Source organism: Ostrinia furnacalis, unplaced genomic scaffold, assembly GCF_004193835.3.
Source record: "Ostrinia furnacalis isolate ACB-3 unplaced genomic scaffold, ASM419383v2 OfSCF5287, whole genome shotgun sequence".
NCBI lineage: Eukaryota > Metazoa > Arthropoda > Insecta > Lepidoptera > Crambidae > Ostrinia > Ostrinia furnacalis.
The window spans coordinates 101,901-162,994 of NW_021135526.1; the positions used below are offsets into that span (position 1 = coordinate 101,901).

The 61,094-nt window shown below is 38.0% G+C and overlaps 5 protein-coding genes across 12 annotated transcripts; 3 read left to right on the forward strand and 2 right to left on the reverse strand.

Annotated features, from left to right (window-relative positions):
* Positions 1–11,354: 11,354 nt before the first annotated feature.
* LOC114360924 (WD repeat-containing protein 3-like) lies at positions 11,355–14,586 on the reverse strand. The gene is made up of 8 exons (XM_028315798.1): positions 14,303–14,586; positions 13,988–14,197; positions 13,684–13,881; positions 13,328–13,501; positions 12,854–13,050; positions 12,274–12,494; positions 12,073–12,193; positions 11,355–11,714 (listed from the first exon to the last, which is right to left on the reverse strand). The coding sequence occupies exons 1-8, from the start codon at positions 14,471–14,473 to the stop codon at positions 11,453–11,455; spliced, it is 1,554 nt and encodes a 517-aa protein (XP_028171599.1). The 5' UTR covers positions 14,474–14,586; the 3' UTR covers positions 11,355–11,452.
* A 352-nt stretch (positions 14,587–14,938) lies between these two features.
* On the forward strand, positions 14,939–16,763 carry LOC114360925 (phosphoribosyl pyrophosphate synthase-associated protein 2). 3 transcript variants are annotated; one of them, XM_028315800.1, is made up of 5 exons: positions 14,939–15,103; positions 15,204–15,317; positions 15,580–15,699; positions 16,117–16,405; positions 16,575–16,748. In XM_028315800.1, the coding sequence occupies exons 1-5, from the start codon at positions 15,084–15,086 to the stop codon at positions 16,746–16,748; spliced, it is 717 nt and encodes a 238-aa protein (XP_028171601.1). In that variant the 5' UTR covers positions 14,939–15,083. The 3 variants fall into 3 exon arrangements, with proteins under 3 accessions (XP_028171601.1, XP_028171603.1, XP_028171602.1); XM_028315802.1 differs by having other exon boundaries at positions 14,939–15,077; XM_028315801.1 differs by lacking the exon at positions 14,939–15,103 and having other exon boundaries at positions 16,575–16,763.
* A 24,869-nt stretch (positions 16,764–41,632) lies between these two features.
* Positions 41,633–42,712, forward strand: LOC114360922 (bolA-like protein DDB_G0274169). 2 transcript variants are annotated; one of them, XM_028315796.1, is made up of 4 exons: positions 41,633–41,767; positions 41,867–42,069; positions 42,317–42,469; positions 42,585–42,712. In XM_028315796.1, the coding sequence occupies exons 1-3, from the start codon at positions 41,716–41,718 to the stop codon at positions 42,464–42,466; spliced, it is 405 nt and encodes a 134-aa protein (XP_028171597.1). In that variant the 5' UTR covers positions 41,633–41,715; the 3' UTR covers positions 42,467–42,469; positions 42,585–42,712. The 2 variants fall into 2 exon arrangements, with proteins under 2 accessions (XP_028171597.1, XP_028171595.1); XM_028315794.1 differs by lacking the exon at positions 42,585–42,712 and having other exon boundaries at positions 42,317–42,531.
* A 68-nt stretch (positions 42,713–42,780) lies between these two features.
* On the reverse strand, positions 42,781–58,480 carry ash2 (set1/Ash2 histone methyltransferase complex subunit ASH2). 5 transcript variants are annotated; one of them, XM_028315789.1, is made up of 11 exons: positions 58,379–58,480; positions 58,137–58,272; positions 57,885–58,063; positions 57,578–57,725; positions 56,960–57,156; positions 51,157–51,371; positions 49,814–49,991; positions 48,380–48,536; positions 45,366–45,489; positions 43,893–44,147; positions 42,781–43,016 (listed from the first exon to the last, which is right to left on the reverse strand). In XM_028315789.1, exons 2-11 carry the CDS (start codon positions 58,223–58,225, stop codon positions 42,912–42,914), a joined length of 1,647 nt encoding a protein of 548 aa, XP_028171590.1. In that variant the 5' UTR covers positions 58,226–58,272; positions 58,379–58,480; the 3' UTR covers positions 42,781–42,911. The 5 variants fall into 5 exon arrangements, with proteins under 5 accessions (XP_028171590.1, XP_028171591.1, XP_028171592.1 ...); XM_028315790.1 differs by having other exon boundaries at positions 58,389–58,407; XM_028315791.1 differs by lacking the exons at positions 56,960–57,156; positions 57,578–57,725; positions 57,885–58,063; positions 58,137–58,272; positions 58,379–58,480 and adding an exon at positions 54,235–54,383.
* A 477-nt stretch (positions 58,481–58,957) lies between these two features.
* Positions 58,958–60,487, forward strand: LOC114360923 (uncharacterized). The gene is made up of 3 exons (XM_028315797.1): positions 58,958–59,412; positions 59,658–59,997; positions 60,243–60,487. Exons 1-3 carry the CDS (start codon positions 59,190–59,192, stop codon positions 60,397–60,399), a joined length of 720 nt encoding a protein of 239 aa, XP_028171598.1. The 5' UTR covers positions 58,958–59,189; the 3' UTR covers positions 60,400–60,487.
* The last annotated feature ends 607 nt before the right edge of the window (positions 60,488–61,094 follow it).

A 61,094-nucleotide genomic window follows, 5' to 3' on the forward strand; every position in this document is an offset into this window, starting at 1 on the left:
TGCATGAAGTCGCGAAATCGCGAGCTGTATCGATAGAATCGCTAAAACGCGCGATTCCGATACCGCGTCCGGACACATTTAGTCGCGAAATTGCAGTGATGCATTGATAGAGTCCCTAAAACGCGCGATTCCGACACCGCGTCCAAACGCATAAAGTTGCGAAATCGCGATACGGCATCGATAGTCGCTTAAACGCACGATTCTGATACCGTTTCCGAACGTATAAAGTCGCGAAATCGCGAGCTGTATCGATAAGAGTCGCTAAAACGCGCGTTTCCGATACCGCGTCTGAACGCATGAAGTCGCCCAATCGCGAGCTGTATCGATAGAAACGCTAAAACGCGCGATTCCGATACCGCGTCTGGACACATTTAGTCGCGAAATAGCAATGATGCATTGATAGAGTCCCTAAAACGCGCGATTCCGACACCGCGTCCAAACGCATGTAGTCGCGAAATCGTGATGCTGCATCGATAGAGTCGCTAAAACGCGCGATTCCAATACCGCGTCCGGACACATTTAGTCGCGAAATAGCAATGATGCATTGATAGAGTCCCTAAAACGCGCGATTCCGACACCGCGTCCAAACGCATAAAGTTGCGAAATCGCGATACGGCATCGATAGTCGCTTAAACGCACGATTCTGATACCGTTTCCGAACGTATAAAGTCGCGAAATCGCGAGCTGTATCGATAAGAGTCGCTAAAACGCGCGATTCCGATACCGCGTCTGAACGCATGAAGTCGCGAAATTGCGATGCTGCATCGATAGAGTCGCGAAAACGAGCGATTCCGATACCGCGTCCGAACGCATGTAGTCGCGAAATCGCGATGCTACATCGATAGAGTCGCGAAAACGCGCGATTCTGATACCGCGTCCGAACGGATGAAGTCGCGAAATCGCGAGCTGTATCGATAGAAACGCTAAAACGCGCGATTCCGATACCGCGTCCGGACACATTTAGTCGCGAAATAGCAATGATGCATTGATAGAGTCCCTAAAACGCGCGATTCTGATACCGCGTCCAAACGCATGAAGTCGCCCAATCGCGAGCTGTATCGATAGAGTCGCTAAACTTCATGATTATTATTTTAATTCTAATGACATCATAACTATATATTTGACACTAATTGAAATTGAATTATATGTTTAGACGACCAATACTGCTGGAATTTATTTATTTTTTATTTTATTTTTTGTTTGTGGGTACGCGTGTAACGCTCTGAACAATATGGGATGAACTAAATTGTCTAATCGCGCGCAATCAATCATTCGATTGCACAAACCGGTTTTGCGGGCGTCGAGACACTCTTTACGAATATTACACATTAACACAATATTACTTTATCATTACTACACACACACCTATACATACAGTTTTATCTTTTTATTAGTATTCTTTTCATTAGTATTCTAAACGTAGTCTTATCATCCTTACCGATTTACCGCCTTTTGTATTTATCTGTGCACTAATATTACTATTTATGTATGTTTATCTAGACAATTTTATGCAGCTTAGTATTTTATTTATTTTTACCAATGGTCCGTGACCCTCACTCGGCATGGGGCACACTGAAAACCAGCGCCGTGGCCTTCGTCACCGTGGGCCACGGCATATGCTGAGTGGGGTCCCATTGCAGTGGGCATCTTGTTGGTGGATGGGTGGCACTGCTCAGTTTACTCTTGTTTTTATTTTTTCTTCTTCCATTATTATGTGCCACTGTCATGTCTATGTAATTGCCTGTATTTGTGTGATGTCCATTGTAATAAATGTGTCTTTCTTTCTTTCTTTCTTTCAAAAACGCGTCAATCCGATACCGCGTCCGAACGCATGATTTCGAGAAATCGCGATGCTGCATCGATACAGTCGCAAAATCGCCGATCGTCTATGCTAAGTAGCATGTCTGTCGTGGCCCTAAGCACTGGGTGCTGTATACGCGACAACAACGAATCCTCCAATGCAAATGACCAGAAACACTTAAATGGGAACATTTCAATTGCACCGTAAAAGTAAATGTGACTTTATTTCCCAACCATAAAGTTCACTTTACTGAGCTGGCGTTAATGAAAACGTACTATGATATTATTTGACGAGTGGCGAATGAGTGTCCCGAATAAATTTGCAAGTGGTTTGCGCGATATGGAAAAGGTATGCTTTTAATGGCGCTTCCTTGTTTTAAATTAGTAAGGCGGACTCGATTCTGTAATGGGAACTTGTTAAGAATATTTCGCTGTGAAGAGAATTTGCGTTTTAATTTTCGGTACATTTTTTGTTCGGAATAATATAAACTCATTTAAAAATTCTTGGTAAATGTGTTTCATTTCTTGAAGAATTGTGAAGATCTACTTCCCTACGTTATAGCTATAAAAAAGGCTACTAAATCAAATACCCCTTAGACTTCATTTAGGATTCGATATTCATTAACCGTTATAATGAACAATACTTTTGAAGAACTGGAATATAAAAGCATTTTAGTATATTCTACTTAATAATTTCCACATAACTATACGCTAACGCCAACACATATCTCCGAGCAACTTCTGAATATAAATATTTGAAATAGCCCGTCTAATGTTAAGCAAGCAAGTTTAAGAAGCGCATGAATTTTTACTGAACAACTTAGTGAAGTGAAACTAAAAGAGTTAAACGTGTTTGAGTTTCCCGATCATTTGCATGGGAACGGTAATAATGCAATTTTCCGGGAAAACTACAGAAGTATCCGAAAATTTTCTTAAAGATTTTTGAGCGTTACGGCACATTGTTGTTCTCTACTGCTCTTAAATTGTTTTAATTAAGTAGATTTATCTTTACGACAAAGTATAGCGACGATTATAGTCAACTAGCGGCCGCCCGCGACTTCGTACGCGTGGATCCCGTTTTACCCCCTTAGGGGTGGAGTTTCGTAATATCCTTTCTTAGCGGATGCCTACGTCTTAACATCTACCTGCATGCCTTTCAGCCCGATCCGTCCAGTGGTTTGGGCTGTGCGTTGATAGATCACTATGTCAGTCAGTCAGTCAGTCACCTTTGAGTTATATTATATTTAGATAACCCAAAGGTCATCGGACTGCCAATTCGAGATTCAAGGGTCTCTAGCTACCCTCATCAACCCCTGAACTATTGTGGTGAATCCTATTCCAGAATTGCCTTGGCCATTATTATTGACGTGTCATTCAGGCGTAAATAATAACAATTTAATAAAAAATTACTAGAAACTCACCCATTTTATCTGAGGTATTCTACCTGTAACAGAAAAAAAACAGTATACATTTATTAAGATTTTAAACTTTCGCGTTCCATTTCAACTAAAATAGTAAGACACGGGTCTTATGCCCATTTTCACCACCAATTCTTAATTTTTAAGTGGCCCCTATGAAAACAAAATTCCATACCTGATGTGTTACCATAGGGGTCAGTTAAAAATTAGGGATTGATGGTGAAAACGGGCATTAGTCTAGCAGAGTCTGCTTGTGAACACGGCTACAGCATCGCAGCTGAAACGCCAAGCCATGAGTACATAATGGAACTCATTAATAAACCTCGCATTAAGACCCGTGTCTTTTACTTTACTATTTTAGTAAACATTTAATCCAAAAATAGGCGCTTTCACTGATATTACATTTTCTATGAGCCATAATTTTACGTAACATTGTTAAAACCCAATTTAAATCCAGGGTATAGTTTAACTTGCCATCCCGTCAAACCCCTTCTGCCATTATCCGTGATTGGATAACAAAACATAAAACAAGTTTGGGCAGCTCCTGAAAATATTATGTATCCCCAACGGTGTTGTTTTAGAGTCAATTAAGTTTATAGTTAGTTAGTCATCATTTGTCAGCCAGGGACCCTCGTTTATGCAGTCGTGCCGTGACCCGAATCAACTTTTAACTACACACTAAACAAGGGCTTGAAGTGTGTCGTCCAAGTTTGTACGTGCCACGGGATGATTGATATTGTTACTAGGAAAGCTAATTTAGATAAAAATGATTCAACAGAGAAGAGTGCCACAGGTGCCCAGAGACACAAATTAATTATTAAGATAAATAAATTAAAAGAAGCGTTTGAAAGAGCTACAATACTTTTTAAAATAATGGGGAAAATAACGAAAAAAATGCGAACGAATGATACGATACAAAATAAGTATTTCGATAAAAAAGGCGTTTTCCAGTAGTATATTTTTTTCATAATATTGTACATATTTATTTATTTACTAGCATTCCAGTGCAACTACCTATATCGATATTCATTTATACCAGTGGTTCTTAACCGGTGGTCCGCGGACCACTGTCCCTGGAGGCATTCCAAGTGGTCCACGAAGACATCGTAATAAACAAGTGAGGTGACGTGCTGAGTCGAGTCAACACAACGCAAACGGCGCACAGTGGGCGAGAAATCGACCTCCCCTTTCATAGGATTTTGAAAAAAAAGGTGATCCCTGACAAGACTGAAATTTGGTAAAATGGTCCCTCGTGACTTAAAGGTTAAGAACCACTGATTTATACTATTTGATTGATAAAGCAGTCAAAAATAGATCATTGCTTTTCAATTATTAATCCCCTAAACTTCAATGGTGATAATGATCTCTAACTGGCATTTCCCCCTGAAATCGACGCGGCTCTGTCACGCGAACAATCCGGATCGACGAAGTTTCAAACCTCTATGGTGTTAAGGTGTTACATTGTAATCCTTAAGTTTCGTGTACACTGATGTACTACGGCTATTTGTAAAAGTGTCTTTAGGAAAATTGTACTACTAGGCAATCCCAAATCTTCGTTGATTTTGCAATTAAAAATCCCTTTTTCGGTATATTTCTGGCAACATCTTTAAGAGATGTGTTAAGCCATATAAAGTTAAGACAAACATCTATAATTAAAGCGACGATAGCCCAACGGTGAAGGTATCGGACTGGCCTACTCGTAATCTAAAAAACGCGTGTACGATCCCCGCTCGACTACGTAGTAAACCCACTCATAGCACAAGCATTTAGTTTACCACGAGGAGTTACGGGACTACACATTAGTAATTTGTGTATTTAATGTCTATATTTTAGTCATTGGTGAACAGCATCGTGATCCACAAGATCATGTATTTTTATATAACAAAAAAATTGCGACCTTTTATGAAGAAAATAATAAATTCAGACATTCTCCAATATTGTAGACGTGCCTCAAAAGAACTTTCCACCTAGAGGTACAACAGATATCATGCTCGCAAAGATTACGGTAATTACATTTTGTTGTAAATTCCCGTGGAAATGTAAACGTTGCGGCAAGATTTGTCGGCGACATTCATAAGCTCTTGAATACTCCAAAGAATATGTTCGCAAGACGTTCCGCGTGTTAAAATGGAAATTATACACTCGCTTAAATTGTAATGCGATTATATGCTCAGGAATTTCTGCATTATGTATGTTCGAACGTTTGTTCCCGCCATATTATAATTCTAGGTTATAATGGCTAGGGTTTTGTTGTTTAAATGGAAGCGATTTCATTTTGTTTTTCGAGTGATGTTAATGTAGATACACAGTCAGCGTCAAATAGATCGTGACACCCAAAGTAGCTAAAAAAATTTGCAATGCGTCATTGACACAATGGAATAAGGCTGTGTTGTCACCTTTTTGGCGACTTTGGGTGTCATTAACTATTTGACGCTGACTTAGCTAGGTAGTGTGTTTACTCTACATGATAGAGTTTGTTAGCTATCAGTTTTTATTCTTCGTAACAACTCATTTAAAAGAAAGAAGGAAATGATCAACACAAACCTCAAAGCCTGGAATAGATACAAAAATTGCCCATTGTAGCTCAAGTGCTTAGTAAAACTATTCCCAAGTCAAGTTTCAAACAACGCAGCTAAACACGACACAAAAACCCGAAATCCTCATTTCTATTCAAAGGGCTGTCAATAAAAATGGGAAAAATCCAGCTGCTTTATACACAGTTTAAAAAAAAAANAAAAAAAAGTTGCGTCTTTTGCACTTTTTACCCGTAAATTTCGACTGCAATCTCCGCCGAACACATCAAGGGCCATCTGTTAAATTAAACTGGCGTTTAACAACAAGTTCGGACTAATGTAAAGCCACATTCACACTGAAAGAATCGCCCACTGTGTATAAGCTGGCTGTCATTTTCAAGTGATCTTCATCATCATGCCATTTTGGACCTAGTTTGCAGAAGCACAACACTCTAATTTACCAAAAATGCGAACGACATTGCTCGCATAAATAACATTTATACCACATAAAATTAATATCACCAGCCCATCACTAGACTAAGGAAGGAATAAGGGAACATCAGGACTCGCTAACCCCTCTGGCCAGTATGGAGAGTGTAGGTCAAATCCTGCATTTGCCTCTGGTAAATTAAAGAGTCGTGTTCTTGCAGTGGCAACTAAATAAACTTATGATGCTCACAAGCATACAACTTGCAAAAACATTCGGTTCGATTCTGCGTGAATATGGAGTAGAATCTTTTACTGTCGACAGTTGATTCTGCGTTCTGTATGACCGCAGCCTAAGCACATAGTGTCATCCAAACGAAGATTCGAATTGGACGAATCGCGTTCCGTTCGTTAGGGCGCTGGCAAAAGCATTAATTGGCTTACATCCTACAGCTCACCGTAGGGACTTTAAATGCCAGAATAGCTAATCGATTTTGATATTTTCGGATCTTTACCAAACCCGGGGTGCTAATAATATGATAAATTGAGATGATGAACAATTGAAAAATGTGTAGTCATACTTATTAAGTGCAAGATGGTAGTCATTAAATTGGTATGAAAACATAAAAGATTCAGAATTACGAAAGTGTATTTCTTAACCAGCTTTATTTTGGAATTGTAAAAGTTGTCTCAATACTACGGACATGACAATCGTTTAAATAATGCAAAGGCAAATTACACCACAAAATGTGAAGTACAAATACCGAATAATACACCTTAAAGCGCAATGTTTCACATTACCTTTATTCGATAACATTGCCAATGCTTTCATAATTCAAAATCGCAATAATACGCTTCGCATTGTCAAAGACAAACCCGAAGCCCGAGGCAGTGGTATGAATGGGGCGCTGGCCACTTGCACGAAAGAAGTGTCACGATGTCTCGCGGCGCCGCAATTTCACGCTACGACACCGCACTCCCCACGGGTTTAGAATAACTAGAACAGCAACTTTTAATAAGAACTTCTAGAACAGATAATCATTGCATGCTTTTTACTATTCAGATAGAGCTTATTCAAAAGAGATACAACCTACAAGCTAGTGTAAATTCATTCGTACTCGAGTATAGATTTCCATCGCCCTTTGGGTGACCTTGAGCCTTCTTATGAGGCCCATAGTAAGCGACCACGTCTCTCACGTGCTATGCTCGGAGTTTCTCTGCGTGATCGAATCAGAAATGAGGAGATCCGTAGGAGAACCAGAGTGACTGACTGTTGTATTAATTCTAGTATGTGAAATTTTAGGGTTAAATTAGATTAATTTTATTTTAATTGAATTGCAGATTGTGTGAATTTTAATGTCTAACAAATTTTCTTATACAATTTATTTTGTTTTTGGAATAAATACATTGAAATTGAAATTGACATAGCCCGCAGAATCGCTAAAATCAAGTGGATAGTGGTAGCTCGTAGAGCTGATGGCCGCTGGGGCAGGAAAGTTCTTGAGTGGCCACCACGAGCCGTAAGACGTAGCGTGGGCACGCCTCCCACTAGGTGGACCGACGATCTGGTGAGGGTCGCGGAAGGTGCCTGGATGCGAGCGGCGCAGGACCGGTCTTTGTGGAAATCCTTACCTTTTTGCAAGCCTTTGTCCAACAGTGGACGTCTTTCGGTCAAAACGAACGAACGAACATTTACAATGCTGCTGGACCATCTAGAATTTTATAACAGTGGAGCCATCTTACAAAGTTTTCTATCGATTTACGTCTCGTAAAATGCATGGCAGCAAAGAACAAGCATTGTGTGGTTTAAAATGCATTTACTCATACAATGCAAGGTGCACACACTGCACACTTCAGTTTAGCTTTACTTGTAATTCCTTCAATTTATGGCACTGCAATACAAACGGCATAAAGCAATAAAGAACAATTTAATAAAACAAGCCTAAATTTATGAAAATGGACCAACTAACATTTTTGACAAATATAGGATATTGAATAATATCTAATTATGGAGAAATTCAAGCAATTTCCGAAAACATAACTACAATATAAGCATCAATAGTTTCGTAATGGTGATGATGACATAGAATCTACTAATGTAGTTATGATCATGACCACTGTCGACTTTCAACCCGCAAATTCTAATAATATTATCCCTTTGTAACCCTTACTAGTAACTATTTTCATGAGAATATTACTAAAAGACAATGCCGGAAATTGGCCTTTTTTTTTCGCGCGGCCATCGACCAAACCATGTTTTTTGGTCACAAAATAGTGTAAAAAACCAAACATACTATGACATGTAAACCTCTAAACTCAGTCTTAACTGAGTTACAAGCATGAGAAGTTTGATGATTTTACATAATATATTAGATTTGCTTTTTGCGCGCAAGTTTTGTAAGAAATTGCAACAAAATAGTGACGTCTTTTTTATTGCGCTGATTCTGCTCCACACTGATGGCTGGAGCCTATAATGGATGATAGTGTTTGTTTACACATACAATGTCAGTACTTTGTTGCAATTTCTTACAAAACTTGCGCGCAGAAAGCAAATCTATGTAGTATGTAAAATCATCAAACTTCTAATGCTCGTAACTCAGTTCAGACTGAGTTTAGAGGTATACATGTCATAGTAAGATTGGTTTATCACACTATTTTGTAATAAAAAAATAAAGTTTGGTTAAGCCGCGCGAAAAAAAAAAGACGCCACCTTCCATACAAAATCTGGCATTGCCATTTACTGAAATAGCGTGTGTCGCTAGGCACGGCAAAGGGTATCAAGTAGAGCAATTGAGTTAATAGTGATGATGACAATATAGACACGGGCCCCCTTGCTAATAAAGTTATTCACTCGTTAAACACTTGTTTAAAGTGACGTTTAGTATGGAAATGTCACTTTAGACTACTGTTCAACAAGTGTGTAATTTTTATTAGTAAGGGGGTGGTAATATAGATACGGTCGTGACCACTGTCGACTTTTAACTCGCACATTCTAATATCCCTTTGTTCATTCCTCACTAATATCTTTTATCCCTCACTAGTATTTTCTATTTTCATCAAAATGTTACTGAAATTCACACAAATAGCGAGTGTTTCTAGCGTCAAAGGGTGTCAAATAGAGCAATCGATGTTCCTTATCAAGAACATGCTTTGACGTGTGACCTTTTTGCTCAACTAAAGCGCAGGCCACATGACCGAGAGCTTTGCGAGTCACGTAGCACACAGGTGCTATTTTATTGTAGTACTTGACATTAACAGCTTGTTGGCTTGCTATTCACTAACACGCTACGATTTCACTTCGTTGTATCGAGTCTCAGTTTGAAATAAAGACTTGAAATCCTTTGACACTATTAAAGATCCCTTGGATTTGCATGAGGCCACACACGACACCTTCTGTGGTATAATTTATAAGTGGCCAAAGATAGAGTTCTTCGATGTACGTAATGTACGTACCTATTCATTTACTTATTGCTTATTCGGAATTCCAACTGTCATTTTGTGAGATTTATTTTTAAAAGCGCAAACAAGCGGTAAAATATGCGAAATAAACATTAATTATCTTTCATCTATGTATTTTCTCATATTTTCTTTTCATCTCTTTTCATTCCAATCCGTATGAGATAAAGTAAAGAAATTGAACAGACTTGAATATAATAACGTGCTATTGTCTACACCTTTGAATTTATCTCAAAAATTGAGATATTCTAACACCTCGAGTAGCTCTCCACTGTTTGGAGTGTTTCCATCCCGTATTATTGCTGCCTCTAACTGGTTTTTGTCGAATGCAATCCGTCTTCATTTTGGAAGCCTGTCTTGGTGAGGGCTCTCTTCTTTCCTCATAATTGGATTGTACCTATTGTACTTCGTTCGAACGAAAACTATCTAAGCATTTACACATAGCTACATTAGAGCTAGATTATTCTAGCTACAAAATTGGAAGCAACCGAAAGAAATTTTTATGTTTTGAAAACACAAGTTCATCAAAAACAACTATACCACCTTATCTCTTACGGTTTCTCTACTTTTAGGGTTCCGTACCTCAAAAGGAAAAAACGGAACCCTTATAGGATCACTTTGTCACGGTAATNGTAAGGGACATGCTATCTTTTAAACTACCCATTTTTCGAAAATTTGGCGTTTATATTATGAAAGAACAGAAAATTCTAAGAAACTTTGCCATAGAAACTATTTAAATCGTAACATCACATAAAAAGATATTGAGGTATAAAGAAAAAAAAAATCGTTTTTTGGCTCTCCTGAAAAGTCGTGTTTTGTCCCTTACAGTAATTGATATTTCCACCATCGATTTGTTTTTATTCGCGAACGAAATGTCTGAACAACGGCGACAATTTTATTTGGATTCTAATTTATTCCTTACGCTCTATTTATTGTGGGCAAAAGAAGGAGTGCGCTGCCCGCTCGTTGCCCGCTCTCTCGCCGCTGCCCGCTCCGGCGCCGCTGCCGCGCCGCTGTTTTCGAGAACCGGTCTATTTGATTTTACGCATAAGATCCTGCCGCTCCCGCCCCGCCGCCGCTCCCACGCCGCTGCCCGCTAAGTTCGAGGCTGAGGCCTAATGGCTAGTCTAGTATCAATATTACGTTGATGCGTCCCCACACTTACCATGTCAGGCGTGAGTCCCACATAGTGATGGTCAACTCGAGTAGGTAACTCGAGTTAACTCGAGTTGGGCGTAACTCGAACCCACTCGAGTTGAATTCTCTCTGACTCGAGTTCGTGTCGTAAACCGAATGGAACCGACATGGACCGAAGATTGCCGATCATTTGAGTGTTGAGACTATGTTCATTTGAAGTTAACTTTAAACTGCCGGTTATTGTTGTAGATTTTCGTGTTTTATATGTTCTGTTTTTGAAAAATGCCAAATGATAATAAATATAAATATTTTTTTAAATTAAAATTCAAGCCAAAAATCCATGAATAAATTATTATATTTCAAACAATATTTTTTTCTTTCTTACTTTAGTTAGTATGATTCTCCCAATACATTATAAAAGATATCTTTTTAAATGTTTATACGAATCTGAGGGAATAAACTGGTAAAACTAAGTAAAAAACTGACTTGTCCATCCAGTTAACTCGAGTTACGTAACTCGAGTTCAACCCGAGTTACGTGGATTTTAACTCGGGTTAAATCGAGTTTTGTTTTTCCCGAGTTGGCCCATCACTATCCACACAGCTACAAGAGTTCTCATGCGCTGGTATCTGTTCCAATATCCGACTGGCGCCTACATCAGCTACGAGGAGCGAGCCGTCCGCGCAGCCTACTAACGCGTGTCTATCGCCGGACTTTAATGGCTACTATCAATATGACGTTGATGAGTCCCCCCACACTTACCATGTCAGGCGTGAGTCCCACACAGCTACACGAGTTCTCGTGCGCTGGTATCTGTTCCAATATCCGACCGGCGCCTACATCAGCTACGAGGAGCGAGCCGTCCGCGCAGCCTACTAACGCGTGTCTATCGCCGGGCGCGAAACAAACGCTCATAGGGCGACCGCACGGCACTGGGATAGTGCGAAGGCAGGTTTGATTCGGCCTGTGTTGAAAATGAGAGCATGATAATGGTGTATACAGGGTGACTTTCACAAGTGTATAATATGTATGGTTGACGCAATCAGAAACTATAAGAAGTGTACATACACAATAGTACGAGTTAATGTGTAAGCATTTGATTTTGAATTTTAAGTTCTGAGATGAACGATTTCATTTGAAAAATACATTTTCGTTACAAGGAATGTATCAGTCTAATAGTGTCGCTCAGCGACAGTCGTTGTATCGATCAAACTTTACGAAGGAAATTGAACACAAAAAAAGAATAAGGTATCCTACATAAAAAATATAACATGAAATTGTCATAATATTAATTAAAATACCATGAAAAAATAATTACTTACCGGTTCCATAACTTGATAGAATCTGCAGAGGCCGAAAGTACTGCTAAATTGTCGGAGCTGATGGCTACAGTTAGTGGGTCTTTCTGGTGTCCAGGTAACGTAATTTGTTTCAAACATTTCACTGCAAACATTTAAGCAAGGTAAATAAGATACTAACATTCTTAAATTAAGTTGCTTTTAATACAGACACAGTAATCTTACCTTCCTGACCCTCGTCCATTTTCAAGCTATGTAGATCGACAGAATTGTTAGCCAATGTGACGCCGACTCTCACTTCCCCAGTAGTTCCCACCAGAACCGACGCGGACTTTATTTTCGCGCCTAATTTCACTGACGACAACCTTCGGACTTCATCTGAGAGAGTCAGAATTTCAGCTACTTCTGTTGCTTCAGGTTCTACCTCGCCTTTTTCTTTGAGCTTCCTGAATTGTGAAAATATTACACATACATGACATTGTCTGCGGTAAGTTTTTTGAAATCACTTGCAAAACCAGGTATTCTATAGCAGTCTTAAATTTTTGTTCTATATTAAACACATTTGTACCAAACTTAAGTCCCCAAAAGACAGGACTACCTAGGGGTCTACTAGTAAGTCACCTGAATTCCTATTAGTATAACTACTTTGTAAACTTATATAACTAAAGTGCATTTCTCTGGAAATAAATTTATTCTTATTCTTATTGTTAACAGTGCCATCATTAATAAAATAATGTAAGCCAGTTACAAGTTATTATAGCGAAAGCGGGGCCTTAAAAAAGCAATTTTATACAAATCAACTCACGCCAGTTTCTTCCTTTGTTTCTTTACACGTTTATCCATCCTGGCTTTAGCTTCCTCATCTGAACAGAAGGAAAATAGTTCAAGCAGGGAGTCAGTTCCAAAGCAGGCGAGTACACTTTGTCCCAGGTCTGTGTTCAGGCCGACTACGCGGCCTTTGCCCCCGCGGACGAGAGTGCCCACTTGGTGACATTGTAGTACCTGAAAAATCCCATAGAAATGTATAAGAATAAATAAATAATGTTTGACATATTACAGTGCACCATTTAGTCCCAAATTAAGCACAGGTATCTGACAAATAAACATATTTCGATATTTAAAAAAATATGTAAAAAAAATGACAGATAAAAAAAAAGAAATAAAATTATATGATTTTATTTTAAGTATGAGTAAATCAGGCACATTTTCTGGAAGAGCAATAATGATAACTTGCATTTGAGTTGATTCTACATAACAGTAACATAGATAAAATACTTACAGAAGAATCTTCAACTTCATCTGTTTCTTCTAACTTGACAATTTCCAGCTGTTGGGCAAGCTTGTTCTCATCTTTTACATCACTGGTCCAGTTCAGTTTCCACACCCTGAGTTCCTGGTGCACAGTGCCTGTCACTAGGTACCTCTCTTCTTTCAGTAATACTGCAGACCACACCTTAAAAATAATACATGCAATATAGTTTTGAATGAAGTCAAAAAATTTATGTTGATAATGAAGTATCAATATTTTTGGCTGTTTTAAAAAGTGAGGCCAATAAACTCATCGTCATTTAAAAAAAACAAATGTTGAAAAATTTAAAATTTACTCCAACACCCTGTATTTCAATGTTGACTTACCTCCATTTGATGCCCTCCTAATGTTTTGAAACAATGCTTAGTTTCAATGTCCCAAAACTTAACAAATGTGTCTTTTGAAGAGCTGACAATGCAGTTCTTTCCGTTGATGAAAAGGACACTTGTCACAATACCCTTATGCCCACTAAACCGGGCTATACCCGTCTCAGAAACAACATCCCACAGGATGACCTCAGTATCCTGTTACAAAAATAAAATAATTTAATGTATCATGGTATCATTTAAGTACATGACTTTATTACAATAAATTAGATTAAAATTGTGTTAACAAACACTAAAGTATTACCTTAGATCCAGATACCAATCTGTGTCCATGCTCGTCATACTGTAGACAGGTAACAGCTGACTTGTGTCCGGCAAACACACACACCACTTCATTGTTTGTTAGCTCAAACACGTTTATGTTGCCGTCCACGTATCCCACCGCCATATGATTCCCAGTAGGGCTCGCAGCTATCTGGGAAACTACCACATTCTCTCCTGGCAGCACTTGAGCCTAAAATACCACGAAATTATATCGTAAAAGTGACTTGGTACTTGGATTTTGGGTGAAGTATTTATGATCATTACGTTATGTATAACTCTATTCCAAGATCCTTACCTTCTCCCCCAGTCTCATATCCCAGATAACAACATGTTCACAAGCACCGACAGCCAAATATCGTCCACTTATTCCATTTAGAGACACATGTGTACAGTTACAATCGGCACTGGCTATAACATTGAAAGTACCACTTGGAGCATATCGCAAATATTGCTTTGTGAGACCCATTGTTATGTTTAATTAATATTTTGTCATTCAAGTAACCACAAAACCAAAAAAATAATCACATGAAGCACATGTTGATGTTTTGGAAAATGACAGGCGAGGCGGAAGGGGGGGTGCGCGGAGGGATCGATCGGTGACAGTTATACTTTTTAATTTTTGTCTGGCATTATGTTCATCTGCCACATTGTCCCCATCATGGAATCTTTTCAACTGCTTTTGAAATTGAGGCTGAGTCACGGCTGAGTTGAGTATTGCTCTTTCATATTATCTACACGTGTTCTGTGTAATCTACGATGTCATTTTTACGAGTGGACTTACAATTTTCTCGTGAGGAAAATGAAAAAGGTCCCACCGAGCTATGTTGTAGTGGCCAAATGATTATGTGCTGAGCCTTGAACTTAGAGTGATTTATGAAAAACGTGTCGCTTTTTTTTGTCTGTGCTGTCATGGTGGCACGGTCCAGCACGGTCTTGATTTTTGTAGTTTTAAAATTAAATAAATCTAATTAGACTGCTCGTAGACGCGTTACAGTGAAATTACAACATTCAAGAATTATTTGTAGATTAAATCTTAATCTCGTTCTCCTATAGTACAAGACTTCCATCAGGTTATTATGTTACTCAACAAAACCAGGTTTATTGTTTTTCTAGTTGATCCAACGTGATGCCCCCTGCCTGAGTGATTTTTTATTTATTTCGGACTCTGCAGTTAATAATTTACATCGTTTTTGCAGACTTGTGGGATTTAACAATCGATCCCGAAAGAGCAATATGGAAGGTAACTCCACGTCGGATATAGTAATTCTGAGCGGCAATTCGCACCCGGAGCTTGCGGAATTGATTGCTAAGTGAGTCTTGAATGCTATTACTGGTCCGCCACTTGCCACTACGCTATCTAGAGGACATTTTGTATGTAGAGGTTAAATTGTTTGACATTATTTTGTAGGCTCCAATTTTTCCATGGAAATAGCTCCTCTGTTATTATCATACACGTGTTCCCTGAGCTATCGTTTTCTATTATTTGTATAACATTATACTCGTATAAAATTTTCTTCGTCTGTAATTTACCCCCATTGACTTTGCTCATACAAAGAAAAAATATTTTTTTAGCCGGCTTGGGGTCCGCAAAGGAGGATGCTCGGTGTATCACAAAACAAACAGAGAGACAATGGTGGAGATTGCAGACTCCATACGTGGGAAGAATATTTACATAGTACAAACTGGTACAAAGTGAGTAAAATTTCCAATTTTTATTTGTTTTATGCGACTGAATTCTTCACAATCAATTACTATATTATGGTATTGCGTTGGCTATTTTTCTTTTCCTAGTACTATTAACTCAATATAGTGGAATTACTGTTTTCAAATATTTTGTAGGTATTTCAGTACTACAAAATAGTAGTACAAAATGTCACTAGTTTATTACAGCTACTGTTTCATTTCAAAGAACTGACACAAAACAACTACATTCCTAGTCAATGATGTGTTTGTTGTTACATTGTTGATTGATTGTTTCTTGGTAGTAGGTAATCAAAATACTGTATGTACTTTCATAACAAAAACAATATTATTGTTGCAACTTAATTTCCAATTGGAATTAATTTACAACAGTAAGAAAACATTTTTAATGACTTACTTTACTTTCAGAGATGTGAACAATAACATAATGGAACTACTGATCATGGCATATGCCTGCAAGACTTCCTCGGCAAGATCTATTGTTGGTGTCATTCCATATTTGCCATACAGCAAGCAGTGCAAAATGAGGAAGCGTGGATGCATTGTCACTAAACTCCTTGCGAAGATGATGTGCAAGTCAGGCCTGACCCACATAATTACTATGGACCTGCACCAGAAAGAGATTCAGGGCTTTTATGAGTGTCCAGTGGACAATTTGAGGGCTTCTCCATTCTTGCTTCAGTACATTCAAGAAAGTGTAAGTATTGTGTTTTGACTTTATTGTAAGTCATTTGCTGCTTCGAAAGAAACAAATGTTTGACTGTGTGTTCCTGTTTGAATGTGTGAATAAAAAAATGTAGTTTTATTTATTTCAATAACTAAAGAAAGCTCATTTACGATATTTTTATCACTGTTTGTTTTCACAGATTCCTGACTATCGGAATTCGGTAATCGTCGCCCGCAACCCAGGATCGGCTAAAAAGGCAACCTCATACGCCGAGCGTCTCCGTCTCGCCATAGCCGTCATTCACGGCGAACAAAAGGAGGCCGAGAGCGACGAAGTGGACGGCCGGTATTCCCCGCCGTGTATTCCGAGGTAAAAACACCTTAGTACAATCGACGTCAAAAATTTCCTTGCATTAAAAATCCATACCATTTCATACAGAACAACGTGAAATATTAAGATATTTTTTATGTGAACTGTACGTGTGAAAAGTACCTTAATAGCTAGACTCCAACCTGAAATACTTAAAGATAACCTTCCTAGAAAATAAGATAAGTTAAATTGTATGTGCTTATGTTATCTACAAAATTGTGTCAACAATCAACAAGTCTTGATTCCCTCAAAACTTAAGGTTTAAGGTTTAAGAATTTATTTCTCAAAAGAAATTGTACATTTCACTTAAAATGAGAAACAAGGTATTTCAATTATTTATAAAATAAATGTAGGGCGCACGGATTTAATAATTGTTCACCAAACACAAGACATTCGTCGGTAGACATTTTTTTTTTTTTTTTTTTTTTTTTTTTTTTTTTTTTTATTATTATCGCCAATCAGCNTAATCTTTATCACACACTAATTTGCTCGAAAAATGCCTTATTTACAATAACAGTTCCAACCATAACAAAATGTATTACGTAATGTTTGCCTAATTCAGTAGAATGAAAAAGATTTTAAAGATATTCATCGTTGACTTGAAAGGTATCCTTTAAGATCGTCGTCTTAATTTCGATAGACTTTATTTCCTTGCGAAATAATTAATTTCCTTTGTATATTTGAAGACGGGGAATCAGGTCGTTTCATCGCAAATGCTTTTTGAAATCAAATATTTTTGGTGCGCCCCTTCGCGCCGGGAACCCGTAAATACCGTTATAATAACCGTTATTATACCGTTATGTTCCGCAAATGATGGAAATAACATTTCAATAAAACGTGAAAATACTGTGAACTTAATAACTTTTCATATCAAAAAAGTGTTCCAGGAAAAGTATTCAGAAAATGAATTCAGTAAGTAATATTAAAAGGTAAAAGTATCGAAATATTAACGAGACGTGATATCTGGTGTTTATTTCAAAGATAAATAAAAAAATGTTTTAATGAAAACATAGTATGTAACATTAATACGAGCTGTATAAATAAAATAATAATTATAAAATATTTTGCGAGCATACGAGTATAAACGATAAAGCATATATCTCTAGCTCTTTCACTCATATCAGTATTTCAAGGCGTAAAAGAGATGGATAACAAACATATCGAAAGCAATTTACTAAGTAACCGGTACTTCATTAATATCAGTTGAAGAGCTCCCGCGGGATTGATCGTTAACACGAAACAATATTTGACCTTATGTAAATGTAAATATGAATTTTCTGAAACATACACCATGGAACACAAAGCTGAATTAAACATAATGAATTATGTACTTTTAAGGGTAAAATTACTCTCACAAAACCCGGCCTGCATTCCAATTTACCTACTTAAGCAACTTATCACTTTACACTTAGTTATTAACTTTGTTTATACAAAGTATTTGATATTATTTATTTTTATTTAAATTTGTTATTTACAAAAAGACTACCAACAAGCTTATACTCTATGTAAGGTAAATATGGCTTTTGTTAAATTGATATTGTTCTATTATTTTTCTAGTTTAAACAAGTAGCTCTAATAAGTGTACCTATATCTTAGTAACACTCCATAATACGCTTTTGATGATCTGCAACTCAGTCTGAACTTCCATATAGGTACTACAAATGCCAAATATTTACACTAGATGTCTAAACGCTAGTCGTTTTATAACAAACATTAACTAGATAAGAATCAACTTTAACGTTTCTGACACCGTTTTTATGATCACACATAAGTGAAACAGATAATAAAGTGGCAGTAGTTTGCTGTTGAACAACTTAAAATATCTCCTGAAAACATATTCGAGCCATAACGTGTTCCATTGAATCATTGAATAAATGTACTTTAACTTTTTTCCATAAAATCTTTTATGACAATACTAACGATTTTTTCATTGCTTCCAAAATACACAGCGGCGTGCATATTTTAAAAGGTCATTTACGCAATTGACTGACGCGGATTCAGCAAACGAACTCCTGTCGGTAATTATTTAAAACGTCCGATCGAATCAATATGGTGATGCTACGGTTAAACGTGAATTCATTTGGTTGGAAAGGCGCCAATTAATGTATTTTCTCTACAAATACTACAATAAAATTGTCACATTGGTAATGATTTGTGAGTGTTCGCTGTGAAGGATATAAAGCCGCATTGTATTTTCGGTATTTTGTGATTTTTATGATGACAAAGAGTATGTTGTAAATTTTAAGGCGGTTATCACACTGCGCCGCGCTCCGCCGCGGGACGACAGATTTAATCATTGTATGCAAGTACCTCAGTTTGTATAGAAAACACGTGCGGCACAACACACTGACAACGCGTCTGCACGCGGGATTTTTTATATGAAATCACGCGCTCCGCGGCGGAGCGCGGCGCAGTGTGATAACCGCCTAAGAGTTTATATTATTACAAGTCCTATATACCCCAATATCTAAATTAGGGCCGCCAAATCTGAGAAAATAAATAATGACTGAATTTTTATAACATTAACGATTTTCTTATAACATTTTATTGAATGAATGATCAAGGAATTCGAAAAGAAGAAAATAGGCCTCTTAATTTTTTCATTGCACATTAATGAAATCTCGCATTTCGTCGTTTGGCAATCAGTTCGTTAGTCAGTAAGTACTGACAGCAAAAAAGTTACTTATATCCGTAAAATTCAAAGAGAAACACTGTATAGTTGAAAAGTTAAAGTACCCTCCAAAATACGGTTTCAGGTTTCTATTCGAATAATTTGGTTAATTCAAGCCTTCAATGTTTCTCAATTCTGGACAAACAAATAACCAAGTTGATATATTTTTGTTGCGACAAACTTAGGCTGAGTTGCACCATCTTAGTTTAACTTTAACAAACGTCAAAAATCTGTCAAACTCCATACAGAAAACACCGGTTATCGTTAAAGTCACCGTTAAAGTTTGGTGGTGCAACTCAGCCTTAACAATATTCTGTATAAATAGTGGTAGTTAGCCAAGCGGCCTTGGTAGCAAGCCCCACCACCAACCAAACCGAGCAGAAATTATTCCCTCATTGGGAATCAAACCCGGGACCTCTGAATACGTAGGTAACAATAGGTCTTACTATTCGTAGTTAGATATGTAAGTAATAATAAGTAACATTTTAGCCCCACAAGTATGTTTTTGCTGACCCTACCCAATGGGTGCTGTAATCAGCCGGGCCGTGTTTGCCGTGTCCAGCGCAGATTGCACGCCGCGCCCTGTGTCACGACACTTCTTTTGTTGTCCACGATTGTCTATCACAAACTATGGCTTTATTTACTTACTATGACTATGTATGTATGACATGCGTATTTGTTAGGAGACTGTTAACTATAAGTGAGAAAAGATATTACATATTATCTACTATTATCCTGCTTTCGCCTCCGAGATTTATTTTACCATGTAGTACCCCTGTACGACAACCCAATCCGCACACAATATTCAGCGTAGTAGTATTAAAAAACAAAAGAGCGGGCAACCCCACCCCTACCACGCTGTNATCATCCAATATTAATCTATAAAAGCGAAAGGTGACTGACTCACTCACTCGTCACGAAATCTCAGAAATTACAAGTGCTAGGAGTCTCAAATTTTGCATGGGGGTTCCTTTTAGAACGTAAGTGCTTACTAAGACGGGATTTTGCAAAATTCAACCCCTAAAGGGGTAGAACGGGAAAAAAGGGGTAAAACGGGGAAAAAGGGGGTGATTATAAATGTTAGATGCCTTTATGAAACAAAAAGTAGAGCTTTATAGTAACTTAGGTAGAGTAGGAATAATTTTATGAAATTATGTAATGACTAATTTCCGTCTTAAGTACATTAACGGCAATTATTGTAGGTTCTACCAGGCCGAAATTAGTAATTAGAGTATTTTTTAGAAGGGAGATCTTATTTGACGCCGTAGATCATGATCATTATACAGTGTGAGTCACGTTAAAGTGTACATATGAAAATAGATGAAACTAGACCTATTTTTATCGACAAAAAAGAGGTAAAAAAATTTTTGGGATTTTTTTTTAATTTTTTATGTATTTTTTTTTCTTTCAATTACTTATTGTATAGAAAACGTAATAACTTTTAAACTAAGCGGTATATCCTGATAAAATAAAAACAGTAATAATGCTAAATAACAGGCAATACTAAAAAAATACATAAAACACACAAAAAATGCCAACAAATAATAAAAAATGATACTTTTTGAAAAGTCTGAAGAAAAAAAATTCATTAAAAAATTAAAAAAAAATCTCAAAAATTTTTTGACCTCTTTTTTGTCGATAAAAATAGGTCTAGTTTCATATATTTTCATATGTACACTTTAACGTGACTCACACTGTATTGCTTAATTGTAGACTATTAAAACAAATTGCTTTTATTCTCGAACGGTTTGCATGATGTTTCATTTAATAAATTAAATATACTTACCTAAGTACTGCGGACTGAATAGGAATAATTCAATGAGTCAGAAAATGAAATACTAAGCTCATCTTGTCTAAAAATAGTCAAGTAAGTAGGTTCCTATTGCAATGTCCTACTCCATAAAATAAGTTGTTTAAGTTCAGCAAACTGTAAAATTCTTGTACCTCCCCAATCCCCGTTCTATCGATGTTAAAAATCTAGCACAAAATACTTTTCTCTTCGAAACTACGCGCAATAAACCAGCGCCTCCAACAAAAGATTTTAGTTTAAACTGGAATCAGTGGCTGTGTTCGCCGCGAACCACAATTTCGTTCAAATTGGCTGCATTCCTAAAATACGATAATTCAGTGTACCGATACGGAGGGTCCTATTTCGGAAACCTATTTCTACAAAACCCACTCTATCTATCTCTCTTTCTCACCTAGATGCCACACCAGGAGTGAGTGAGAGAAATACAATCGATAAACGTATTAACAGTTTGCAGAATAGGACTTAAGTTTTGGTACAGTCGCCGCAGAAACCTCTTCGGTTACATTTGCATAAGATTCCGTTAAGCCGTAGCCATAAGTCGGATAAGAAAACGCTTAAGCTTTCGCACCTATTTGCATCGCTATTTAAGCTTTAGCAAAAGATTTTCATGTCATTCGTTTTTAATTAAAGTGCCCAAATTTTCTTCTCAAAAAGTTGATGTAAAATGACGTGAAAAACGTTAAATGTTGAGTCACATACCTACTCTGTATGTGTGTATGTAATTACTTTTATGCATACAAAAATATGAATTGTACAATACAACATTAGATTGCCATGTAACGAAAACTGAGTCGATCCATCACTGAATGTTTCCATCATAAATCTCATAACGAAAATTATACAGATTTATGTGTCATTTTATGTACTGACGAGTAAAATTAATTTTTTTACTGGTTAATCAGTTACCTTTAAAGTCAAAATTGACTGTACTTATTTGTGGCCTCCATTATAGCCTGTCCCGTCGGTCGTCAGTTCTTATTACCATGTTAAAATGTATTATTTAATGCTTTAATATTTTTATTTTCCGAACAGGCCTCTTCCGCCCGACTGTACGCAGTAAATATCGGCCAGCATTTTTCACGGGAACACTCAAAAGCGGCAGCCAGAAGGCTGAAAGGGAAAAAAATGATAATGGACATATCGCGATCGCGGCATTAATCACCTGACGAGGCTTTTATTGTGACGCGCTTCCGGATCCGGTCATTTGCCGATGAAAAATTCAATGACGTAATGTGAGCCTTCGACATCCTTGAACATTATTCTTGAGGGAATTATTTTTAACTATGAATTTTAATATATCTATACTTATAATAAATCTGTAGAGAGGTCAATTCTGTACATTAAATATATTTTCAAAATAACTATCAGGGGGTGATTAGTGATCGATACTGATGTCAAAAATGCAATCAGTAAAATTTTTGTCTGTCTGTCTGTCTGTCTGTCTGTCTGTCTGTCTGTCTGTCTGTCTGTATGTTCCTTATAGAAACAAAAACTACTCGACGGATTTTAACGAAACTTGGTACAATTATTCTTCATACTCCTGGGCAGGTTATAGGATACTTAGGGATTCCCACGGGAATGGGAATTAGCGGGAAAATGGTTTTGTATGAAAAATCTGAACCGCTTAAGTTAGACGCTTGAAATTCGTCATGCAGGTACCTTAGTAAACTTAAAGCTTAGTTACAACAGGATATTGCAAAATTCCCACGGGAACGGGAAGTTAGCGGGAAAAAACATTTGTATGAAAAATCTAAACCGCGTAAGATAGATGAAGGGGGTAAAACGGGATCCACGCGTACGAAGTCGCGGGCGGCCGCTAGTTATACCTATAGAGCTAGTGAACGCCAGACCTACGTCATTTTATAAAAGCTGAAAGTTTGTCAGCGTATGCTGCCAATATAGGTTAGAACATTGGTGCATCATGAAGTTTAGGTCATCGTGGCTTTGGCAGCTACCCTCAAAAGATTGTCTGTCAAAACTGTCTGGCTATTGAGGAAACTACTTCGAATTATTGCCCAAATATTATATAATGTTAGCCTAACTTTTACGGTGGCCTTTGCTCTATATTTGTTGGACTGTAAGTCTACTTACGTTGCACCACTAAAGGCTGAATTTTATGTATAGTTTTTTGGCTAGTTAGTTAGATTCATAATTAGGTACTGTGAGTCAACCAACGTGACGTGTAACCTTCAAGGAATGTAATAAAATAATAAAAAGTGCTTCAGTGGTTTGTGCGTAAAAATTTAGCATAACTAGGCATTTGTTTGACCGTAACGCCAGACCTACGTCATTTTATAAAAGCTTAAAGTTTGGTGGAACTGTCAAACCTGTCTGGTTGATGAGGAAACAACTTCTAATAAATACAAAATATTACAAACTAGCTGACCCGGCGAACTTTGTTCCGCCTTAATGGCAATAAATAACGGGATAAAAAGTATCCTATGTCCTTCTCCTGGCTCTAAACTACCTCCCTGACAATTTTCAGCTAAATCGGTTCAGCCGTTCTTGACTTATAAGTGGAGTAACTAACACGACTTTCTTTTATATCTATGCATAATCTAGTTCCTACTAAATTAATAGCAACACAATGATCTTCAGATCACGTAAAGCAAATAAGAACAGCTTTAGCTTTACAACATACGACACTTCCAAACTCCTATTGCTTAACAAAAAGACAGTATCGCGAGTTAAATTTAGAGCAGCTCATTTTCATAAGAGCTCGGATATATCGCCGGCTCGCCCGGGGCTATTTTGTTTAGCCCCGGATCCAGTTCAAACCGGATATTACAAGTTGCCGAACGCCCCTGGATGCGCCTGATATTGCCCGAGCCCATTGCCCGGGCGCCATTAGGTTTACAACTTGAAGTTTAACTGCGGCATTAGCCCTAGCGATTACATATTTTATGGGGTCCTTCATTGACACGTTACGGAGTATATCTGATAGGCATCGGTGCAACGTTTATGGGCCGTAAACTAGTATTATCTTTTACTAGTTGGAGAGGCCTGATATTGTTATAATTTAATACCGAGTCGTAAAAAAGTAGTTTATGTAAAAGTGTCTTGATGTCGTTAGAAAGACTATACGTGTTTTATGGACTAGCTATGACGACATATCATATTATTATATGCTAAGTTAAATTGTAGGTAAGCCATGACAAGGGAAAATGGCCAAAATAATTTACGAACGGGCAAATTTTAAAGTACAATTATTTTAAACTTAGATTTTTATTCATCATTTTACTTCTTCACTCACAGTATTAGTACTTTAGTCAGGTCAAGTAGTAAATAACAAGAGATGAGTTTAAACACCATACCTACTTAAACTCTGACTTGACTTAAACATACTTATTCCCTAAAACTGGACCTAAGCCGATTTAGAAAAATGGCACCCCAAAACAATTGAAAACGCAGGCCAATTCGATTACGACGCTAATCAATTATTCCATTGACAGTCAAGATCGAGGCTAACCTTATCAGACGGCATGAAACGGTATCATGCCGGAACGGATCGGTTTTTTACAGTACGCTACAAACTACTAATCAGAAATGAGGAGATCCGCAGGAAAACTAAAGTGACCGATATAATAATAATAATATAATAAATATCCTTGGACATTTTACACTGCGCCTCTAGTCCCAAACTAAGCAAAGCTTGTACTATGGGTACTAGACGACGGGATAAACATATATATATATAGCCCGCAGAATTGCTAAAATCAAGTGGCAGTAGGTGTGGGTAGGTAGAGATGATGACCGTTGGGGCTTGAAAAGTTCTCGAGTGGCGAAGACATAACGTGGGCACTGCCCACTGGGCAGGCCTCCTACTAGGTCGATCGACGATCTGGTGAAGGTCGCGGGAAGAACCTGGATGCGGGGAGCGCAGGACCGGTCGTATGGAAATCCTTGGGGGAGCAGCCTTTGTCCAGCAGTAAACGTCATTTGGCTGAAATAAACAAAGACTACTAAACGGAATCCTATAAAAAACAGTTCCTCCAAAAATGGGATGTCGATTTAGAAAAAAAACGCACGCCAAAACAATTGAAAACGCGGGCCAATTCGATTACGACGCCAATCAATTATTCCATTGATGGCCAAGACCGAGGCTAATGTTATCAGACGGCATGATACTGTTGTACTGCTGGTGGGATCCCAATTCCCACCGATAATCGATTTTATATTACAATGGAAAATGTTTTGTTGAATTTTCAGCGGTGGAAATTGGAGGAAAATTCCGGGAAACGCGACTCGCCTTGAAACTGCACGCTGTTGTAGGTACACATTAATCAATTTCGATATTATGTAGTCTCCCATACCCATAGACATTTACCCATATACATACACATTATTATTGTACTGTATTAAATATTGGGCCTAACTGGAAACACTATTATTCCTTTCGCAAAAGCAAAACCTTTCTTGTTCCTTGAATATTTGCCTAGATCCGTCAGTCTTTGTAACATCATCATAATGATAATATTTCCCTCATTTTTCAAGCAGTAGAAAAGTATGTAGGTACCTTTGTTGAGAAAAATAGTTAAGAACACTTTTTTTACCTGTGCATTAAGTGAGTAGCTTGTTAATATTATTATGTGTAAGTAGTATTTGTAATTCCTCAAATACTCGTAATTTAATTCTATGTTATGCTGCCATGCTCTCATTTGCACAGCTAATCACGATTATTTAACTTTCAGTGCTTTGAAGTCTGAAACTGAAATATTCCCTTTCTCAAAGCTTTACGTGTGGGCGTAAGCTGTTTGTTATTCTATCGCTAACCGCACACTTTACGATTTTACTGTGTCTGCTAAACGCCGGTCTCAAAGCACGAACTAGGAGTCGTTACAATGAAAGAATATGGACAGAAGGAAACTCTTCTCTAAAGTATTTACCTACTATAAGTACCTACGATATAATAAAGAGGTATATTCATAGACTATACAGTATAGTTATTTACAGTTATTTAGAGAACTATGAAAGAAAAAAATATAAGTGATCAATTTATTAGTAGGTATGGGTTCGATTTCGGTTCCCATATTGTCACCAATTAACTTGTAAATACTTTCGACATTCTTACTTGCCGATTTCAATGTAATTATGTATGTCTAACAAGAAATATCAACCAATTAAGTTTTTTTATCTATCTCAGTATCCCACATCCTTCATCATTTGCAGTTCTATCAAAATTTAATCGGACAAAAATCTCTTAATAAACACGCAGACTAACGTGACGTCATTCAATTTCATAATGTATAAGCTGTGGTGTGGTTGAACACGGTCACGGCGCGATCAAAGGCCAATGACAGGTCGCGTGAACTGTCATGGATCGCCGTGATCGCGCCGGCGATGGCGATCTGCACGCGTTGGTGTGGTTGAAGCATTAGTTCTGCCTATTCCTCCTACTGTACCTAACTCTTTTGTGATAGGAACTCCGAACCAGTTAGTATTCCGCGCAACGTGCCGCGAGTACGAACGCCGATGCAATGTCTTTAACACCTTTGCTGCGGCAGTAACTTTCTAATACTTTCCATTCCTTCGGTACAAGGTCGGTAAACCTGGTATTAAAACTTACATTGTGGCGGCACAAGGCTTAAAGACCTTGTAATATTTAAGATATATTAATTTTATTTTTGGCTTCATGTTAATAGATATTGTGTTTTTTTTCTATGGATATTAATAATAATGCATTTATTGACATACACCTGAAGGCGTTCGTGAATAACTTGTTTAGTATAAAAATTATAGCTATATTCAAAATACAAGGCTTATGCACCCTGTGCCGCACTGAAGTAGGGAAGGCTGGTGGGTATTCTAGGGATGTGAAATACAAATATCGATAGTTTTAATTAAGTTTTAATAAAAATTTAAAAAAGTAACAAACAAAGATGTTTTAATAATTTAGTCTAAATATTTTACAAATAAGACATACGTGCATAAATACTTAAATAAGCTATATTTAACGAAAACATATTATTTAATAACATTTAGTTACAACTTCAAATATTTGTCACGAAAAACTATTTAAATTAGCAATAAATCGTGTAGCAAATTAAATAATAATCAATTTGCAGTTCTGATTTTGTTTGTTTCTCTTGACGCCATGTCGACATGTGCGTTTCTTACGAATGCGAGGCAACACTGGCTGCACGAAGCTAGCGTGGGGTGCGGTACCAGGTGCGCAGGGTACAAGGTGCTTCGACCTGNAATAGGGCCCATAAATTGAATATACGCATTAGCATGCGAACCAAGCGAATGCATCTAGCGTCGGTTCCATTAGTAATGGCCGGTTCCCTGTGATTCCTTAATTTGTATTAAGCATTCTAGGGCTTTGTATTAAGCATTGTATTCTAGCCTTGTAGCTCCAAGATTTCGAGTGATGAAGACATAGTATGGGCATTGCTCCCACTAGGTGGACCGAGGATCTGGTGAAGGTCGCGGCAAGTATGTAGTACCTACTTGGATACTGGTATCTTTATCTAAAGGCCGGCAACGCACCTGTAACGCCCCTGGGTCTGCGGGTGTCTATGGGCGACGGTAATCACTTACCATCAGGTGATCCGTCTGCTCGTTTGCCTCCTATCACATAAAAAAAAAACCTACTTGGATGCGGGCAGCGCAGGACCGGTGATTTTAGATATCCTTGGGGAGGTCTTTGTCCATCAGTGGACGTCATTTGGCTGAAACGAACGAACGTGTGGCTCCGGCACAGCAGAACAAATATAAAAACTTCAGGTCAATAACCCAAAACTTGACAGGCAGCGTTGGGAATTTCAGCCTCAACCAAATTCACGCGTTTTAGAAAGTTCTCAGCTTTAGTAAACGTAGAGTTATACTCAGGAATCCATTAGGGAATTAGAATTGTATCAGAAATGAGAAAAAATACTCGTACAATGACAATTGACGTACACGTGTAAAAAGAATAATGTGCAAAGAAGTGTGTGTGACTTTTTGTTTAGCAATTCTCTGATACACCCGTTTTCTTAGAACAAGCCACACTGAAGGTAGATGTGAATTTTCACTTTGTTAATTATAAAATACAATTAGTAGAGTGATTTTGCTTTGTATTAAAACTAATTACTTAAGACTAAAGTATCGCATCCATCGTCTGCAGGTCCTCCTGAATAGCAACTATTATTATTCTGCAAATAAATATCAAATACAGAACTGTTGAAAGTAAACATCACACAACAAAGATGGTTTTGTGAAACGAATTCACTCACTTGGCCAGCTCGGTAGCCTTTTCAATTATTTGCTTTAGTTTTAATTAAATGAGAACAACGAAGGCCGTTTCGTCTAACAGGGAGATATTAAAATAATTGCGAGCAGTGTTTATACGACAGGTATAGTCAGTATGATCTATTGATAAACACGGAAAATGTGCAGTGCAGTTATACAGGAAATGTTTTAAAAACGTTTTTGTGTGATGTCAGAAAAAGTTAATTCTGTTTACTTGTACAACTCAAAAAAGCTTTGTGTTTTGTTTCCAGTCTAGTAAAATCATCATGTACTTGAAACAACCTGCTTGCCTGAAAGGACATGTTTAGCTGTTGTTAGTTGAGCTATGCCAGATGCCTAATGGGAAATAACACCAGGATGGTGATTTCAGCTGTTAAAGTCTACACGATAGAAGAAGAATCTTAAGTAAACACTGTAGAGTTAGTTGGATGTTTCGCACTCCTGAAGTTATCGTTCTACTGCTTAAGGGAAATAGAATAGTCAAACCTCTCGTTCCCACCACTGCAACTCCTGTGTAGTCTGGATCTACATCTTGGTCTCATCGATATACTGCTTAGTGCAGGGTTTCCTAAACTTTGAGTCGCGACCCAGTGGTGGTAACTGTTTTTCCTTTAGGTTGGTCCCGAGTTTGGGAACTTGTATGAGATGAGTCGTAGCCCAGACAACTTTGGGAACCACTGGCTTAGTGCTTTCAGTGAGTGGTGGCCCTTCGGCAACAATCTTGATTATAAACTGCGTGCAAGATTAAACTCATCATGTTCTTTGTATAGCCTTTTAAGATCCAAACAAAGGAATTGTATTGTATAAAGTACATAAAATGAAGATTAAACTATTAACCAAATCGGCTAAGTGTTGTTTCTAAAAATATCATCTCCCAAGATAATGACAAAACTTCTGTATTACATTCTGAACTTATTTGATCGAAACTGCTTTTTGAAACATTGATCTGACCACAGAGACGTAGGTGAGGCCCCAAAATAAACGCCCATATGCACAAATGATACTTGTTTAAGTGAAGCAGCAAATCGAACGCACAGCGTTTTAATAGAGCTCTGCGTTTGTGGTTGATTGGTTCGTATGTGACCCTTTGCGTCCACGCGCACTGTGAGACCTCATAGTAATGTATGTGAACACGCGCGAAAATCATTGACTAAACTGCCTTATTTTAAAGATGTTTATTATTATTTTCATCACACCAATTTGTTTTCGCTCAAATTATATCCTCAAGGTGGAAAATACCCTCTGTAACAATACTATGGATGCACATGATTACTCGCTTATTGGCTTTGCACCCGATTTAACTTGTAAAGGAGCATTTGTAAATGTTTACTTGTTCGAGGTTTATTTACCGTGAAATGCTGCGGAGGAGACCGGAATAACAAGTGAATCGTTCTCAAAAGGCATTGTCTTGTTGTTTTAAAGTGACTTCTTAATATCTTACTCTAGAATAGGGATTTATTTTTGAGTCATTATTTCGTAAGATTATTAGGTTTGATTCAAAGAATTAGTATTTTAGTGGCCATAAAAATAACTTTACGTCAGTCTTGTCAACTATTGTTGTATCTTTGTTAACTAAAGCGAATATAAATAAGCATTTTCAATTTCCGACCAGCATCACTAGGTTAGCTATTGGATCGCTGTTCCTATAACAAACCTATTGTAATACTTCATCGACATTTTTGGAACTTAATTTGCACACAAAAGGAAAAAAGATGATCGCGTACCCCGATAATGAAAGCGATCAGCAATCAACTTGTAAGTATCATGAAGATTATAAATGCTAAACTGTACCAGGCAATAATTACCAGTCTTTGACACAATCATGTCTAGAAATACATTCGTAAAACAAGACATTCTAATTAATAACCCTTTACGAAGGAATGAAGGGACACGCATATCATTCTAATTAACGAAAAAGTTGAACCTGCTCATAATGAATTTGCACAAAATGGCGCCGCAAAGCCACAGTCGCCGACTCTTTGAGCTCGCTTATTAATTAAATTTAAATATACCTTCCTGCCAATTGTTATTGGAGGGCTTAGCCATTATAGCTCTTATGGTTTCCCCTGAAATTAACTTTCCTTGTAAATTGAAGCCATCCTATATTAGCGCAGGGATGGCACTCGCTCGTGAACTCATAATTTACTTTACATAACTTAGTAATAACAGAGCTTTTGTACTTAGTCTTTTGTCAGGTCCATATCTAGCTCTACATCAAAAGTCCTGACAATTGGTTTAGAAGTGAAGATATGAACGTAACGTTATTTTACAAGTTGACAGTATCTTTGGCACTGACTCTTTCGCCTCTTCTGGACAATGGCCTCCCAAAGGAAGGACAAAGGTGCTTTCTGCTACTTTTAGTAGAGCCCAACTACGTAATGTAGTCTTCCGTTCATTGGTCGCAAGAATTTATTGTCCTAACAACTATCAGTTCTATGAGACATGCCCCGCCACTAATATAATCGGTTTGTAGTTTATATTCGCTGTCTAATACTCATAGTACAAGCTTCCCTTAGAGCCAAAGCACACGACGCGTTGAGGCGCCGCACAGCAAAGATTTTTGCACCGCCGCGCCGCCGCAACGCATCGAGTGATTTAGCTCTAAGTAGGTATAGTACTGGATGGCGGAGTGTATAATGTCCCATATTTATTACTAGCTTTCAGCCCGCGGCTTAGCCCGCGTAGAATTTTGTCTGTCACAGAAAAACTTTATCGCCCGCGTCCCTGTTTCAAAAACCGGGATAAAAACTATCCTTTGTCCTTTCCCGGGACTCAAAATATCTCTATGCCAAATTTCATCAAAATCGGTTCAGTGGTTTAGGTGTGAAAGCAAGACAGACAGACAGAGTAACTTTCGCATTTATAATATTAGATTCTTTATTCAAATGAGCTGCCGTGTCAGCCCTATCATCCACACTGAGTCCTTATGAACTCGGCAATGGCCGCCTCACCCAAAAACGATAAAGAGCCTCCGCACACAGTCGCTGGTGTAATTAGTGCCCCGTCTTCGCTCAGGCCCGATTAAGACACCCGAGGGGTAATTTGCTTAGATTATGCCTTGCCGACAAACTCACAATTTCCCGTATGGCAAGGATTTTCCGAATATTCTCGGTGTTGCAAGGATCGTGTCCGAGTGTTTTGTTTTAGTGAGTTTTCTTCCTTTTGAGATCTTAATATCGTATTACGTATTAACTAATCAACCGGTCTGGCTAGCCGTGGGGAGTGTAGACCAAGCCCTCCATTTGCCTTTGGTAAAAAATTAGAGTGGATCGTCCTCTTACAATGGAGACTAAATTCCTCCACCCTGATAGGAGAAGTCTTAATTAATAAATATCGAAAAATAAGAAAAAAATACCTTTATACTTAGTACTTGCAGTATGCACCTATTACAGGCAACTAAGGCTGATTTGCACCACCTAACTTTAACTGGAGTTTGACAAATTTTTGACGCTTGTTAAAGTTAAAGTCGAAGGAACCCGATCGCGTGGCAGGTCACCAATGCGCTGGACCGACCAAGTGAAAGAAGCAGTGGGAGAGTTGTATCCGTTTCTACAACCGATGTGAACAACGCCTCAACGTGACACCGACCGCTCTGCCAAGAGTGTAACAAATAAGAAGAAGAAAGTTAAAGAAAGATGGTGCAACCAGCCTAAGTTAAAGGATTTAGTAGTAAGAGCAACCCTCGTTCATTGTACGCCGAACGCTGGATGCATATTCAGAGTTTTTAAAAATACTGGAGCAATTCTAGTCTATGCTCGTCTCTCGCATGCTAATGTGGCTTTTCAATTTATGGACCTTAATAAAGAGGAGATTTTATTTCTGTACAGACACTGAGATACTTTCAGTGCATGATAATGTTATGGGTGCATAAATTACGTTTCGGAAACTTGTGAATAGTTATGTATTTACTTTATATTTTGCAAGTGAGCTTACAGATTTAACATGGAAATCATTGGGGGAGGCCTATGTTCAGCAGTGGACGTCCTATGGCTGAAATAATGATGATGAGCTTACAGATTGACTCAAAATACTCACTCATACTTTCTTTCTTTCATATTGCCAATTTGAAAGATAATTATATCTTTATTAAAATTTTTTGAGAGAGATTTGTAATTTGTGAGATTAACTTGATGCTTCGGTGTTGTTAAGGAGCAATCAATACTGGACATTCATCCGCGGCCACATTCAGAACCGTTAAAGGGCTGCCACAAGACACTTTGAATACAGTGACCTTTTTGTCTACGTCTACTTTGGGAAATAATACTCGTATACATAACCCCCCTTACTAATAAAAAGCTACACGCTTGTTGAACACTGTTGTAAAATGATATTTCCATATTAAACGTCAATTTCATCACCTAAGCTTGTATGAACATAAAATTTTATTTAACTGCCTCTTACTGCTCTTACTTTTGAGCTTTTGCATCTTTTCAACATTGATCCAGAATAAGGACAACACCCAATGGGAGTGAACTTGTGTACTTCTAGATTACCTCATACGTAAGGATAAAAACCCCTCAAGACTGAACTGAACCAAAACTATATTCTCATGTAAATGATTTCTTCACGCAATTTATTTATTGCAATACGCAATTCCATATTTGCGTCGCATCCCTACGTATTCCCCGCACGCTACACACAATTCCAACGGAAAATACATTTCAATTCTTTATTGAATCCTCCGACCCAGCCCGGGCCGTAACTCCGCTCCCCCGGGCCAAGTGACGTATAGCTGGACTAAACACTAACTTTTATTAACAGCTTGCCCACCAGTGCTTTACGTCAACCACTGATAACAGATAACGGGGATGGAGAGTGACGCAAGCACCAAAAAGTAGTGAAATCTAAGTTAATTTATATGTCGTTTCAGACAAATGACGTCCACTACAGGACAAAGGCCTTCCCCAAGGATTTCCATACCGACCGGTCCTACCCGCATCCAGGTTCTTTCAGTGACCTTTAAGTTAGTAGTTGTAACAGTGCGTAGGATTCTGTTAGATCAATTTATAGTTACAGCGAAACACCAACCTGCAGAACAGACCGGAATACCCCTTCAGCCAGATCTTGTAAGAAGCACGAGGATTGACCAACTGATTTCCTATGAAGATCTCCTTGACTCCTTGGATGGAAAATACCACCGTCTCGCACTAGACTTGAGTTTACACGATACACATCACAATGTTTGAGCGGATAGCACTTCAGTTTGAGTATTTCCACAGTTCAGTATTGAAAATCGTGACAAAAAGTTATGGGTAGCTGCTGCATAATGAAATATTTTCACAATAATGACAGTGACAGCGAAAATTCCACCTTCTGCCAACTTTCTATTGGTCAATGAAATGATTTAAAAAAAAGAACGCCAGCGTCTTTTGTCGTGGCGTTCCAATCTCGAATTTGAAATGACGGGAATCCAAAAGTAATTAGGAAGTCAATAAAACTACTTTAAGTAAAAATATTTTTTTTAATTCAATGAAAATGCTTACTCCTAACCAAATAGTAAACGCAAATAAGCAAAACAGATGCATGTAGTTCAGTTTGCTTTCTGCTACGAGTATAGTTTATGTATCTCGGATTGTTGACCCTCGGACAAAATCAAACATAAATTCACCCTTCAACGCCTTGACGTCTCGGCCTCGGACATAAATAAAAAGAAATAGATTCTTACACTAGTTTTATGTTTGTTTTGATTCGTTTCCATAAAAAATACAGTTTTATTGAGCTTTGCATCAAAACAATCTACATAAAAGGCGAAAGTGCAAATTGAAGTGGCTTCAGTTGCAGTTAAAGATAAATCGAAGACCTTAACTATTTACTGAAAATATCTAAAAAAAAAGAACCCGTCTATTTCGTCTCTGAATGTTTAAGACTAGTACTACGAGTACAATCATACTTTTAAAAACATTTTGGTCACAATATTATTGACAAAACCTTTTCCCTCAAAACAACTGTCATAAACAATCAAATATTAGAGATAACTCTCTAGAGACAAAAAACTAATACCATTACGGGGAAACAGAAATGTCTTTGGGCGGAACTGTAACGCGCAATGATGTAAAACGTCCATCTATAACATTGAGATCGCATTATTTTGAGGTTTGCTGAGCCTTGTCGATGGTGGAAAGGAAGAGTCCCTCATTATGAGCCATTATGGTTATGAGGTCCTCTCGAAACAAACATCTTTCGAATTTCTTTCTTCGTAGTTGCAAAATCGTGTCGGGTGAGTCGGGTGCGTTGCAAACTAACTACTGAAGTTACACTGGTGTCAGGATTAATGAACCATGATATGCATCTGGAATTCTCTATCAATCCGACGAGGCTTTGCGTCCCATTTCAACACAAAAAATCGCTTTACAACAAATTCTTCCTGAAAACAATGTTGAACCTTCCATCCCCTTCACTCGGACTTTCCTTTTTACCACTTACTTGTACAATCCCTCATTTAATGTACTTAAGTGTGAAAATTCTATGGTACAAAAGGTAAATATTAAGGGGAAAGATTATTGACATGAACCCGTAGGCCACGTTGGAGACAAGCCAATTCCTGTACACCCCGGCGAGACGTAATAAAAAGATAAGTATCTAAATATTCGTAATTTATTGCTGCCTTTGTTCTTCCTTGTTTTATATCTTTGTTTTCGATATTTATTTCCATAATAATCCCTATTCCAGTATTCATTTTAGTTCACGTTATACTAATAAAAACTTGATGAAATAGGTAAGTTTACTTACTAACATATTTCAATATCATTTACGCGAAAATGAGAAAATAACAGTTACCTAGGTACCTACTTATTCGTACTTTACTCCATAAAATTTTCAAAAAAAAAGAAATAGAACGTAGATAGGTAATAGGTACCTATCTAACTACATAAATTATGTTTTATTTTATGATGAATTCATTCTAAATTAAACTTTGCCAGGCGAAAGTCATTCTCTATTTTAACTCATAAAATATATTTTAGCAAATTCAATTCTTGATTAATGTTTTAGGGGTTTAAGCCCTTTTCAGAGCACTTACTTTTTGATAATATGGGGCAAGAATTCATAGGAATTCTGAGCTTTAGCGTAAAGCTCGCGTTAATCACACAAAGGGTAGTAAAGTCACTTGATCACTGATGTAAAGAGCTTACTTAGACAATTCAGGCGTTACCTAAGTGCCTTCAAGGCAAACAGGTCGGAAAATACTCTTAGAGAGTCATCAAGGTAATCAACAAGTGCCTTTGTAAATTCGTTGTAGATTTTGATTTGATAAAGATACCTTAATACATAAATCCTTGCATTATTTTAACTCGGAAAGCAGCCATAACGTAGTCAAAAAGGACAACGAAACAAGACGTATACAAATAAAGGAACTGCAAAAGTCAATAATTTTCTAAAGAAGCGATTAACAGCTATACTTAGGTACTTAATAGGTCAATAATTTATTACAAAACCATAATGTAAACGTTCATATTGATAATGAATAAAGTAAAACCTCATCATCATCATTTCAGCCATAGGACGCCTACTGTTGAACATAGGCCTCCCCCAATGCTTTCCATGTTGATCGTTGATCAATTGGTAGCGGCCTGCGTCCAGCGCTTCCCTGCTACCTTTATGATGTCGTCGATTTACCTTGTGGGTGTAAAGTTAAGTAAAGGAAAGTAAAACCTATTGGGAACCAAAATTTCGGGCTAGGAGAGAGCGGAGACCCACATAAGACGGTTTACCCGTTTATCCACTTTACCCCGAGACCTATCTATACTTACTAATTTATACATATTATATTACATAGTAATACATAGTTTTTATATTTCAGTGTCTCAAAATTTTAAGGTCTGTTTCATGTGAAATGAATCGCCTTACTGAAAGTCTTCCTAAAGTGTTTCGTACCTATTTTTCCCACTTTGATGGATTATGGCACAAGGGTTCGGGTTAGCCTCTCGGAGGACAGTCCATTAACACGGTCCTCAATGCAAATGCCGCGCCCTGGCTTCTGCCTCCAGCCATGATGTATTTATGTACTTTGACAGCGGTCAACTCAGGGCTGTCTCAGGCGCCGAGAAATTCCAGAAACTGCTTCTTTGCTGAAGATTTTTGGAAGAGCCACTCAGGCGTCAAGTTATAGGTAGTAATTTAAAAATGTACCGCCACTCTTAATAAGCAACCCTGCTTTCCCAACTATGTGAACCCCCACATAGTTGGGACTGAAAGGGTTAAACAAACTGGTACTTACAATCGTTTCGTTAGAATAATTTGGGCACGTTTCATCTCTACGAATTGCTGCAAATTGATACAATTAGGCTGAGTTGCGCCACCTAACTTTAACGGTAACTATGACGGTAACCGGTGCTTTTTATATGGAGTTTGACAGATTTTTGACGTTTGTAAAAGTTAAAGTGAGATGGTGCAACCCAGCCTTAGAAATTACCGTGTGCATACTGCATATGCCTTCTTTTGTTGAAGTATTAGCCATTGAACTTTATTTATACTTAGTGCTTCACTATTTTTCTCTGTATTAGTTTATTTCTTTATTTCTCTTACTTGATTTTTCTCAAAATATCAGCCCTACCTCTCTCCGTTTGTCCCTACGTCCGAGACGATCGATTTGAATCCATTACGTGTTATGAAAACACCTTTTACGGAGTGCGCCATTGAAATATAATACTAAAGTGACAAATGTAAAACGTGGGCACATCGGGGACCGCAAGTAGCATCGATGATACAAGCGAAGAGCTAATGTATCTGCTTCCTTTGGGGAACAGGGAAGACTATTTGAAGAGGGCTGACTTATGGAGAAAATATTAGATATACCTTACACACCCCACTTTTTCTGTCAGCACCAATCATCATTATGTAGAACTTCGTGTTGTTTTAGAGCGATCCAGCGAAATAGGTGGTCTTGCAGACTAAGAATAATGTTTTGCTTTATTGCTGGTACAAAAAAAATGTTTGATACTCCGTTTTGTAAAAAGAATACATTGAAACAGTTATTAATACAGGTACAGGATCGGCAAAAACATAGCATATTTCACGGAACAGACCATTCTTATAAATTAAGGATCTAGGTTAAAAATCTTGGGTATCAAGCAGCGCAAATATTTCAGGTCATACGGAAATATCGCCGGAGCTGGTATCTCATAGTGTAGCAGCTTGGCCGACGCTCCCCAAGCAAGGGGTAAACAAAAACAAAGTGCACTAAAGTACCTACATGTCACCAATTTCATGGTTTCGCTACTTAAATCTTTTTTGACATAGAACAAAACGCACATGTAGAGTCGCAAAAGCAATAGACAGTCAGAGAGCTATAAAACTGACCAACGACTCAGGGACACAATTTGTGTTAACATTCATAAAGTAAGTATTATTAGTTAAATCACATTTAGAATTTTTGGAAATTCTAACTTAATTAATACTCGTATTAGGTCAATTTGGTAGGCGGAAGTGAAGCGTGACGTTCCACCCATTAAAAAGAATTACGTTTAGAAGATCATTGTATCAAATACCTGTACTGTACCTATCTGTTCACCAGGATCATCGTAACAAACATTCGGATGGTTTTAAAAGGTGTGAAAGCAGCGGATGTAAGCGTACAATATATTCAGCGCTCCGCGGGAAGCCGCGGCGGATATTACAGCTGCTTGCACAAGCGCGACTAATTCCAGGGTTGAACAAGGATACCTACCAGAGTCTTCTGGAACCTGGAAATGTCTGGAATTTTTGCAGCCCAAGATCTTTATTAGAAAATTAGATTAGTAGACAAAATGACAATACCTAATTACGACGTGCATTATTGGTTGATGACTACAATACGGTGTCTATAAGGCCATCATAGATAAATGAAAGATAAGGTACAAGACTATGCCCTATTTTTTTTAAACAACTAAGTAGTAAGGAAATCTGGCTGATAGTATATCGTTACAAGACAAGTTTATTCAATGAATTGCCCTGAAACTGGTCCACCCACATGGACCTGACAATGAAATAAAAATAAATAAACACACTTGATTTCAGAAACTTTAAAAAACATAGCAACCCTGACTGGCTGAGTCGAGCACGTTTAAATTGCGTTTATTGTTAGTTGCGGCCGAAACGAATAAACAGGTAAGTGGGATTTAAACGATCGCTCGCACGACGATGCCGTATCATGGGCAGGCAATTGTGAACACCTTCGTACCACATTCGTACAGCGGTTAGGAAGTTCAATCTCATTCGGTTAAATTCGAGTAGAAACTGTAGTTGCAGCCATTCAAATGTTTTGCACAGGGTAAATAGACAAGAGTTATCTTGAAGTCCAGCTATCTCTCCTGGCTACGTGCATAAAAAGTTACGCAAAGAATACTAAATGCACCAATGAACATAATTATTAAAAACCATTAATCTTAACTCCATTTATAAGATTTATCTACGAATATAAGAACCTTTTTGAGTTGGCTTGATTATCGTCTAGAATAGAGGAACAAAACTAGCGTGTTATCCAACCGCCCTAGATAAAGATGTGGGGTAAGCGACGCGCGCGCACCACGCACGGAGCACGTGTGGTTTCAATATCCGCCTGTCAGCTGCCGGGCTGCTACGGAATTCGCTGGCTAGTCCTAGAGACATGCTCCTACTTTACTAACTCAATAAATTCAATATTGCATCAATGGATTTGTGCATTTTTTTGTAACGTTTGATAGTAGTAGCATCATAGTACGATCTCTCAAACCTGTCTGGCCAAAGCGTAGAGTGTAGGCCAAATCCTCCATTAGCCTCTGGTTTATAAGAGAGAGTCCCCTAAATAAATTGTATATTGCAAAGAATAAGCTGTATGTTTTCTAAATAACGAAAAAGTAACAAAAGAAATGAAAAATGACCCTATGATGATGGCTCAAAACACTCAACAGATTTCCAAGTTTATCAAGGCAAAGGAAGTTGATCAGATTGATCCGATAAGAACTATTATTTCCTTGCTTGGTAGATTATCTTCTAACTCAAAGTTAACGTCACTCAATAATGCGATTTCTACATTTACAATTTCTACTACTCATAGCTACTTACGCAAAACTGTTATTAGGAGAAGTTTACTTAGTATTTTATACTTCGTCAAACCACGCAGGTAACCCTTTTAATCGGTCGCATCTGCTGATCAATCAATCAATCAATCAATCATTTCAGCCACAGGACGTCCACTGCTGAACATAGGCCTCCCCCAATGCTTTCCATGTTGATCGATTGGTAGCGGCCTGCGTCCAGCGCTTCCCTGCTACCTTTACGATGTCGTCGGTCCACCTTGTAGGTGGACGTCCCACGCTGCGTTTTCCGGTACGCGGCCTCCATTCCAGAACCTTTCTGCCCCATCGGCCGTCAGTTCTGCGTACTATGTGCCCTGCCCATTGCCACTTCAGCTTGCTAATACGTCGGGCTATGTCAGCGACTTTGGTTCGTTTACGCATCTGCTGATGATAAATTAAAATACCTAAACTAACTTTAAAAAAATCTACGTAAAAGTATTTGTTTGAGGCTTGTCTCTAGGACTGTAAGCTCATGGAAATAGTGCAGTGTCGCGCGCCGGAACAGCCGGCTGCAGGCGAATGACTGGCTTATGTTCTAAGATGCCGGCAATATCTGCCTTATTGTGGCGTGTCTAGGCTATTTATTTATTCTACAATATTTCAGAATACGGTTGATACAAAATATTACCTGCCTGTCTCTCACGTTGCCGAAAACCCAAAAGAATTCACCCTTTCGCAGAAAAATAGTAATTAAGCAGTTACTCGAATAACCAAATCAACGCATACCTTCTTTATTCATCTTTTCAGCCACAGGATGTTCACTGTTGAACTGAACGTCCTACGCTGTGCTTACCGGCACGTGACCTTCATTGAAGAACCTTAATGCCCCATCAGTTCTGTTTTGCATGATAAGTGCCTCTGAGCTAAAACCTGTGGTAATGTAATTTATTATGCTCCCTTCTCGTAGTGCTGTTCAATATCATAATCTATTGGTCAATTCTGTACATGAAATATATTTTCATAATAACTATCAGGGGGTGATTAACTGATTTAGTGATCGATACTGATGTCAAAAATGCAATCAGTAAAATTTTTGTCTGTCTGTCTGTCTGTCTGTATGTTCCTTAAAGAAACAAAAACTACTCAACGGATTTTAACGAAACTTGGTACAATTACTCTTCATACTCCTGGGCAGGTTATAGTATACTGAGGAATTCCCACGGGAACGGGAATTAGCGGGAAAATCCTTTTCTATGAAAAATCTAAACCGCTTAAATTAGACGCTTGAAGTTTGGCATGCAGGTACCATAGTAAACTTAAAGCTTAGTTACAACAGGATATTTCAAAATTCCCACGGGAATGGGAGTTAGCGGGAAAAAACATTTGTATGAAAAAATCTAAACCGCGTAAGATAGATGAAGGGGGTAAAACGGGATCCACGCGTACGAGGTCACAGGCGGCCGCTAGTAATTAAAATAATTCCATACTTAACTACCTACTTAAAGTACCCAATAACTATCATTATTAAAACCTATAACATTTAAGGCCAACATAAAAATACTGCAAAGAGGGCGCAAAGTGAAAAAGAAAAGCGTTTATTATTTTATCACCCTATACATCACGCGAATAGTAAGGGGAACAAACTCCGTGCTCGTATGGGCGAATGAAAAATCAATCCGTCAAATCCAATAAAATTGTGAAGCTCGATATTTTGCCGGACTTTATTTGTAGACACAACGACAGTGCTAGCGTAGTTTTCATTTTATGATTCGGAGGCAGAAATAATAAAATAATACTACAAAGGAAAAAACAATATTTGTGGCCAACAGTTAATAAACTCGCACTGCGCCTCTGTGGATTTTTGTGTGGGAATTGGGTATTGAAGTGGGAATAGTTTGACTGGACGGAAAATATTTTTATTTGCTTTGAAAAATTATGGTAGCGTGCGTCCACCACTGCACGCATATTTTGAAACCACAGCTGAAACATACAAGTTTGATTGTTTGATAATATTAATTTTAAAAAATGAATGTTGTAAAGTAATGTTTTTTAAGTAAACGCTGCTTCCTCTTCCTTCCCTCTCCAAGACTGATTCGTTTCAAAAATACCATGTAACGGTTACGTTATTTTAACATTAAAATATTTTTGAACGCAATGCAAAAACGTCAATGTCACTGAAAATGTCACAATGACAGTTCATTGACATTTTGCGGTCTGCACAGCTGATTACTGTTTTCTTTTGAGCAACTTTACTTTTTGTAGTAAAAATACATTAAAAATATTTCATATGGTGCTGATTTCGCGAGGCATTAAATCTATGCAAAATATATTACGATTGGGTAAAATTCAATTACGTTTTACAATAGTTCAGAAGGTTATCAAAACGTTCATAATTTGTGCGTAATTCTAGTGTTAATTTGTAACTTTAACTACTTCAGGTTCCCTGAATGTTACAAGGAAGATGTCGTCAGTACCAGGAGTAGTGGAAAGTACAATTCGAAGCAAGCTGCAGTCGGCTTTAGAAGCGAAACATCTGGATGTTATAAACGAGTCGTACATGCATAATGTGCCTAAAGGCGCGGAGACGCACTTCAAAGTTGTAGTCGTATCTGATAAATTCGACGGCTTGCCATTGATCAAGGTAACTATAGTGGTTTTAAAGCTTAAGAGATGTATTATCATGTTTTGTTTCATAAATTGAACTCTGCCAATAAGGGCCCTCTTTAGCAAAAAACCTGAATATCCTTGCCGATTCACATAACATGCCCAAAGAGTAAGATCTAAGATTCCAGTGCATTTTGTAGACAGATCAAGCTATATCTTGTCTATAAAATGTCATCAGAAAAAATGCTGTTTCTGATTTTATTCTAGAATTTATTTTATTTCAGCGACACAGACTAGTAAATGACCTTCTCAAAGAAGAACTGCAGACCGGAGTCCATGCTTTATCCATCGTAGCCAAGACACCAACGCAATGGGACGAAAGTGACAAAGTGGTGGAGAGCAGTCCTAACTGCAGAGGTGGTTTTGGGAAATAATAGGTTATTTAATTTTAGAATTATTAATTAATAATAATATGTATGTACTAGAACAGTAAATTGTTTATTTTATGGAAGTCTGCAACTTTTAATTCCTAATGTATCTTTTCATTTTTAGATTGAAACACCAACTTTGTCTAGAAATTGAGCTGATGGAATAGTCAAACGTCTTAAATTGCAATTTACAGTAGGTATCGACATCGAGTATCAAAATAGGTTTGTTTTTAGCGCAAGTGTGTTGGGGGCGTTGTTACTTTATGCTACCTACATGTATTGAGGGACTAAAATAAATTGCATAAATAAAATTCTCTAAAAAGAATTGTAAAATATTCTTTAATAATTAATACATACATAATTACTCTTACTCATACACAATCAGCACTATCACCAGCACATTCACACACAGTGTCCAGTCACACACACCGCCGGAACGGTGTTAGTTGTATCAGAGGTTGAAGTTGTCTAGGCGTAGCTTGCCCTCCTTCTCGGTAAGGTATAGTAGGTCGGCCATGGTCTGCTCGCATATAGCTTCTTCTGCTTTCTCGGACATCTGAAATTGAAAAGTCACCTTTTATTAATTTACTTGCTTTACCGTGAAATTTAGTTTGTCACAAATTTTCATAAATTATTCTGGGTTATAAACAATAATACTGTAAAGTTTCATCAAAATCCCTCCAGTAGTTTTTGCGTGAAAGAGGAACAAACATGTTGACATCCAGACATCCATACAAACTTTCGCATTTATAATATTAGGAAGTAGGATTTTTGATCCAAAGTTCGCGACAGCGTATTGCACTTTGCATAGCAAGAAACAAATTTTACGATGGCGCATTATATGCCCAAAAATTAGGTAGGTTACAACTTATAAGATAGACTGAACTTTAGCTACGAGATATGGGAAACGGGCTGTCTAAGATGATAGGTTTGATTCTAGTGTCCAATTTTTGTATTTGAATCCCTTGAATCATCCATGAACCGGGTTTTCTTCTTATAAATAGCACACTCTTAGAAATCCTATGCCGAGAGGCACGCCGTTTTGCGAGACATACTATAGTAAATAGAACTTGTAAATATGCATTGCCAAAGTCGTAGCATATGGCCAAGAACATACGGTGAAACGCAATTGCAATTTCATTTCAAATCGAATCGGTTTCAAACTGGTCGCGTGTGTGGTCTTTCAACGGAATCTATGGCAGAAACTTAGATGCAACTCAAAAGTAACTAGAAGTTGCAGTTTCGTTGCAATTGCGTTTCACCATGTGTTCTGGGCCTATTTGAAAAATAGGGCTTTATTAGCATACTCGAAAGACGTCCACTGCTGGACAAAGGCCTCCCCCAAGGATTTCCACAAAGACCGGTCCTGCGCCGCTTGCAGCAGTGGACGTCTTTCGGCTGAAACGAACGAACGAACGATTAGCATACTCACCGGTCGATAGTTGTATTCAATCGGAGGCGGATACTTGAAGTTGGGGCCAAAGTTGACGCTAACAGTGACGTTCTTATGCAACGACACAGACGGGTAGTAGCATCCCTGGTAAATATCTGCGAATGCCTCGCCCTGGCACTCGCCGTTCTTGAAGAAGTAAATCTTGCTGCCGGGGAGAGGCTTGAGATTGTTCAGAGATTCTTGGATGTTGTCCTTATCTTCATAGTAGAGGTGGCTCTTGAATTTGACTAGAGGCTGGAATAGGAAATACAGTTTTATGAGGTGAATGTCGACTGCGTTTTGGATATTACGATGTTATGACGGTTTTTAGTGTCTTGTGGATTTGCTCACGCTTCCGCTGAAAATAAAACGACCCACAATAATTCTTGGGCTACCTGTGACGATAAGAATCTCGACACTGGCCTGTTCTGCGCCATTTCGTCAGGTATCGACGTGTAGTTCGCAAAAACAATTTCATAGTAAATCGTTATAATAAACGCACAATGAACGCAGGGTGACCCCAGTGCGGTACCGTTATGCAACCCACAAAAAACTACACCTCAAATGGCAATGCCAGATTTTGTATGGAAAGTGGCGTCTTTTTTTTTTCGCGCGGCCATCGACCAAACTTTGTTTTTTGGTAACAAAATAGTGTAATAAACTAATCTTACTACGGCATGTATACCTCTAAACTCAGTCTGAACTGAGTTACGAGCATTAGAAGTTTGATGATTTTCATACTAGATTTGCTTTTTGTGCGCAAGTTTTGTAAGAAATTGCAACAAAATATTGCGCTATTTTTTTATTGCGCCGATTCTGCTCCATACTGATGTCTGGAGCCTTTAATGGATGGTATTGTTTGTTTACACATACAATCTCACTATTTTGTTGCTATTTCTTACAAAACTTTGCGCGCAAAAAGCAAATCTAGTATGAAAATCATCAAACTTCTAATGCTCGTAACTCAGTTCAGACTGAGTTTAGAGGTATAATGTCATAGTAAGTTTGGTTTATTACACTATTTTGTAATCAAAAAACAAAGTTTGGTCGATGGCCGCGCGAAAAAAAAAAGACGCCAATTTCCGGCATTGTCTTTGTGTTATATCCCGCAGCGTGAGAAAATCCGCGTGAAACAAACCTAAACGAGTTGAGATTGCTGTAGGTATATTAAACGATTAAATTTTTTGAGTGTGTCGTTTGCATACATTTTGTGAACGTGAGCGCTATTACTTGCCGCGTGCGTCGTGGAGCCTGCTGCTTCATATCGATGATAAAATCATCGGATTTTAAACGACATGTATGGGTTTATCGTCTCGATAAAAGTTTATCGTAGCTCGCATGTATGGGTTTATCGTCTCGATAAAAGTTTATCGTCTCGATAAAAGTTTATCGTTTCGATAAAAGTTTATCGTCTCGATAAAAGTTTATCGTAGCTCGCATTCTAGGCCTACTGGAGAGCAGGTAGGTACTCACGCGGTCCTTGTAAGTGTTGGGCGTATACTCGCGGCGGCTGTCTGGCAAGCGCACCAGGAAGCCCAGCGTGTCACCCTCGCCGTAACCGCCGGAACTGTAGTGCTTGCCGCGGGACTCGTGGAATCTGGTAGCATAAAAATGATTCAAGCTGTAGGAATTAAAAGGCGGTAGTATTTCTCCAGCTGTATTTGTAATTTTCCGTGATAAACCCTCGCTCCGTCATTATACAATCGTCTTCTGTTCTGTTTTCTTCCAAAATCACATCTTTCTTAATTACTCACTCATTCATTCCTTCTCACTCACTCTTGCGTCCTGTTTCACACTCCCACACTAGTTTCAATCAAAAGATGTCAAATGCTTGACAAAGGCCTACCGCAAGAATTTCCTGCAACGGCCGGTCTAGCACTATGCCAAAATAAAGTTATTCGTTACTTTCAATCAAACTATCAAATGTTGGACAAAGGTCTGCCTCAAACACTTTCCGCGCGGCGTCTTTCCATTCTATACATAGCCAGAACGCAAGGGTGTGAAACTAATCGAGTATAGTTTGGATATGACTTTTTTTACTAAGCTCCTCCAAACTATACACGACCAGTACGCATACGCTGCGTACTGCTCGCGTATACTTTGTAGTGACTTAGGTCAATTATCTTCCTCCAAAATATACATCGCCAGTACGCATACGGACTAATCATGTATGTATTGTAATAAGTGCGTGATTACAATTTATACGCGAGTAGTTGCATGCTAGTCATTTTGACTTATTGACCTCTCTTTCTATTACATACTAGCTTTCCGCCCGCGGCTTCGCTCGCGTGGAATTTTGTCTGTTACAGAAAAACAATATCGCGCGCGTATTTGCTCACCGTTTAGACCTACCCTGGACTACGACAAACATTTTAAAACCAAAATCAGCTCAATCGGCCCAGCCGTTCTAGAGTTTTAATCAGACTAACTAACATCAATTCATTTTTATTTATATAGATAGATTAATTCATATCTGCGTGTCTACTTTAAACATTGAATCATCTTACGACACGTGTCATTGTTTTGATAAAGGATTTTTTGGTGTTTCTTATTCTGCCATAGAAAAGATATTTGTTTTGGGGCTGATATTTCACCAATTGTAGGTATGGAAATATGTCAAAATGATTTTGTTCTTGAGATAAAAGTTAATAAATAAAATAAATAATAAATAAATATCCTTAGACATTTTACACTGCGCTTCTAGTCCCAAACTAAGCAAAGCTTGTACTATGGGTACTAGACAACGGATATAAACATAATTAAATACTTTTTTTTGTAAATACATACTTATTATACATAGAAAACACCCAGTCCAATACAAACAAATATGTTCATGCACACAAATGTTTGTACTGTGCGGGAATCGAACCCGCTACCACTTCGAACCACTACACCAAACGGCCGACAATACAAACCTAGCATTTAAAGTCTCGCATAATATTGTATTTAATGCGCGTTGAACTTTCTTCTCTCACTCTCTCTCATATTAATTAAATTGTTATTTAATTTGAAATCTACCTAATCAATTTAATTTCAAAAACCACTTACAATAGTGTTAAAAATCTAGATTTATTATAGATTCAGTAAAATAATAATATTTTATGTAATAATATCAAATAAATGTAATTTTACTAAATTTACTAAATCAATATCAACTAAACACACTCTAGTCAAGTGTAAGTGGTGTAGTAGAAACTAATCGAGTATAGTTTGGAGATGACTTTTTTTACTAAGCTCCTCCAAACTATACACGATCAGTACGCAAAATTCGTGTATAGTTTGGAGTCACAGATTTACAAACAGGCACTCCGAAATATACACGAGCAGTTTCCTATGGGTGCGTTCTGGCCATGTATAGAACGGAAAGACGCTTCCGCGCGACCCGTATCCAAGCACTACCAGCAGCCAGGTTTTTCCGTATCCAGGCGTTCGTACACTACGTCTACTGGACCTGTTCCCTGATAGCATTTCCCTGGTAGCAAAAGGCCATAAGAAACATACCTGCACCCCTAGACAAGTTGCACTTTTTATTCGAATCGAAACTGTCATAACTCCAAAAAGGCCTTTCGACCATTTTTCGATTATAATGTGCACTTTGTCTAGACCTGACACACTACATAATACCTTTGAAGTTTTTTTTTTTGTTAGTAAGTGCTATTGGAATGCACTTGCAATTGGAGCTAGTGGAGTACTCCAATTGCAAGGTAGATTAAGGCAGTGATTGATATTATAACTGTATGATTGTTTAAGTTTTGTTAAAATCTTTTAGACAGCTAACAATGTATGATACGTAGATTTAAAGCTTTTTGTTGTGTCTTCTTTACTGGTAATTTCTTCGAGATTATAGGGGTTTATTCTTAACAGGCGGGAGAAGAGGTTTCGTATGCGAATCTTTGTGTGGTGAATCTAGGGCACTGAGTGAGTAGGTGTTCCCAGGTTTGCGGGGTTTGGTCGTCGCAGGGACAGCGGTCATCTGCGACGATATGGAAACGGTTTTGTATGCCTTGTGGTAATCATGGTTGTTTGTGCCTACTGATGTCGTGCCGCTAAGGGGCCATCCATAAAGTACGTCACACGCATTTCATGATTTTTTGACCCCCCCCCTCCGTCCTTGTCACAGGTGGTCACATTTCTGAGACCCCCCCCCCCTAGTGTGACGTCACATGTTTTGCAATTTCACATCGAAAAATTATTAAATTAACAGCAGTTCCGAAATTAGTTTTATTTCTATTTAAANATCGAAAAATTATTAAATTAACAGCAGTTCCGAAATTAGTTTTATTTCTATTTAAATTAAGTATTTTTTTTTTATATGAAATCAACATTACATCAAATATTTGAAACAATTGAAATGTTATGTCACGAAACTTAGGACCCCTCCCACCCCTTGTCACACCATGTCACACTTTGTCAACCCCCTCCCCCCCTCTTTACGTGTGACGTACTTTATGGATGACCCCTAAGAGCCAGTGCAGCCGGGAGCCTACCTGGTGCCTTTGCGGCTGCGCCAGGAGTAGCCGAACTTGTCGTATCCGAGCGGCGCCTGCAGGTTGGCGTAGCGCCGCGCCCAGCCCAGCCGCGTGGCCGCGCCTTCAGGCATCTCCTCCACGCTCGCTTCCCAGTACCAGCTGCCGCGGGACACGCCTACAGTTGGAAGAAAGACAAATGTTTCAAGACAACGTAACCTTCTTTTTTTTTTTGATGATGTTGGCAATACACGTCGAGGTCGACTTGATTTGTGCCATTTTCAAGTATTTATGTGATACGAGTTACAAAATGAGATCAAGTAATGATATAATGAAGGATGATAGATGATACCCCTTCCCACCCTTTGAGTCTCAGTAAAGTTGTGGTGCTTTACTGAGACCTCCTATGGACAACTTGAGAGAACCCGAAGAATCACGATGCACTGTTTTGCTTCACTTGCCTACACTCATGCACGTTCACGAACACTTAATGGTTAATAATCCACCATTATTACACATTAATAGTCGCCTAAACACGAATTTGAGGAAATAAAACAAAACCGCTAACATGACGCTTCAGATTCCCGCCAAGAAGCCCCCAACGTAACCTTTTTTAGTGCCCCCGTGCATTAGGCTCGGCGCAAATGGGCCTCCGGTGGCCAGCGACGGCGACTTAACACACTTTTTGTATAGTGGCGAGTCGTGGACACTACTGTAGCAAGTGGCCGCCACCGGATACACGTGTGCGGCGCGTCTAGCTATACTAAATTTGTAAAGAGGTAAAGTTTGTGTGTTTGTGTATTTGTTAAATTGTAAGGGGTAATCTCGGGATTTACTAAACTGATTTTAAAATTCTTTCACCAATAATAGAAAGCCACATTATTGCCGAGTGTCATATAGGTTATATAAAAAACCGAAAAATTCCACGCGGGCGGAAAGCTAGTACAAAATATTATATTAATAAAAAAAACATACGGGTCGAATTGAGAACCTCCTCCTTTTTTTTGAAGTCGGTTGAAGTGTGTTAAATCGCCGTCTCTGGCCACCGCTGCACCGGTGGCTGTGGTCGGAGGCCCATTTGCGCCGACACTTAGGCTCGCCTCGGTAAATAAAGCGATTCTATTGGTTCTTTACAAACACTTCCCATGCTACACATCCTCGCACATATCTGGTGGAAACGCAGCCTTACGCCGCCAGATCGTCGCTGAGCCGCCTAATGCGCAGGGCACTAAAAGAACCCAAAATGTTTAGACTACGTTACATTTCTAAAACAACCCTAAATTCGAGCTCAATCAGCTCTTAATTAACTGCAGTAAAATAAGTTTATCATAACCACGTTAGCAAGTGACAAGAAGTAACCAGTGCTAGTAATAATTCCTTTAATTATGTAATCAAAACCATATGAAAAGATCAATCAGCTTCACATCATCACATCACATCATAATCATAACTTACCATGCGTAGCTCGCACCATGCAGTATCCTTTTTCCCCAGTCACAGCTAAACGGTCTTCGGATATCTTCAGCTGTGGTGCTCTGTCATGCAGTGCTAGTAACACGATACCCGGGCAGAGAGACCGGTACAACCACCCGGGTATCGGTTTGCCGCTCCACTCGTTGCTTTCGTCGAACTCCTGCAATGGACAAGGTCAACTTTAGACTGGTTTCGTAAGGCTTTTAGCAGAACGACGTATAATTCAGTCAGATTCAGTTTTTATCAAAGAATGTATTTGATAGAGAAGAAAAGTATGTGAATAACCATAAGATTTCGTTATTTTCACATCACTTCTTCTCTAAACTTCGGTTCGGGATTCTGGTTGATTATTCAATCACATATCTTCTCTCTGGTGAAAACCGAGCCTTAGGCTGCGTTTCAACTAGAGATGTGAGGTAAATGAAGCGTTTCTATTGATTCTTTACAAACACATCCCTCGCTAAGCATCCTCGCACATCCCTGGTGGAAACGCAGCCTTACAATGGGAGATTTCTGCAAGCTTTTGATACCGCAGAACGATGGAATCTTTATTCCTTTGAACTGAACAACCAGAACGAATTAATTTTTCACCTAACCTAATTACTTGTCTTGGTCAGCCGAACAAGAAGGGGTCTTGCCGACTGGGGCGCCGGCGTCTGGCCCCCCACCACAAGGCGTCCCTATACTAAAGTCCGGTCGCCGAGCACGTAGAATTTCGTCCAATGACCCAAAGCTACCCATCCTTATCGCTCGCGCCTAATTATATTGCTGTCAGGACTGTTCGTGAGTGTGCAAGCTCGACAGCAATATAATTACGCGCGATAAGGATGGGTAGCTTGGGGTCATTGGACGAAATTCTACGTGCTCGGCGACCGGACTTTATCTTATATTCGCTAAAAATTACTTACTTGTCTAAAAGGCGCGTGGGGGTCCGGTTCGGCGAGTATGTACCGGTACCCGTCCTTATTGAAAGGGTGCTCCGTGGGGTATCCATGTGAAGGCAGCTTCAGGGCGCTTAAGTCTGCCGAGCGCCCATTCTTGCGGACTGGGGCGCCGGCGTCCGGCGGGCCCCCCACTGCAGGGCGCCATTATACTAGTCCGATCGCCGAGAACGTAGAATTTCGTCCAATGACCCCAAGTTACCCATCCTTATCGCTCGCGCGTAATTATATTGCTGTCACGACTGTGCGACGGCCGGCCGCAGTGAGTGTGCGAGCGCGACAGCAATATAATACGCGCAAAGGATGGGTAGATTGGGGTCATTGGACGAAGCTCTACGTGCTCGGCGACCGGACTTTATCTTATAATTGCTACAAATTACTTACTTGTCTAAAAGGCGCGTGGGGGTCCGGTTCGGCCAGTATGTACCGGTACCCGTCCTTATTGAAAGGGTGCTCCGTAGGGTACCCATGTGAAGGCAGCTTCAGGGCGCTTAGATCGGCCGAGCGCCCCTTTTTGCCAACTGGGGCGCCGGCATCCAGGCCTCCCACTGCAGGGCGCCGCTTGCCTTGCCGCCCCTTTACGTTGCCTGCCAGGGGGACTGGGAAGAAACAATATTTTCGTTTAGGTTGGGGACAGAAACACGTCCCATATAAAACTATTAAGGCCCGATTCGACCAAACTTTTATCCGAGAATAGCTCCTGGTACAACTGGCACATTGACAGTTTCAGTATGGGAAATATGTCTAAACTGATGATTTTGTTCGTTCGTTCGTTCGTTTCAGCCGAAAGACGTCCACTGCTGGACAAAAGCAAACTGATGATTTATTCTGAGATTAATATTTAGGTACTCTTGTTTGGTCGTATCTTCCCTAAGTAGAACAAGTGTTAGATGGAAACAACCGGCGAAATGGAACATTTTAGCCATAGACGGACAGCTTGAAGCAGCTGTCGATGCTAACTGCTTCCAAGCTGTTATGGTTATCGCCGCGTGGTAACTACCAGTAAGTTAAGTTGCAGACGATGCATTTCAGGAGGCGTATGTTTCATCAATAACTTCCTTATTTGGAAGTACATACTATCGGCCACAGTTTTAGCTACCCATTTCCGTTTTTTCTCTCGCTCTTCAAATGGTGATTCTTTGCGATAGAACGAGAGGACATGACAAATGGGTAGCTGGAACTGTTGCCGATAGTATATTACATATTAGGAGTATTGGACTTGGAATACAAATACGTATGCGAATGGGAATTCTTCCACAAAACTGTTTTGTGGTTCTTACGCCACAAATGCTGCTGTATTAATTTATGCGTCTCTTGAATATGCCAGCAGACTCACGCTATGTTTTGAACTCTTCAATCACTAGAATGATTTCACGAGAAATTCCACAAACAATTAAAATTACACTTTTTTAAAGAAATTACTCGGCTATTATTACTTATTTACCGACGTTTACACTTCGCGGAACAAGCTGGTATGTTTTATTTATAAAATGTAAAGTGCGACTTAAAATGGAATCAGAAAGTATATAATCTCGATTCTTGATGTAAAAACTGCATTAGAACAAATAAAACGCTTTTTTAGTTTGAAGTTTGAAATTGAAAATGTTTTTGAATTAGGTATTTTAATTAATGAACAAGAGCCGTACTTGCATAATACTGCAATGATTGCTTGCTATTAGTTGGATCTTTTAGACAAGTCAAGAATACTAAGCTACAGAACTTGTGGAGCTAATAAGGGTATATTCTGAGAATTGGAATTGTGGACCACAACTGGTTGAAATGACACCGTCCGCTTTTGCATTTCACATCTTGCATCGGTTATTATGTTGTAGATCGCAACCTACTTTAATTAACCGGAAAATAATTAGGTTCGCAGCTAATTTCTTCGGCGTATAAAGAGTGTGTTTTTAAGAAAAAACTAAAGGTAGGATTCTTTTAAAAAACGTGAATGAAATGTTTTCAGCTAGTCTTTGGCAAATGTACTTTAAAACAATTAAGATTTATCACGTCTAGTTATTATTGGGACTGCTACTTACCTACCGGTGCATGGACTTGTTTGCAAAGCGTGAAAGATATCAAAAATTTATTTGGTCACTATAATAATATAATATTGAATACTTAAAAACTGTAGCAACGATAACAAACGATAAGAACTGGAGCAGTAATAAACACGTTTTTTACCTTTTTTCCTCTACGTACAGGTTTATGGTAATTTTACGTTACAGCATATCCAAAATGCTTATACAATCAACCAAAAGACTTCATTCGGCTCTATGTCAATATTCCAAAGATAAGATCCAACGGGTGACCTCGATGCTCTATGAATCGTCTACTAAACGGAGGAGCGACAGTAATATTGATTAAGTTATTTTTAATGTTCAAAACATTATTCGATACAACGAGCAGTCTTTTGATGTCGATTGGACGGTAAACAATTAGGTCACGTACTGAACGTTTCATTGGATCGCTAATAACACTTGAGATTCGTTCAGTGTGCATTACAGTTTCTACAAAATATAAGTATGTCATCTAAAAATCAGTACACCACGCCCAGTTGCGCTACGCAGTTTACAGTTTGTTGACATATGAACATCAGCATGTCTTCGGCTGCCACCACAATGTGAGGTAAAAGGCAATCCGTACAAACATAATACTAAAGACAATGGATGCGTAATACCCGTGTCTTGACGATTATGCACCGCTACTGCTCGCTGGGGAAAGGAAACGATTACTTATGCGAGACCCGAGACATCATACGCGGTGACAAAATCTCATATTAAACCTTACATCTTTGGGAATACGAACTCAAATGTCGCGTAGGGCCCGTGGAAAAGTTGTGCTATTAAATAAGTACTAGAAATTATGAATAAGTCAAAAACTCGAGCCTGTCTGGATGTAGAGACTGTGGTTAATTCGCTAAGTATTACAGTGACCTGTGGAATTTTATCGATCCGTGTTATTTTTAGAACTTCGAGGACTTATCTAATGCGTAGAAACTTGTGCCTTTAATAAATATTGGTGACTCGACTGGAAAATTTAATGTACGCTTATCATATCAATCGTAATTATCTTCAAAATTAAAAATAAATTGCCTAATTGTTACTGCCTGAATATAAATAAATAAATTGCTATATCCTAAGGACTTACTATCCATGTCGATTCACCGATATCTGAACTCAATGTAAAACGAACTTTTCGGTGCAAACCGTTGATAAGATAATGAAGACGGTCATCGGTGCGCGACACCTAAATACGTCTACACAAGAAAACATTAGTGAAGCAAAACCAACAAGAGTGGAACATATCGTTTTCCTGTAACGAGCGCCCTTCAACTGTACATAAGTAAGTATACAATTAATACATATTAGGTAAACACTGGCTCAAGGCTACTGACGCGATAACAGATAACGGTGTTCCACAGTCGCAGTAATAAAACCGAAAAATAAAAAAATAAAAACTCACCAGCCATAAAGTTCAAGGTGATTGAGTGAACAATTTAAATCTAAAATCAATAGAGGAGAAATCGCACGCTAAAGCGACGGTGCCTATGTGAGACTTATCAAGGTAACACACAACCGCGTCCCATACGGCCGCGGCGCTGTGTGCGTGCGGCGTGTTTACAAACACCACTGTGCGGGAAACAATGTCATTATTCAGTACATGTCTGGATATATTTTTATATGTGCACCGCGCATGATATGGCTGTATGCGTTAGTTTTTCAGTTCTGGTGCACATCCAAACTCGACGGCTCCGTTATGGGGATTTGGTAAGAAAATGCGTTACTCGCCACGATACTGGCCAGACTGTGTCTGCCAATTGATCACATAAAAGGTGCATTAGCGCTCTAAGCACGTACGGTGAGTCATTGCCCTAGATACAGTACAGATCATTATTACGTGTTAAAAGGTGTTTGTTTATACTATGACTATGACCATAAAGGTCAGAATGGCTGGACCATAACAATTTAAATAAATAAAATACAATAACATTTTTATAAGTACCCAAACAACGAATTTTTAAAATAGTTATGAAAGAAAAGAAGTGAAAAGTGTGACAGAAAAATTAGACAACTTAGTAGGTACATAAAAAAATAATTATTGAAGAGATCAGTTACACACAAAAAAATCTGATATTGTAGTAGCACAAATAGAAAAAAAAAGTTAATAAAAAAAGAATTCAGGATACTTATAAAATTAAGTCAGTGCTAAACCTGACCTGTTTGTTCATTCTCCATCACTACACAACACCACACTGCAATTTCTAGTCAACTTGTAGTAGAGATAGAAATAATTTAAACCTTAATTTTAGGTACTCACTCTGTTAGCAATCGAAACTGAAATACAAATTATGGTATCCTTGAAAACAATAATAACTAAAATTCAAGACTTGTAGTCACTATAGGGAGGACTAACAACTGCATGGTACCAAAGTCAAGTCAGGTTTATTTCTGTTAGAAGTTCATGGAACTGTGCAAGTTTTAAAGTATTACTTTAACGACTCAAGGAAGAATTGTATTCTAAAAATCTTGTACAGCTAGGAAATACAAAACATGAGAGATTATAGTATACATTATCAACTCTTGTCCTTTTATATCCTAATATAAAAGGCAAGATAGTATCAATTTTGAATTTATTTGTTTATTTAAGTTTAAGTATTACATCATGTACTTACAAATAGATGTAATTTAAAAGGAAATAAGCTAAAAGTTTAAATCAAACAGCCTCAAATTATTAAACCAATGGCCAATGGGCCTTCAATGGGTATCTGTGTCATAATCTAAAACCAATTGAATAAACAAAGACTTACTTTGGGGGTATAATATACTGCTGTGACCAAACATTCTAGTCACCTAATATTAATTGGAAATTAGGATTTTTCTATTGGAAATTACAATTTCTTGCCTTTTTAATGAGTGTCAATCACTGAGCAATAACTTTAGTGTCAAAGTCATTTATGAGTGTCAAGTCTAAACAGTTTCTCTTTATCTACACTAATATTATAAAGAGGAAAACTTTGTTTGTTTGTTTGGTTGTAATGAATAGGCTCAAAAACTACTGGACCGTTTTCAAAAATTCTTTCACCATTCGAAAGCTACATTATCCACGAGTAACATAGGCTAAAGGGTTATGCCCACTTAGTATGGGACCTTTGGCCTGAGGTGGACAGACATTACAGCATGTAATTTGTTATTTATTAAATAGTCTATACCAGTAAGAAACAAAATATAAATATCATTTTGTATCCAAGTCCTTAAAAAAATTTTTTTTGATTAAGACCAGAAAGGTTAGAAGCNAAAAACTTGGTTTTGAGAACTAAACAACACTCACGAACACGATGAAAAATACAAAACAAAGCGAATGACAGATAACAGCTGTGACATTTTCAGTGTTGCCATGCTAATAATGTGGTGATGAATAAAAATAATCGATATAAAAATCGATTGTATTTTTGATGACTCGAAATAAGGTGTATAATGAGGTGTGTGTGAAATAAGGTTTCATTTAGTTATTTAAATATTTTTGGTTGTGTTATTAGAATATTAAAAAGGTTTTATAAATGTCATTTTAATGAATACGTATTTAAAAAAATAATAATTGTCATAGTCGAACAACAATCGATATGAATCGATTCTTACCGATAAGATTCATTTTGGCAACACTGAAATGAGTGTTAAAGACAGGAAGTTGTAATTATCACATAAAGTACTATTTTAATTGAATTTTTATAAAGGCAAATTGATACAAAGTTACACTAAGTGAATACTTTAAAAATTAATTAAAAATTTTTGGCAAATTCATATTTTCATTAGCAGCTTGTCCACGCCAGGCCAGAAATGAACATTGTCCTTTTACTTTGGAAAAAAATAGGGTTCCGTAAAATATGTAGATAATGTAGTCCACGCGCGCGAAGCCGCGGGCGGAAAGCTAGTCTACACTAATATTATAAAGAGGAAAACTTTGTTTGTTTGTTTGGTTGTAATGAATAGGCTCAAAAACTACTGGACCGTTTTCAAAAATTCTTTCACCATTCGAAAGCTACATTATCCACGAGTAACATAGGCTAAATTTTACTTTGGAAAAAAATAGGGTTCCGTAAAATATGTAGATAATGTAGTCCACGCGCGCGAAGCCGCGGGCGGAAAGCTAGTCATAAATAAAATAAAAAAAAACAACAAAAATAACTCACTGGTTGCTATTCCCATGTCGGTAACTTTGAGCTGACCTTGTTTGATCATCGCTTCGTAGTTCGGCTTGATCGCAGTCAGCTCCATGTTGAATAGGCCATACATGGAGCCCTGAGTCTGGTCCTCTTCGTACGTGAAAAGAACTTGGATGTCTTTGATGAGGGCCCTTTGGACGGTAGCATACCACGACTGGGTCACTCTGAAAGTTTTTAAAATTAGAAAACATATACATATAACTAATAATAATACGTTTTGGCCAGCCGTTGGGATGTTCTTCATTTTACATTGTTTGAAATAGAATAAAAATAAAAATTACAATTTGTTTCTTAATCCTTCAGGCTCCGCGAATCCAGTCACAAAATCAATGAGGGTTTTCGAGATTGAAAAATCCACCAGATGGCAATACGTAGACGGGAGGTCCAAATGCTGCATGATTGGTGGATTTTGACATATCTGTCAATTTCATGTCAAAAATATTTGGACAAAAATATTTAAACATTTGGACCTCCGGTCTACGCATTGCCATCTGGCGGATGTTTCAATCGCGAAAACCCTCATTGTTATACGGTAGCCGGCTACTGCTTGGGGGCTGAGAGGTTAAATAATCAGTGAATAGTTACCTTCTAGGCATTGTAGTCATGGCTTCCCAATACTGATCAATGTACGGTATAATCTCACGGTCTTTACTAAATAACATCTTGTTGCTTCCATCTTTCACACTTTCTTGTCTTAAATTAGCTATTGCCGTAAGACACATTTGAGGAAATGCTGTAAGAAATTCAAAATATTATGTTGATTAACTTATTATACTTTCTTGGAACAACAGTGATCAATCCCTAACATTATATTGTGTTTCAAACTTCAATTTAAACACAAACAAAAGACAAATTCCTAAATTATCTTAGGTCTTGATTGTTGTTAACTTACGAGCTTGATTCTTCTTGAAGGTTTCCAAGCCAGTTGGTGAACAGTTCTTGCAAATAAACAAGTAGTTTGTCATGAAAGGAACCAGCTTCCCCAACTGATAACCGATGCATGATTCGTGAAACCACCGATTGCAAGATGCACACAGCAGCTCTGCGATGTTGAGATTTCTATCTTTCCCGCTAAAACAAAAGAGGTTAAGGTTTTACACCCCATCAAGTCAATTTTAATATTCAATGAAGTTTATCAACATACCAATAGCAGGACCCTTGAGATTCTCCAGATTGCTTGTGTTTGCCGATTTTATCAATACTATCCATTGTTTTTTGAGATTCAGTTTGCATGTTTACAGTAGAAACTACATCAGCGGCGCTCGGTTTCTTTGTTGTTTCTGAGAATGTCGAAAACATTTTTGACAAAATACTTACTCCACACTAAAGTATAAATAATATTAAGCCATTTTTAACAGATAAAAACATTAAAATAATGAAATTTACTTGCAAAAACCTTAATTATTTAGTCGATTTACGAAAAGCACGCACAGTACAACAAACAAGTAGAAATTCTTTATTTAAAAATCCAACTACAATTTTATAGCCAATGAGAATACATGTTTCATAATCAAACTGACCGTTCATTGGACAAAACTCCGAATAGAGTTTTTTTTTTTTTTTTTTTTTTTCTGGCACGCACGGCTTATGGCTCAAGACAAGATGCCATTGGCGAAAATAATATTACGTGACCAAATAATATTATTAACGTTATTTATTTGTTATATTATGCATACCGTTACTAGACATAGCGAGATAAATACAAATAATTTCTGAACGATCACAGAAATGTCAAGTTGAAAAAAAAATCGTTGTCATGGTAACAGAGCTGCCAGGATAAAAAAAAATCCCTTTGAAAGTCAAAAAATTATGTAGTTGGTACCTCTATGAGTAAAATCAAGGAATATACTTGTGGGTGGGTTGTGTTGTGGTGCTCATCTCATGCTACGCCATAACAACCGCTTCTAATGGGACATCATATCTAAAGCGATCACGAATCACGATATTGTGAAATGTCTCATTTTGACTGACTGACTAGAAAGGCGCTGTTAGTTTTAACGCGTAGAAGGGGTAAGCAGAATTAGAAGATGGCAACATTTAGTTTGAATTTCGAATCTTTCTGTTTGACTGTTTGTTTTTTGGGAATTTGGTTTTACGTGTGTTTTTTGGCTTTTGTGAGTTTTGTGACCTTCATTTACTATTTCTGCTGAAATAAATAATCAAATAAAAAGAGTAACTGCGTGCTGGCTCGCGAAATATGGATTCGGTCACAAGCACTGAAGATTTACGCATAGAGCTCAAAACTCCTCAAGAAAATATCCTTCTCGAGTTAATAGAGGAACTCTGCAGTGAGCCTGATGGCAAATTATCTACGAAGTTGAAAGGAAAAGTGAACAGAATCATAGCTGACTGTGACCTGACACACCACACCAGCTTACACAAACTTAGTACTGCTGATGAAAGTACTTCAACTTTATTGGGTAAACCTTTTATAAACTACTTCTACCTTTTATTCTAGATTCTTACCTCCTTACTACTACCACTATCGTCTTATTGCCTTATTACTAAGAAGGGGTAGGGGCGAGTTTATAGCCAAAGGAGCAGTAAATTAATCACCATTACTAGTCCATTAAAAGTTTTATCTATGTGCTTACAAAGTAGTCTAAACTTAGTGCTAGTCCTTACTTAAAAGTCAGTTCAATAATAGATTGGTTGTCACTTTCAGGCTTTATGCACAATACAGCTGCCGAGTTAAATTTTGAAGAGCAAGCGGAGCTCAACCAAGCTATCGTTCATAAGATCCAGAACAAGCTGCCCACATTCACGGCAGAACTGGAACGTCTTAGACAAAGCACGAATAACCAGAAGAAGTCCAGTCAAAACCAAGTCCAACAGCTACAAGAGAGTCTAGACCAAAAGCTGAATACACTTAAAGAACAGGAGAATGAGAAGGTGGAACTGATGATGGAATGGCTGAACCACCGAATTAATGACGTTTCTATGTTCAGTGATAGCTCAAGCGAATTTCTCACTTTGAAAACTAGGATTTTGGATTTAAAATCGAAGTAAGTATTTACTGTAACCTTGAGAATTTGAAATACCATGATTTCATGTGATTTTATTGAAGCTATTTATTATTGACTTGTTCTCACTTTGGATGCTATTTTAAGACTCGATGGTGAGTCATGCTAATAAGCACTAGCATCATGATTATTTATTGAAATGAGGTTTCATCCAATTTATGTAGACCCCAGATGGCATTATAATTGTTCTAAAATGCAATATGAAATGATATGTTTTCTTTTTCTAGGATTCTTCATCTACAAATCCTGCAGAACATCTTCACTGAAACCAACCAGTCTATAAAGGCCTACAGCGAGATCCACAAAGATCTGAAAGACAGCATAAAGGAGACAGAACAGCGGATTAAGGGTTTCCGAGAGATCATTAATAGTGATTATGATTAGTGTTTTATTAATTATTACTTTTGAACTGAAATTGTTACATTGTTTTCATTATTGGTTTGAATAAATTATTTTAAATTGTTAAATAGTTTGGAATGTTTCATTGATTTCTACTAAATCCAGTATTATTTCCATACATACTCTACATTGACAATACAATGACATAATTTCATATACATACAATCTGTCTTTTAATGTTTGTTAATTATTATGAGTCATACATTTCGCCAAGTCATATTTATTGTCTGCCAATAGCCAATGTCCAAAGGTAAAGAGTCATTTACCTTTGGACATAGGCTGAAAACAAATTAAGGCTTGGTATTTCTGCTAAAGTAGGTATTTCGCGCTGTCAAAATCTGCGCGCGCAATACTTCGTCGAAGACAGCGCGCCAAAGAGCTCTCGCGGCTACACAGTATAGAAATACGCAGTTGGTTAGGTTAGGTTGACTTCCTTCCGTTCAAGCGTCACACTCACAGCACTTTCTAATACAAATCATATCCAAGTGATACAAATTAAAACAACTTTCAAAATTTTTGGCAATATATTTTAGAATCGAATAAATATAGAATATAACTGCCAAAGTAAACACGGTTCAAAGAGGCGTGGCGTCACCCGACCTTCCGGAAGTTCCGCGCCGGCTAAAAGAATTTCAAGATTACGTCACCCGACCTATCGGTAGATCCTCGGGAGCTTGAGC

Bases quoted from the DNA above. Each gene is read 5' to 3' on its own strand.
- LOC114360922 (XM_028315796.1), top strand. From the start codon at position 41,716: ATGGTGCTGATTTCGCGAGGCATTAAATCTATGCAAAATATATTACGA. The intron at 41,768-41,866 runs GTAAAATTCAAT...TAACTACTTCAG, and splicing joins GCAAAATATATTACGATTGG to GTTCCCTGAATGTTACAAGG. The intron at 42,070-42,316 runs GTAACTATAGTG...ATTTTATTTCAG, and splicing joins ACGGCTTGCCATTGATCAAG to CGACACAGACTAGTAAATGA.
- LOC114360925 (XM_028315800.1), top strand. From the start codon at position 15,084: ATGTTACTCAACAAAACCAG. The intron at 15,104-15,203 runs GTTTATTGTTTT...TCGTTTTTGCAG, and splicing joins ATGTTACTCAACAAAACCAG to ACTTGTGGGATTTAACAATC. The intron at 15,700-16,116 runs GTGAGTAAAATT...CTTTACTTTCAG, and splicing joins ATAGTACAAACTGGTACAAA to AGATGTGAACAATAACATAA.
- LOC114360924 (XM_028315798.1), bottom strand. From the start codon at position 14,473: ATGGGTCTCACAAAGCAATATTTGCGATATGCTCCAAGTGGTACTTTC. The intron at 13,882-13,987 runs GTAATACTTTAG...TTTTTGTAACAG, and splicing joins GATTGGTATCTGGATCTAAG to GATACTGAGGTCATCCTGTG. The intron at 12,495-12,853 runs GTGAGTTGATTT...TTCACAATTCAG, and splicing joins AAACAAAGGAAGAAACTGGC to GAAGCTCAAAGAAAAAGGCG.
- ash2 (XM_028315789.1), bottom strand. From the start codon at position 58,225: ATGCAAACTGAATCTCAAAAAACAATGGATAGTATTGATAAAATCGGC. The intron at 49,992-51,156 runs GTAAGTAATTTG...TGTCCATTGCAG, and splicing joins CCCACGCGCCTTTTAGACAA to GAGTTCGACGAAAGCAACGA. The intron at 44,148-45,365 runs GTGAGTACCTAC...TTCCTATTCCAG, and splicing joins CCAACACTTACAAGGACCGC to CCTCTAGTCAAATTCAAGAG.
- LOC114360923 (XM_028315797.1), top strand. From the start codon at position 59,190: ATGGATTCGGTCACAAGCACTGAAGATTTACGCATAGAGCTCAAAACT. The intron at 59,413-59,657 runs GTAAACCTTTTA...TGTCACTTTCAG, and splicing joins AAGTACTTCAACTTTATTGG to GCTTTATGCACAATACAGCT. The intron at 59,998-60,242 runs GTAAGTATTTAC...TTCTTTTTCTAG, and splicing joins ATTTTGGATTTAAAATCGAA to GATTCTTCATCTACAAATCC.